The sequence below is a fragment of the Centroberyx affinis genome, unplaced genomic scaffold, assembly GCF_046629955.1.
Source record: "Centroberyx affinis isolate AG114_WGS23_722 - 3 ecotype Tasmania unplaced genomic scaffold, CSIRO-AGI_Caff_v1 ptg001131l_1, whole genome shotgun sequence".
Classification (NCBI taxonomy): Eukaryota; Metazoa; Chordata; class Actinopteri; order Beryciformes; family Berycidae; genus Centroberyx; species Centroberyx affinis.
Window position 1 is genome coordinate 575,299 of NW_027279670.1, and position 56,800 is coordinate 632,098.

Here is a 56,800-nt window from a genome sequence, read left to right on the forward strand (position 1 = left end):
ACACCTCCCTATAGTCTCGCTATCTCTCTCTCTCTCTCTCTCTATCTCTGCCTGTACCTCCACATCGCATCCCTCTCTTCCTCATCCTCACCTCATCCTCTCATTTTCTTCTTTCTTTCTGTTTCTTTCTTGCTTTTTCTGCCTTTCTGTCTGTCTCTCTCTCTCCAGACCGGGGATGAAGAATTTGTTTGCTGCACACAGTCTGTGCTCAACAGAAGGCGTCTGTTAGGCTGTTGCCATCTGCAACTGCGCTGTCCTTGACCACAGCCAGCGAGCACAGAGACAGAGATACAGCCCTCCTATATTTAGGAGAGAAATAAGAAACAACCACACCGCTCACCGGTGGGCAATCAGTTACCTCATCAACATACACTGGGGTCTTCAACATTTACTGGTTAAAAAAATAAATATGGGGACCGAGCACAGTGAATGAAGATAGCGTTCAAACTTCTTATTTTTTTCATCCATACCCCCCCTGCACACTGCAGAGGACACAGACACAGATTTACAACAAAACAGCAACACTTAGATTAATCTACAAGTTCGTATCATGTATCAACACACTGATGCCGTGAATCTTCCTCCTCCTCTGCCCTTCATCGTCCTCTCCTTTGTCTCTGCACCTGCACTCATCTGTCTAACTGTCTGTCTGTCTCTCTCTCTGTCCTTCTGTCTCTCTTCCTCGCCTTGTGTGTGTAAGCAAAACTGTGGGAGAGTGTGTGCGTGTGTGCGTGTGCCATGTTAGGAGCTCAAGGCTGCAGTTTTCTTCCTGCGGAGGAATAAATCACAAAGACTTCCATTCCTCCACATCAAGTTCCCACAGCGCTGCACACATATACACACACACACACACACACACACACTCATAACTGTGTATCAATACAAGAGATAAGAATAAGTGTGGAGAGGAGCAACTGAAGCTAGAAAAGTGTGTGTGTGTGTGTGTGCACAGCGTCCTTGCATGTAAGGGAATATTATGTCCATTTCTATGACATTGTACCCATACTTTACCCAACACAAATATGAGACAGGAGACAAAACAGATTTACTGCTGTTCCCTTTTATTCCACCTCTAACTCATAGAGCACTGTGACCTCTTCCTCATCAAGCTGTACCAATTATCTGCAATGATAAGCATGTAACTGAGCCTGCATTCACACAGGAAAAGAAGAATCTGGCTTTTAACTGTCTGTTGTGCAGCTCTGATTATCGTATTAATACTTAATACATCTCATTAATAAGACATAATTTAATTGTCTAAACAAGGAGACACTGCATTGGAACTGATTTTCACTGTCATGGTTGAAAGGGGTTCTGTATGTGTAATGTCTGCATGAGGTTAGTTTCACTTCATAAACAGCCGGGATGAGATAGTTACCACTGCATGATCAGTGTATTATTAATAACTAGGCTTGAAAACACATTTTGGTGGACAGAAATACTGTAATTTCTGCATCCCAAACTAAAAATCCCCAAATTTTTAAAATGTTGATAATTATTTTTCATTGTTAGTTGATTGGAGAATCACCTCGAAACTAATAAAACAACTTTTAATACTGATAATGACTAATTCTAAATACTCTGAAGCAATTATCCATGATAATTAACATAAACAATCATATAAAAAATATACACTGAAAGCTGCTCTATGTACTGTTGCATTAGTAAGGAGACTAAAGTAGGACAAACCCTGTCTTGAAAACAGTTGGAAATAAAGTTAAAACATAAATTATTGTATGTCACATGACTATTAAGAACAGTCTCATGTGCAATTCCCCATTAATGCTGCATCCTCTATCTTTAGAACAACATAAGGGAGTGCGGAGGTAGAATTAGAGAACAAGAAGCACACACACACATCTGTTCTGCATTCTGCGTGTGTGGCTTCTTTTCGTGGCCTCTATTTTGGTTTAATGGTTGCTATTACTTCCACTTCTTTGTGTGCTTTCTATATTATTCTCAGCGTCCGTGTAAAGTGTTTTGGGACGCGTCTGTGTGAAAAACAAATTTGATTGGATCTGAAGGAGAAATTCCCAGGGGTCAAAGGGCAACGAATGAAAAGTGGGAGTAGATTTTAGAACAGGCTGTAGCGTGTAATTTGAAAGGCGAAAACAGAAAAGTGCGTTTATCATATTGTCCTATCAAGGTCTATGCTATGCTGTGGTGATTCTTAGTCCTATCCCACACACACACACACACACACACACACACACACACACACACTACCCCACAGAGACCTCCTATCTCACACACCCTCAAAGCTTTACACACGCCTCCACATTCGCCATTACATGGCAGAAAGAACCAAGACTCTCTCGTTCCTCCCTCTCTCTCTCTCTCTCTCTCTCTCTCTTCCTCTCTCTCTTCTCTCTCTCTCTCTCTCTCTCTCTCTCCCTCTCTCGGACCCGGCAGTGAACTGTGAGCAGATAGATGGACGAAAGAACAGACGCGCTCCTATGAAATGAGAAGCCAGTTCTCTGCCGGAAGGCCCGCGCACATGTAAAACACTACCGAGGAAGAGAAAAGAAAAGAAAGGAGAATAGACGCAAAAAAAAATACAGGGGTGAGAGGAGAAAAGAGAGTTAGGAAAAGAGACAACATAAAGAGAGAGTTCCTGGTCCGAACTGAGGAAAGAGGGGACAGGCTGTTGATGATGATGATGATGATGGTGATGATGAGGGTGATGGTGATGGTGATGATGAAGATCGTGCCGGATGCAGCAGCCTGTGTGCCTGGAGCTGAGGTGAAGGTTGAGTCCTGTTTGGCCAACAGAAGCTCCTACCACTGTCTGGGCAGCAGGGTCACAGAAATGCCCTCCAACATCCCCAGCAACACCAAGTACCTGTGAGTACACACACACACACACACACACACACACACACACACACACACACACACAGAGAGAGAAAGCTCCACTGTTGCTCCACACCTTAGGGGAATTGTTAAGAAATTCCTGCAGTAATATAACAGAGACTCTACAAGTCCAAATCCCATATCGGCAAGAAGCAATAAAGCGTTGATGATTTAGTCTTATTGTTTTTGCACTAATCCTGGCTCATCTCCTCTTGGCTGAACGCTGTAGTGAACATGCCAGCGTTGGTTTTATTTAACATTCATTTACTTTCATTTACTTTGGGGAATGTATGCGCCGCACGTCTGCTCTCGCTCAGCGGCTTCACACTCACAGTTACACACACACGCACACTTTGAGACTGCAATAGTTTGAGCTGCTAGGGGTGAAGTGATCAAACCCACTATGATCAGGTTTTTGTGGAGGAGAATGTGAGTTACAGACTTTTCCGCCTCGCTCAGATTTTGGAGGATTCGATCACAAAGCTCGGGAGGTGCTGGTTGGGTTAGGTGTTGCTGACACAGTGACACAGAGTGAGATCAGTCAGTAAACACTGCCCCGTTGTTTTGGCACTTGAAACATTTTGAAGGAATCTCAAGGCTAGGAGCACAGATGGGCTGGAGGAGGAAGAGAGAGAGAGAGAGAGAGAGAGAGTGTCCACGTCAAGGTAAAATTCAGGATCGACTGACACTTCCACAAATAAAGAACAAAAAACACCGAACATACATCTTTTACACACACTCACACTTAAAAGCATACAAACAAGCACGTGCTCACACACACACACACACACACACACACAAACATAGGGACAGACTCTGTGGCAAAAGCAGGCAGCCCAGGCAGACTCCCAGGCAGCGATGTGTGTGTTCTCATCTGTTCTTTTCTGCTCGCTCAAAGGTCAAGGCTCAGGGACAGCGGGGATGTTTACAAGTATGTAGCAATTCTTCAGTGTGCGATCTGCAACTCCTGATGCAGAATAAGCTCAGAACCTCATCTAGGAAGGGCTGGGTGATAATGACAAAATCAAATATCAGACAGAATACCTCAATTTTGATAATGTCATATTTTGGAGATGAGTATTCCTGCTTTCATACGATATTAACAAATAAGAGAATTAATCATTGTTCATTTTACAGGCTGTAACGCAGCCTTTAAGACCAGGAAGAAGTAACATTTAATCCCAGACGATATCTAGTCTCATATCACGATAATATCGTCCAGCCCTATTTACACACAGTTACTTGCATGAAAAGAAAATCCCTAAAGCGAGTCAGTAATGTGCTATAGTCACCCTCCTTCATTATTCACATGTGAGAAGTAGCAAATTCACAGCAAATCACCCAGTAATTATTCACTGATATTTGCTCAGGAGTGGTTTCTGTGATCAGTGAGCTCGTCAGTGAGGCTTGATGTGATTGGTTGTTTCTGTGTCGACAGGGAAGTGAAACAGACGCAGCTCACAGCGATTCCCCAGGGCGCCCTAACCAGTCTGAAGCAACTCAGGGAACTGTAAGTGTGTGTGTGTGTGTGTGTGTGTGTGTGCGCATGTGCGTGTGTGTGTGTATGTTGTCCGTGTTTACTCTGTGATATGGAACATGATGAGTGGAGGAGGTCAAAACACTGAAGATACTGTATGGATCACCCAAACAAGAGGGGAGGTGAGGAGAGAGGGAGGAGGGGGGACAAATCAAGGAACAAATGAATTTCTCTGTACCTCCACTCCCTTCACTTTTCTGCTTCTACACCCCCGAAAAAACCTGCACCCTCTTTCTCTTTCTCTCCAACGTCTCCTGTCTTAGTGTCATATTACAGAACGGCATGTTGAAGAATATCGGTGCGTTTGCCTTCGCCAACCTCCCCGAGCTCGCTGAGATGTGAGTACACAACTTTCTGAAGCTAGAAAAGTGTGTGTGTGTGTGTGTGTCTGTGTGTCTGTGTGTCTGTGTGTGTGTGTGTGTTTAGTCTTTGATATGGAACAAGATGAGCTGTAAACTCAGCGAAAGTGGATCACCCAAACAGTGTGGGAGTAGGCTTGGCTGGGCGGTGGGAGACGAGCGTGTCCAAGAATAAACGTGCATGCAGAATCTAACAGCTGTATTTTTTTTTTAAAGCTGCACCACCATCCACTGACACTTCCTCTCCCATTATCCGTCAGAATATTCATTGATACTTATCTCCACTTATCTCTCCCTCTCAGTCTCATCTCAGAGAACGGTGTGTTGGAGAGCATCGGGGCTTTTGCCTTCTCCAACCTCACTGAGCTCACTGACATGTAAGTACGGCTGTAAAGATAAAGGCAGTAGTATAATGCCTTAACTATAACACACCATTCATTTCATTCATTGTGTTTCTCTCAGAGCCATAACCAAGTCAAAACACCTGGGAGGCATTCATAAAGATGCGTTCAGGGGCCTTGTGAAGCTGCAGTACCTGTGAGTACCTGCAGCACAACAGTGAATGCGCAGGAGGCATGAATTCAGTTAAAAATGAATGTAATGTGTACTTTGTGACTTTTAAACTGAGTGTGGAGCCAAAATGGGTCACGGACAGCAGGCCTAGTTCTTCTGGGTCCCCACATGGCCAGAGACATTACTTTTTAATGAGCCTGCGTCCCCTGGAAGAGTCACATTTGGCCCCTGGACTGGAAAAAAAGCGAAAAGTTTTGCCCCAAAATGAGCTATCCTCAATTTCAAACATGTGAAATCGAGTTCTTGCAAAACAGCTGGTAGCAAGAATAATAATAATAAATTGGCACCGTGAATGATTTTTTAACTTTTTTCAAAGACAGTACATAACTAACTTGCCTCACTGACATCATGATAACACTTTGGCAGACTGGATCTATTTCAGAGATGTTGAATGCTGAGCATGTAATGAGTTTTTCCCAAAAAAGGATATAATAGCATTTTGGGATAAAACATCTGTCACTTGTGCTTCTTGCTAATAAATTGTCTGAGTCTCTTCGCCCCTCTTAACTTTTATCTTGGTTAATATTGTCAGACCTTATTATTGTGACTCAGTGCAGAGAGTGTGTGTTGTTTGGAGGTCATGGTGCGAATATAGTAAGGTTTAGTGGATATTCTTCGTATTACAGGACCATCTCCAACACTGGACTGACGATGTTTCCAGACTTCACCCAGATCCACTCTGCTGCCCTCGGCTTCCTGTTGTAGGTCAACCCCCCCTCTGCACACACATGCTCAAGTGCACACACACGCACCACACATGCTCAAGTGCACACACACGCACACACACTTGTACATACCCACATTATCACACGCACAGTCATATACAGTATATGCCCAAAAATAGACACACAACTACACAGATGACATCACAGTTAAACCCTATGCACTGAGTGTAGTATAATATCAGGAATGCAGTCCGTGTTTGGGTCGTCTCAACGTTTCCACATCTACACCTCCGCTTCACAGTCGAAGCGGAGCTGGAATCAATAGGGGACCATAGCTTTCACCTGGATTCCCCCGGTCGGCCATTATAACAGAAAGAGCAGGCGCTCTTGATATTTGGCACACTCAGTGTATATATCATGCTGTTACTGTGTTAGTTAGTCAGCATTTTCACAGTGTGTAGTTTGTCATGTGTGTGTTTTGGTGTGTGCTGCTTAGTGACCTGCACGAGAACAGCCACATAAAGAGAGTCCCGGCCAACGCCTTCAGAGGCCTCTGCACTCAAACTATCATGGAGATGTAAGGGATTCATTATTTTTTTAGAACCGCACGCACCACACCTCTCTGACAGCTCCGAGTGGCTTTACGTGTGCCGTGATGAATGTTCCCTCCAGTGCTCCCTGTCCTCCTTCCTGCTTTCTATCGTCTCGTATTTGTCTCCATTTTCTCTGTCTCTATCGTTTCTATCTTTGTGTGTATGCCTCCTCTGTTTCTCTTCCGTTGTTCTTCTCCTTTTAAGCTGCAGAACTGGAATCCTGCTGAAAACCACATAATAATTCAGGCTCAGCAAAGGCTCACAGTTATGTGTATGTGTATTTTAATTGTATGCATTTACTTATCTTTCTGGCACACATAAAAAAAATACTACTGCTACTACTACTGCTGCTGCTGCTACTACTACTAATAATAATGATAATAATTTAATAGAATTCATTAAATTACATCAATCTAAATAATAATGAAATAATAATAAAAACAACACTGAAGCTCTATACAGCCATAGTTATAGCATTTGTCATTAAGTACCAGAGAATTACATATATGCTACTGTGACTTGGAGCAAATGAAAATTATCCTGGATTGTTCAGATGTGACTTCACTGTTTGCAGTGTTCAAAGTTAGAGCCACATGACTGTAGCTTGGCTTCTCTTCCCAATGACAGACGGCTGACCAGAAATGGCATCGAGGAGGTGGCAAGTGACGCCTTCAACGGCACCAAGATGCAGAGATTGTGAGTCACAGGCACAGACTCACAATTACACACCGAGGCTAAAAAAAAAATACAGTCAGCTGACGTGCTCTTTATGTGTTTCTTTGTTTCTTTCTTTCTTTGTCTCTCTCTATCTTTCTTTCTTCCTTCCCCCGTCCCTCTCTCAGGTTCTTGACAGGCAACCAGCAGCTTACTCACATCAGTCCTAACGCCTTCACGGGTTCCAGTGGGTTGCTAGTGCTGTAAGCGTGATGACCGACGGCAACTCATGCCCACATGACTCACTGTTCACATCATCAGCTGTTATTAAATTCTCAGCATGTAGGAGAAAACAATGCACAGTGTGGCCTGTGTGGGGAGGCTCAATAAAAACACTAAATGACACATTTATGTTAAAAATACACTCACAAGTGAAGTTTTTCAAATGTAACAAGAGGGATGGTGAGAAAAAATATTTTCCCCCTCATATAAAAATGGTGCATGGCATTATTTGTATTAATGTAGTAATTGTGGTAATTTGCTAAATCTGTGGGGTTTTTTGGATTTTCTGTTTATGGAGTTTGAGTTTCTGTAGGTAGCGCTCTTTTCTTTGTCTGTTCATCCAGTTCTTCTTCTGTTTATTCCAAACAAACTGCTGTTGCTAGAAACTTAAATGCATCACTTCTTGTGCACCATAAATCTTTTTCCTAGTAAAAACGTACCAGACAGCAGGTGTTTAGAATAGCACATGTTACAGCTTTCATGAACGGGGTATAGGTCGAATCACTACTGTATAATATCAGTCTGCGGTAGAGTAGCAGAACGCACATTTATTCATGAAAATAGATTATTACTTTAAAATGGGGGTTTGCGTTCCCCTCTCAGCCCCCTGGTTGTCTTGGTGTCTGTAGGGACGTCTCTCACACAGCGCTGAGCTCCCTGCCGGAGTCCATCCTGGGCGGACTGCAGAGGCTGATTGCAGAGTCTGCCTTCCATCTGAGAGAGCTTCCTCCTCTGCAGCTATTCACCAAGCTCCACAAGGCCAACCTCACCTACCCCTCACACTGCTGCGCCTTCCACAACATACACAGGAACAGGTGCGCACCAACACACTGCGCACATAAAGTATATGCTAGGGATGGGACGATATGCTTATGTGACGATATGATTCAATATATGATATGGGCTTCATTCTGGTAGTCTCCAGTGTCCATAGTCACCACTATTCTTTTGCTATCATTTTTTAAAATATTTTGCTAAAAGACTGATGATGATCAAGTTATCAAGTATCAAGTGAATCTTACCCTGATGTGCACAAATATATGTGCACATCAGGGTCTGTACATGCATGTCTGTACATGCATGTTGTGTGCATGCATGGTGTGTCTGTGTGCATCAGGTCCAGGTGGAGCTCCCTGTGCTCCCGCCCCAGCGCTCAGAACAGCCTTCGCTTCTACAGGGACTACTGCTCTAACTCCACCTCCATCACCTGCAGCCCCACCCCCAACGCCTTTAACCCCTGTGAGGACATCATGGCCACCGTCCCCCTGCGGGTCCTCATCTGGATCATCTCTATCCTCGCACTGCTGGGGAACACGGCGGTGCTTCTGGTCTTGTTAGGTATTGAGGGGGAAATCAACTCTAAAGCAGAATTCACATGATGCTACTCCTCGTTTTTGAGTCTTTTCAAGCACTGTGGGTTGTTTTCTTGATGCCTGCTTGGACACGTCAGATGGTGTGGTACAGCTTTATACTTGTGTGAGTCACTATTCTCACTTTTTCTCTTCCCCCCCGCTGGGTTGACAGGCAGCCGAGCCAAGCTGACAGTTCCTCGTTTCCTCATGTGCCACTTGGCATTCGCCGACCTCTGCATGGGCATCTACCTGGTTGTCATAGCAACTGTAGACATGCTGACTCGTGGCCGGTACTACAACCATGCCATCGACTGGCAGACAGGCCTGGGCTGCAGTGCTGCGGGCTTCTTCACGGTATGTGTGTGTGTGTGTGTGTGTTTGAACGTATATGCATTTTGTGTGTGTGTCTGCATGCATGTGTACTTGCATGTGTTTGAGGTTGTTTTAGAGGGAAGTAACATTCCCAAACTTTATTGCATATGAATTACCAATAATAGCATTCACATACTGTATGTTTGATATATTTTACACATATCTACATATGTGTGTGTGTGTGTGTGTGTGTGTGTGTGTGTGTGTGTGTGTGTGTGTGTGTGTGATTTTCAGGTGTTTGCCAGTGAGCTGTCAGTGTTTACGTTAACTGCCATCACCCTGGAGCGCTGGCACACCATCACACACGCTCTGCGCCTCGACCGTAAGCTCCGCCTGCGACACGCCTGTATCGTCATGGCAGCAGGCTGGGTCTTCTCCTCCCTGGCTGCTTTGCTGCCCACAGTGGGGGTCAGCAGCTACAGCAAGGTGGATGCTCCATATAATTCACCCTCTCAATCCGTTGCTCTCTCTTGATGTCAAAGCTCCCACCTGCAGCCATTTTGTGGCCCTTTTAGTAAATGGGACGCAAAATGGCATATGAACCTATACCTATAACCTGTATATATTTTAGTGGCCAAAATATATATAGTTTCAGATCGGCCTATACTTGCACATATACTGTATGTTGTCACAAATGCCTAGAAAGAAAATGCATTTCCAGTGTCCAACATATATATTGAATGTCATTTACCTGTAGAAATAGTTGTTTGGCCAATTTGTGTATATTTTGAAAAATACATATTCTGAATTATATCTGAAATGTATTTTCTCTGTATAGAAAGGCAACCTGTACTCAAGTGCATTTAGTGGTAGCCATTTTAGAGGTCCCTTCAGCCTGGAATCAGCATAATAACATAGCAATTTGTCTTGGATTGGAGCAGCATGTGCAATAGTGTGTCTATATATGTGTGTCAATATATATGTGTTTAAATATGTGTGTGTTTACATGTGTTTATGTGTGTTTGTATGCCCTGCAGGTGAGTATCTGCCTGCCCATGGACGTGGAGTCTCTCCTGTCTCAGGCCTATCTGGTGTCTCTCCTCCTCCTCAACGTGCTGGCCTTCATCTGCATGTGCGGCTGTTACCTCAGCATCTACCTGACCGTCCGCAACCCCTCGTCGGCCCCGGCCCACGCCGACACGCACGTGGCCCAGCGCATGGCTGTGCTCATCTTCACCGACTTCCTCTGCATGGCTCCCATCTCCTTCTTCGCCATCTCGGCCGCCCTCAAGCTCCCTCTCATCACCGTCTCCCACGCCAAGCTCCTGCTGGTGCTCTTCTACCCCATCAACTCCTGCTCCAACCCCTTCCTGTACGCCTTCTTCACGCGTACCTTCCGCCAGGACTTCTTTCTCCTCACGGCGCGCTTCGGCCTGTTTAAGACCCGGGCGCAGATTTACCGGACCGAGAGTTCCTCCTGCCAGCAGCCAGCATGGACCTCCCCTAAGAGCATCCATGGGACGCTGTACTCCTTGGCTAGTATCAGCCACTGACCTCTGACCTCTGACCCACAACAACTAACCATGTAGCAGTCTGACTACAAATACAGATAGAGACTCATGCACCAGACCTATGTCAAATAGCTGTCACTTTGTGTTTGTTTTAATCTGCTTGAAGTGCCAGATGGGTGAGGTTTACTGCATCAGTAGTTAGATAGTGTCATGTAAGTTGTCAGTCACAGAGAACTATACTAAATTCACTTTCAAATACTTTCCTGTGATTGTCTAAACTTTCTGGCACTCAGTGTATCGTCCTATATACCAAACCCCACCCATCTGGTACCCCAAGTAGGATAAAATAAACAAAAGTATTTTCAAACACTATTTAACCAAGGGGTGACACTTGGGACACACTTGCACACCAACAAATGAACAGAGACATTATGATCAAGTAATATTAATAAGAAACACACCATTGGGACCTGCTGATTAATAATCAACACATATGCTCTGTCTGCTGTAGCTCTCCATACCTCTTAAATCATTTCTTACATGAGTGAAATGTAATAATCCTGTTTGTTCTATAAGAAAATAGTATCAAGTGTCACTTTTTTATATCATTGTGTATACCAAATATTTCTGTGGGATGTTTTTTTTATATCATTTATAAAGATGTTTATTGTATGTTCTCCGCCTGAGTGGATTTCATTTGCTAAATGTGAGTGTATGTGGAGGAAATACACACACACACACCAACTTGAGTTGGCTTTATCTAGAAACACTCAGTCCTTCAGAGCATCCGATGTGTTCAAGGACGAAATGACCCCACCCACCCCCGACTCTGTGTGTGTCAGGGTGGGTGGGTGTGGGAGGGGAGACTACACAGCTGCTCTCACCACTCATAACAGGAGGATGGGTATGGTGGCTAGATAAGACACACACACTCACACTCACACACACACACACACACACACACACACACGTAAGCTGGGGTTTCAAGGCTGCAGGTGCAAGACAGGATCTGAGTCCACCTCATTGATATGGATGGATACACTGCCTCCCACATCAACAGTGAATGTGGGTGTACTTACACGCTTTAGCCACCAGAGGGCACTACTGATGCAGGGTTTATTGTTATCACCACTCTGTTATTGTCTATTCAGCTGTGAAATGAAACACCAGTACAATGACAAACAGACTTAACTCACCCTACTTTACTGGCACAATAAGCGCGCAAACAAACAAACATGCATTTTTTTATTCATATGATAATGACAGCAGAGCACACCATCACAGCAGTGCAGTGTGGGGCTTTAATTAATTTAGTCAAGCATGAAAAATAAACACTTCAGACATTTCTTGGCAGCATGGGGGCAGCACAACATTTTGTTTTTATACAATAATTACAATACAATGTAATATTCTCTGGGGAGCGTTAAGTGCACACATTTTTAGCATATTATTGCAGCCGGTGGCGTCATTCTTTCTCAACATGTCTTCATGAATGTGTATTTCTTCCTGGCTTTGTAACAAGACAGGGGTATCAAAACCCAATCCTATCATGTCAAAAAAAGAGGTTGAAGACAAAGAGGAGTTGCATATGAGATTACATCCATACGATGCTCTAGGCAAAAAATGAATGATGTTATTTCTGAAGCAGGCTCTCTTGAAGTCAGTTTAGACTGATGCAGTCCCGGTAGCTCAACATTAGAATCTCTGAAAACCATCCTCCCCTTGCCAACACTTGCTTGTCAACTCTGGGCCATTTCACATAGAGAGCTGACCATCTCCACAGTGTCTAGACAGAGCGATGCAACAAAAGTCTGGGCCTACAGAGCGGAGCCATTAATTGAAGGATTCTTGCCAGGTTGCACTATAGGCACCTTGTCGCTGCCCTGTTTCTCACAGATTTTTTTTTGCTGAAATTATGTAATAACATCCTCCATAACCTGGCCAAAATTAGACCAACAAGACTCTTACATCGGTTTATGCTTAAGAAACTCCCTAAGCTTTATTTTTACATTTGGAAAGACATGTACACTGTTAATTGGTCTTGGTCTTGAACAGGACTTGATTTTCTCTGGTCTCAGTCTTGACTTGAACTTGACTGGGCCTGGTCTTTGAATTGACTTTGATTCAAGCTGGTCTTGCTTCCAGACAGAACACTGCAGAACAATGTGACAGAACAATGAAACTCCAGACAGAACAATGTGACAAAACAATTAAACTCCAGACAGAACCCTGTGGAACCATATGACTTAACAATGACTTTCAAACAGAAGATGATGGAGCAAACAGAACAACTGACCACCAGACAAAACAAGGTAGAATGATGTTCAAGGATCCTGGATTTCCAGAATTCTGATTCTACAGAGAACTCTGGATTGATCCGTGTCACCTATCATTCAGAGAGAATATGAGATAGAACAAAAGGAATGTCCACACTCATAAAATGTTTTAAGGCAGCACCCAGAAACAAACATGTTCTGCTCTTGATTGAACACTCAATTTATTCTTAAGTATTTTGACAAGTCTGCACCCAGTGTCCTGTGAAGGTTTAGAAGTCCCTTCGACACTGTCATGGAACACCAGGTCTCAGATGGTCCTGAAAAATGCTGTCTTCTACTTTGAAATCATAGCCTAATCGTTCATTTGCAGCCAAACAATGCCATCTAGTGGCATCCATAGGTTTTCCATGAAACTATAGATAGATGTGTTTGTTATAAATATATAAATGTGTGTGTGTGTGTGTGTGTGTGTGTGTAGGTGTGTGTCAGCACTATATGAGCCAATTCAAGACAAATTCAAGGTAAACTTGCATTTGACTCCTCTATTTTTGGTAATGATCCAGTGACAGCCAATTTATGCCAGTCAAGTGAATTTAGTGTATCTTTAACTGTTTGGTTTAATAGAATCGTCTATTCCTAGTCAATGGCCTGATACATAGGTTTGCCCTCAAGAAGATATATTTTAAGCACAATAGGTCATTGCCAGTAATTGCACCTACATTTAGTTCTACACTACACCCCCTCCTCCTCCTCCTCCTCCCCCTCCCCCTCAACAATGGGGGTTGAGGCTGCAGTGTGTATACATTATTTTGGTGACTGTCGGATGTCTAGCGGGTCCATTAGTGAAATGACCAGTGTTGATTAAAACGTTGCCTGTCCGAATCAGAGCAGAGATCAGATCGGCATCCGACAGAAAGGTTGGTCGAGTAGTTTGACACACAGCTGCTGATAGGTCGCCGCAGGAGGAGATTATAAAACACCAAATGGGATTGGTCAAAGAGACACTTTGCTCTTTTTTCTCGCGATTGTTTCCCCGTGTGGGTTAATGGCTCCTCCTGCTACAGACTGAGACGGAGCTGGCACCGAGCAGCTATACGGGGGGAGCAGTAACACTACGTAGAACAGCGATTACACCCCAAATACCAGCGGGTTTTCGGTCGCAATTGTTTGGGTGTATTTGGAAAAGAGGCGGTCGGGGCTGTAGTTTGGGTCGAGTGTTAAAATTAGAAGCGGGCGGTCGAGGATAGCAGTCTATTTTTTAACAACCAACTCCCCAGATGAACTCCGTCAGAGCCACCAACAGGAGACCCAGGCGAGTGTCGAGGCCGCGCCCGGTGCAGCCCGAACGGAACAACGGGGAGCGAGGTAAGCTAGGCCGCGGTCAGCAAACGGTTTCAGATGAAGACGTGTCAGGCGGTACCAGTCTTTACATATCCCCTATTTTCTTCTACTGGCCTGGTCTCCACACTTAAACATGTCGGGTTCAACAGGAAAAACCGAGGCTTCTTGCTCTGTGGCTTAGGCCAGGCCGCGCTTTGTTTGGCTTGAGTGATTGAGGCTAACACCGCTAGCTAGCTAGCTATGAGGTTAGGTGGAGGTTGGGGGTTGTCTTCGCCTGCTGCGTACCGAGCTAGATTGCCAACATTATTAGCCCGTATTCAGGTAACCTTAGCTGAAGCCAGAGGGCTCGACTTCATCCGTTTTAACCAGGCTCTTCATGTCTGCTCGGCCATTGCATTCCCAGCTGTCACTACCGATTCAGAGGGTGTAAATCTGCGGTGTCTTTGGACTGCCATTTTTGGGGTGTAACGTTAACAAAAACATTAGCAACGAAGTGGATAGTGTTAGCTAGCTGCCCAGCTTTACGAGGCCACACACATCAGCTGTGATAGATGATAGGTTCATGTTAGCCAGCGATTTAGATGAATTCGCTGTATCCATTTTGTGTTCTTGGGACAGTCCTTTCCAGCTAACGTTGCCGTAGCCAGTGAGCAGATTGAACCCGGAGTCCCTTCCTTGTTCTCAGTGCCTGCTAGCTCGATTTGTTTACACCGCGGATTTGCCAGCTACGCAGTTCAGTTTTTAGCCATTAGCCACTCGTCTGATCGACCCTGGTCTGCGGCCCTTTGGCGACCTGCTTTATTTTGACAACACTGTAAAAGAAGGGTCACTGATTTTGATTATGTGCGAGCGCTGTGGACCCAGTGACAAATGCCAATTGCCCGATATGTATTGGGAATAGCTGGACCCACTGGCTGGTAGTCTGGCTACGGGGGGTGCATCTGCCATTATCAATCACCAACCTTTGTCTGTCTTACCAACTATTACCCTGCCGGTAGCCTGCGCAGTGTGCTTACAGTATGCGAGTTGAATGCACTGCATTGTAGGAATAATGGTGACTAGAATAAGAATGTCAGTTGTCAGTGTTGGTTTGTGACTGCTTATTTTTTTTACTAAATACAACACACCAGCTGCTGTTACTGCAGAAATTTAGGTGTGTTATGGTGCACCAGAGATATGATTCTGTTGTTCAGAATAATATTCAGTGAGTTGTTGTGAAGACTGCTGTCATGCAGCCAATGCATTTGATTGCAGGGCATGAATAATTGTGTTCATTCATCTGAGCCTGAAAGGTGCAGCCTATGTCTGTATATATTCATGTGTGTGTCCATACACAGGTGCGTGTGTGTGGCATGGCCTTACTCTATGCTGCAGCTCTGTGTCTTGACTCTTGTAGTGCATGTTTAGAAAGTAGCGTATGTATAGAGAGTCTGTTTGCTTTTCTGCCCAGATGAGGAGGCTCCTGCAGCAGCTGCAGCAGAGATGGCTGTGGAGGAGTCCGGTCCAGGAGCTCAGAACAGTCCCTACCAGCTCCGACGCAAGTCCCTCTTGCCCAAGAGAACCGCCGCTGCCTCCGCCACCGCCTCTGCCTGCCCCAGCAAGGGCCCTATGGAGGTTAGACTGGAAAACTTAAGTGCAATTTTTGTGTATGTGTTGACACTGCAGTATGCACGTATACAGAATTCTGTGTGTGTGAGAGAAAGAGATTTGCTGATTAATTGTATCCTCCTGTGAAGGGACAATGATTTTCTGTCAGAATAGTAAATATCTTAGCCAATAACTGTGCTTGACTGTTGGCATGTGAAACTGATATGTTACTTGTCCCCCTTTTGCAGGGAGCATCCACTTCATCAACAGAGGCCTTTGGCCATCGAGCCAAGCGGGCACGGGTGTCTGGTAAGAGCCACGATCTGCCAGGTGTGTGTTAAAGCTTTGCAAGTGGGGCAAGCAAGATGTTAGCGTAATTGTTTGTTTTTGTATTTAAATTGAGTCTTTGCTCAGCAGAATATCGAAGAAATCATGGTGTTGTTTGCATTTATACTAGCACTCCATTAAGTGGCATGACTCACAGTTTAATTATAGAGTAATATGCTTGGAGTGTAGAGATTTGTCCCAAATGCTTACATTTTGTCTGTGTGTGTTTGTGTGTAGCAGCCCCAGCAGAGCAATATCTGCAGCAGAAGCTTCCAGATGAGGTTGTGTTGAAGATCTTCTCCTACTTGCTGGAACAGGACCTCTGCCAGGCAGCCTGCGTCTGCAAGAGATTCAGCCAGCTAGCCAATGACCCCATCCTATGGTCAGTGCATCTGGAGGGATGAAAAAAATCTTCAACTGCCCCGTCCTGTTCTGACTTTCAGTTATGAAATGGCAGACAACTGAAATTCTTTGTGTATGGTATTTAATTTTCCAGGAAACGTCTATACATGGAAGTGTTTGAGTACACACGTCCCATGATGCACCCTGAGCCAGGCAGGTTCTACCAGGTCAGCCCTGAGGAGCACGAACACCCAAACCCCTGGAAGGAGAGCTTCCAACAGCTGGTTAGTGTGCCTCCATAAATTTTTGTATGTTCACAAGGAGGAAATTGCCCCCCCCCCCCACCCCTCTCTCTGCACAGCTCTATTTTATTTAATTTTTCTTGCACTTCTCTCTTGCATGATTTTTCAATAGTCACAGGAATATTGTCAGGTTACTTGACCCTTGCAATCCTTACTTGACGCTGCTTGTAATTTCAGTGATCTAGGAATTTAAGCTTATTCTATTGTTGCATTTATTAAGCCACTCTGGATAAGAGCGTCATCTAAATGCCTAAAATGTGAAGTATTATACCTGTGCTTGCTTACTTTGTGTTCAATGGTGGTTTGTTTGTATATTGCATATGGTATTTATATACAGGGTTTGTCAATCTTACTTGGCACTTTCTTAGGTGCCAGGTTGTCTGCCTACAGTGTTTTCTATTCCAAAACTGGAAAAAGTTAGTTTCATGCCCTGGTTATATGATGACTATGTTTATGTTGAATGTGATCAACAGCTATATATGTTGACCCTGGTGTTTGTAATATTGCAGTATAAAGGTGCCCATGTAAAACCAGGATTTGCTGAGCATTTCTACAGTAACCCAGGCAGATACAAAGGCAGAGAGAATATGCTGGTAAGTCACAACTTCATAGAGAAATCCCTCAGGATTTATTTCATTGGCTGCAGCACCGAAATTTATGCGCTGCACAGCCAATGTAAACATCGGCCTGCTTTTCCAAACTGTATTCCGATAAATTATACGTGTGTGTATGTTCTGACTGAAAGTGTTTGTGCGTTTCTCTTGCAGTACTATGACACCATTGAGGATGCGCTGGGTGGAGTGCAAGAGGCCCACTTTGACGGTCTAATCTTCGTCCACTCTGGCATCTACACAGATGAGTGGATTTATATAGAGTCCCCCATCACCATGATTGGTGCAGGTAAGCACATTGCATTCACAGAAAAGTACTTTGGACATTACCTTGATGCCCGTGCTGCATGCAATCAATATATATATATATATATATATATATATATATATATCTCTAAGATGGAGATAAACTACCAGCGGCGTTTGTGTTCACGTTTATGAGGGTTTTAATGAGTGTTCTCTATTTTCTTCCTCAGCTCCTGGCAAAGTAGCTGACAAGGTGGTGATAGAGAATACCAGAGACTCGACGTTTGTCTTCATGGAGGGCTCAGAGGATGCCTACGTGGGATACATGACCATCAGGGTAAGCACAGACCTGACTGCTCCCCTTCTCCGTATCCCTGATTTAGCTTTTCAAACAAGCCTGGAGAAGTGCCGGTATATCAAAGGGCCCTCCCTTTTAGTCCCATAATGGGGCTCCAGTGTTCAGCCATTTGCTCGCATTTTGGGACTGTAGTGTTGGTGGCAAATTCCATCTTAGTCTCAAAATCATAATTGATTCAAATTTAGTACAATTATAAATGTACTAAAGTGAGATTATTCTTTATCCAAAGCATAAAAGAGTTTTTCTGATTTATCATAGTTTGTTTATTGCCAAAGTTGTCTCTCACATGTACAGTCTGTACAGTGTTCTGCCATCTCTAAACCAAGCCTCAAATCCAGAGGGTTCTTTCAGTGGGTAATTTAGTTCATTGTAAACTGTAATGCATGTAATTCAACCAGATCTCACATATATGATTGTATGTGGTCTGCTAGCAGTAAAATTACTATAATTTACTAAATGTTTAAAAGCCCCTACAGTATTTACCTCAATATATAATTGTCAAATTAATTTTGATTGTATTGTATAATTGCTGTAGAAAAATGAGGCCATTGCCATGAAAATTGGTTTATTCTGTGTCGCTTTCTATGTGCTTTTTATGTGTGTCTCTCCCTGGGTACGATTTCCTGCGAAATGTGCAGAAAGGAGGGGGCTCAATCAGACTTCCAGCCTGAGGAGGAGATTACTACTCCTCCTAACTACTCCTCCAAGCGATTTTTGGAAGATATTTGGATTCTCCTCAGTTAAAGACAAGAGTCAGCAGAACAACTAAAATCTTTGAGGAAATTGAATAACGGAAAGACCGCACACTCGCTGTGAATCAACTCCAGATAGAATCTATCTGTTTAGAACACGTCCGTTCATTGCGCACTGCTTTCATGTATTACATACATTTTGCCATTAACATTCAAATTTCATTCCATTTATAGTCAAATTTGGTTTTTGAAAATTGATAGCCCCAATACATATTTGTCTTCTCTCTGCAGTCTGCAGAGGGGGGGCCAGTGGTGAATTGTCTTTGGGACAGTGATGTAAAACACTACCAGTAAGGGACTCAAGGGGCCACCAAATTCATCAATTTTCAAATTCTATTGATAGCAGCTTTAAGCTTATGGATTAGCCTACATATTTCTAAGAGGGCAGAAATTATTGGATTCAGTGCATTTCACTTTTGCAAAGTTTACGCAATAGTATGAACTTGTTGTCTGCTCATAATAAATATAAAAGAGAGCACTAGCACTTTCTAGGTGCTCCGGTGGGGGGGGTGAGGCGGGGGTGTGCATGATTGGAGTGATTGAATCATTGTTTTTACCTGTTAACACCAAGTGCTGTGGTAGCACAGTGTTGTTGTCACTAAGAATCACTGAACAAAATTAACTAATTAACTAATTACTTGGCCACTGCAGTTAGAAAATCACCATGCTACTTCCTGGTATGTGGATGTACAGGGCACCAACCTAGAGCTGGCATCTGCTTGTGTGACTTCTACCGTACTGCCTGTAGTACGGGTGCATACTGCATTTCCCTTATGCAGGGCTCTTAGGGCTCTGGGCGGCCTAAAGAGCACATGCTGTAATTCCCCCAAGCAGTGTGCATTGGAAAAAAATGGGAACTTGTCTCTGTAGTGATTTTTTGGCATAGAAAATGATTTTAAAAGCATGATCATCATGCAGAAGTGATGTTTTGCTGTTTTTTTAATTTTTGGAGCAACATTGTTGCCTGAAAATTCTAACAACTGTAGAAATCTTGATAGCCTGTCATTTTGTTTTGTTTTGGTTAAACCAGCTAAAATTATTTAAGAAAGCAAGCCAATTTGATATGTGGATGGAAATCGTGTTGCCTATTTTATTACCTGTTGTAGCAATTTTTTTACTATTATAAAATCAGTGATTAATTAATTCTAGGTACAGCAATGCATACATTTTGATGTTTTACTAAAGCAACATATTGAGTATAGTATGTCTCATGGGGCCCAAGATATTACTGTTACCTGATTATGTGCTGGCGCCATCAGCTGCAGATTTTAGAGGCACCAGTACCTCCAGTAGAAAAAGGTAGTGTGGAGCTCTGTATTTGTGATGGCTAATCTGTAAGAGGTGGGTGGACAAAAGCTGGATGTGCTGTCAGTGGGCTAAGCCTCTGCCTGACCTCTGCTGCGCTTCTTTCCTCAGTTCAACCCTGATGATAAGTCGGCGCAGCACCATAACGCCCACCACTGTCTGGAGATCACAGTCAACTGCAGCCCCAACATCGACCACTGCATCATCCGCTCCACCTGCACAGGTAACACACACACACACACACACACAGACCACTTGTTATAACAATGTAGAGTCATGGTTTCCTATGGTTTGGAATGCAAAGTAGGTGGTGGCCCTACTTCTGGCGGATCACTAAATGATCAATATGTATTCATGAGCCTGTGTCCCAGGATGAGAGACTAAATATGTAATTTGGGTCTTGGACTGAGAACTAAGAAACCCTGAAGCAGAATGATTTTTGCTGACTATTTTGAGGTTTGTCATCACAGTTTTTCTCTCTGGTGAAAATTGCTGGTTGATATGATATTCCATCGCAGGAGTGGAAAATCTGGAGATGAATGAAAAATGGATTTAATAATAACCAAGTTTTTGGGAAACTCAAAAAATAATATGGGGAAAAATATGTGTGTGAGTGGATTGTTGAGCTACACTGATACCCCATATAAGTACTAATTTTATGTATTTGTAGATGCAATGTCATTTCAAATATTGGGCTATTTGTTGTTGGGAAGCGTAATCCTCGACTATAGTGTGAAACATCTCTTTTTCCTGTGTCTTTAGTGGGCTCAGCGGTGTGTGTGAGTGGCCAGGGGGCATGTCCAACCATCAAACACTGCAACATCAGCGACTGTGAGAACGTAGGGCTGTACATTACAGACCATGCACAGGTAAAATCCTCAGTTTTCTTTTTCAGATAGAAATAGTCATGGTTGACCACATGCACGCACACACGTACATGTACCATTGTTAACACAAGCACTGAATCTGACTCTGAATCTTGTTATTTGTTCCAGGGCATATATGAGGATAATGAGATCAGTAACAATGCGCTTGCGGGGATTTGGGTGAAAAACCACGGCAACCCCATCATCAGACGTAACCACATTCACCACGGCCGAGACGTTGGAGTGTTCACTTTTGATCACGGCATGGTAACTAAACCTTTCTACCCATGTCATGTCATACATTCAACTTGAAGCAACTCTGGTATTGGTTTATTTAATGCACCGCTTCACCATCCAACTAATGTCTCTTCCTGTCTGTGTTTCAGGGTTACTTTGAGAGCTGTAACATCCATAGGAACCGCATAGCAGGCTTCGAGGTGAAGGCCTACGCCAACCCCACGGTGGTGCGTTGTGAGATCCACCACGGCCAGACGGGAGGCATCTACGTCCACGAGAAGGGACGGGGACAGTTCATAGAGAATAAGATCTACGCCAACAACTTTGCCGGAGTCTGGATCACCTCCAACAGCGACCCCACGATACGGTGAGAACACATTTCGCAGAAGGCGTCATTTACCAGTAAACCTATAGAAGGATACTGGCGGTCTAGGTACCAGTAGGGTGCAACCAACTCACTAGGGATGCTACGAGTCTCTTCTTTTGCCTGTTAAAATTACAAAGTTAATTCATATCATTTGGCCACAGCAAGATATGTAAAGGTTAACATGGCTGACATTGTTATGGTTCAGCAAAAATAAATGCTTGTATTTGGTTCACTGATGACTAAAATATGTGGTTTTGTTGAAAATCCCTGTGTACCCTATTGGCATGTTACTGCAGACTTAACCTCGTCTCTATGTACAGATTTATTCCAAACAATTGACCTTTTTTTATCCTCCATATCCAGGGGAAACGCTATATTCAACGGAAACCAAGGAGGCGTGTACATATTTGGAGATGGGCGGGGGCTTGATAGAGGGTAACGATATCTATGGTAACGCCTTGGCGGGAATCCAGATCCGAACCAACAGCTGCCCCATCGTACGGCACAATAAGATCCACGATGGACAGCACGGGGGCATCTACGTGGTAAATACACACATCACTTCACAGGCAGATATGAAATGCCTGTATTGTATTTAGTAAAAAAAAAATAACACTGTGAATACAAAAGGATACACTTTCTTCATTTCAAGGAAGTGATGGGCTATTACGTGCCCACAATTTTTTTTTTTTTTTTTTAAGTTCAGAGAATTTTTGACAGCCGTCCTGCTTTGTGTTTCAGCATGAGAAAGGCCAGGGGGTGATTGAGGAGAACGAGGTTTACAGCAACACACTGGCTGGAGTCTGGGTGACCACTGGCAGCACTCCTGTCCTCCGCAGGAACCGCATCCACAGTGGCAAACAGGTAAAACACACACAGCTAAACATACAGTGCCTTGCAAAAGTGTCCCCTTGACTTTATGCACATTTTCATTTTCTCTGAAACTTCAACAACTGGATTCTAATGTCATCCATAAATGAACCAAACCGTGTTGAAGTATTCTGGTGGACAGTGCATCCTACACCCTAAAATCATTGAGTCCCATTAAGTAAGGGAGCTGGTCTCAGCTTTGGTAGCAAGAAAGACAAATGTAAAAAAAAAGTTTAAAAGGAAAATTGTTCAGAATCACTAAATACAATCTAAACATAACATCCAAGTAACAGATGATAAGAAATGTTGAGCAATTGAGCCCAAACGAAGCAAAGGGGGTGAATACTGGTGCAAAACAGATGTCTGTTATTTTAATTTTATGCTTTAACATAAATTTCCTCACATTTGTTTTCACTTTGATGGAATGGATTGCTTTGCACAGAACTCAGACAAAAAATCCTGAATAAATGTATTTTGAAATAACTTCATAGCACAACAAAATGTCCAAAAAGTAAAGCGGGTTGAATACTTTTGCAAAGCACTGTACTTCAGCCTTCTCTCCCAGTGTGTGACTGTCATGTGCATGTAAATTAATGATTCAGTCTCCCATGGTCTCATTATATTCATAATTGATGATCAAAACACCTACTTTTCTGCTCAATCTCTGTTTATTTGGAAATATAAAACCTTTATTTTTGGGAGGGGCATTGTAAATATGTGCATGTGTAAGAACCAGCTGCAGCAGTGTGTTAAATGACAACATGCTGAAAGTGGGTAAAAGCCAATGTTTCTGGAGTGATAATTATACATTGAGTTAAAGAAAAACTGCTGTCAGACTTTTGTCTGAATTTGAGCAACAAGAAGAGCAGGATCTCATTGGCTACATTTTTCTTAACCCGGTTACTTAAGTAACCTGGTTTCTTTTTGATGCATGTAGATATCACAACTGGGTCAGAATAACCCAGGTATGCTCCTACTCAAATTCTGAAAAATCTGATTAAGATGCCTAGTTTACTGAGATATAACTATGACATGTAAACATCTTACTCACCTTCACTTTAAGGTTTCCACATCTGCACAAACTCAGTTGCACAGCATTATGGGTACATTTTAATATCAACAAAAACATGTCTGCAAGCAGTACTTACTTTTACTATTGGGATCATCATTTGTATTAGAAGTAACAACTATTGCCCAGTCAAAGAGGGAGGTGGTTTCTGACAACAGGGAGACTCAGTCACAGGATATCAAAGATTCATGTAAACAGCTTAACCTGAATGAGCCCTTAACCACAGTATGGTCAATACCTGGGTTACTCCATGCATGTAAATGTAAACATTGTGTCTCTTCATTTTCCACATAGCACACTCAAACTCCAGAAATGGATTATTGGAGGAATTGCCATAACTTCAGACCAGTGTCTCCATTACTCTTTTGTCCGCTCAGCCTTCCCACTGAGTTGATAAAGAAAAATAAACAAAGGGGTCCGGGATCCTTGACTGTCTACTCTCTTTTCTTGAAAAAAGTAGTCTAGTATTATAATTGCTGAGCCATATGTTATATCTTGACAGATTTGTATGATCGTTTTCCTTCATCCAATGTTCTGACCACCTCTTTTCCTTTCAGGTTGGTGTGTATTTCTACGACAACGGACACGGTGTGTTGGAAGACAATGACATCTACAATCACATGTACTCTGGTGTGCAGATAAGGTAAAGCCTCCCGCCTTGAAGCAGTCAAGTGTATTTACTGAGCATACAAAAAATTGGGACATTTGCACTGTTCATGAAATAGATTGACCTGATGATGCCATGTGAAGGCTTTGACCCCTTAGTTCACTTGTTTTCTTTATCCATCGATTTGTCACCCATTTATTTATTAGTCTATCTCTCCCATTATTTAACCAGTGATGGTGCATGCACTTTTTCACCAACACCCAGCTTTCCCCTAATTCTATAATGTAGACATGGATTTTGCAGAACGGGAAGCAAATCAGTATCGGAAAGGTATTCTTAATCATTTGTACGCTCAATGTAAATCCTAATGTTGATTAATTCTTGTTAAATCTCGACAGGACGGGGAGCAACCCAAAGATCAGGCGCAACAAGATATGGGGAGGACAGAACGGAGGCATTTTAGTCTACAACTCAGGTCTGCACTTTATTCTGCCACTCTGTCTTTGTCTTTTATACAGTATCTGTGTATTTGCTTGTGTAATCCTGTGTTTTTGTTAATGTCACAGGTCTGGGCTTCATCGAGGACAATGAGATCTTTGACAATGCCATGGCCGGGGTGTGGATCAAGACGGACAGCAACCCCACACTGCGACGCAACAAGATTCACGATGGCAGAGACGGAGGCATCTGCATCTTCAACGGAGGCAGAGGTACAATCTAATATCTGTTAGACATGGAGAAACAACTGGCCAAAAAGAAGCAGGAGCACAGTTAGCCAGCTGATCTATAAAAAAGATTTTGACACAGCTTGTGAAATTTTGTTCCTAGTTGGTGATTGTCAGTATGCATGACTGACAATCCCTAAACTAAGTCCCGAGTCCAACCAAACTAATATTCACCTTAAGCTTACAAATTCAAATCCTAAACATCAAGATATAGCTAAATTTTTACACAGGTATCTGGGTGTTTGATCCTCCTCCCTTTGGCACCGCTATGACCTATCTGTTAGTGTATATTGTAAAATGTTTCAAACGTTGTGTTTAGGTCTGCTGGAGGAGAATGACATCTTCAGGAATGCTCAGGCCGGCGTGCTGATCAGCACCAACAGCCACCCAATACTCCGCAAGAACCGCATCTTTGACGGCTTCGCCGCAGGTCAGCTCTATAATATCAGAATCAACTCCATGTGACTACAAGTGACATCTCATTCACCTTTTATCTCCTGCTGGTGCTGATGGTGGACTTTGTTTTTGTGTGTTTTCCAGGTATTGAAATCACTAACCACGCCACAGCCACTCTCGAAGGCAACCAAATCTTCAACAATCGCTTTGGAGGCCTGTTCCTGGCCTCGGGGGTCAACGTTACCATGAAAGGTAGCTAGCTGTTTTGCTGGCTTTATCGACTCTGGTTATAAGATATGGTAATGCATTGCTGACACTTGCCCAATGCACTACATCGGCTCTCGCTCATCACTCTCCCTCTTCCTTTTCTGCTGTGTCCCTCCTGTCAGATAATAAGATTATGAATAACCAGGATGCCATAGAGAAGGCTGTGAGCAGAGGACAGTGTCTCTACAAGATCTCCAGCTACACCAGTTACCCCATGCACGACTTCTACAGGTATACAGGGTTCAATCAAAAGGGATCAAAATGCTCTAAGGACATTAAGAAGTGTCCCCTACTGGATTAACAGTGGTCACAAACAAAGTGTGGGTCGTGTACAGATTGTCTCCCATGCAACTATTTGTTTGAATTTTGGTAAATGAACCGGTTTTGTCTTTTGTCTCCAGATGTCACACTTGTAATACAACGGATAGGAATGCCATCTGTGTTAACTGCATCAAGAAATGCCACCAAGGGCATGACGTAGAGTTTATACGGCACGATAGGTGAGCCTCCGTTCGCTTTCTTTCACCAACCAAACATTCCTTTCTGAGGCCGTTTCCCTCTCCACATGCAATTGTAGAACTAGAATTATTAATCTGTGTTAAATCCTGTGTTTTAATCCCCGACATCTGTGCTCTCCAGGTTTTTCTGTGACTGCGGAGCGGGAACGTTGTCCAATCCCTGCACACTGGCCGGAGAGCCCACACACGACACGGACACCCTCTATGACTCAGCGCCGCCCATCGAGTCCAACACCCTGCAACATAACTGAACGCACACACACGCGTCACACCTTTACATACGCATACAAACACGTCACACTCGCACACACCCACAGAAACACACACGCACAGTTACACACACACACTGACTTCCCCTTGCAGCCATAAGGACCCAGAGAGACTCTGTGTATGCGGCGCTCTCAGTCGGGGTAGAGGTGAATGAGGCTGCAGAGGAAGCAGCCTCCGGCCCGCTGCAGTCAGACACGCTGCAGTGGTGGGAGTCTCCACTAGAGGGAGCGGTGGAGCGCAGAGGATATAGACTGACCCACACAGAACGGCCACAAGAGATTCCTCACTCAAGTATTTCTTATTGCAGTCTTTAGACAAAGAGAAACAACATGGGAAGAGTAGGGATGTGATGGGGGGGCGGTCGACGGGGGCCCGCGCCCCTTCGGCAGCGCGTGAAGATCCCCTGGTGTTAATCCTCGACTCGCAGCCCACGTCTTCTTCACAAGAACTGCCGTCAAAAGAGACTTCCTGCTTCCTCGCAGCTGCCGTCCCCATTGGCTGCCCTGGCAGTTGTAACTAGGCAACGGATGGGCGGATGTAGCTCTCTTGTGTGTGGATAAAGAAGAGCGAGACTTGTGTGTGATGGAGCACTTGGGCTTTTTTTAATATGTTATTCTGATCAATGGATTTGATTTCAATGCTTTCTCATGTAGTTTTGTATTTTCAAGCAAAAATCTGACTGTATTTGAATGTCTTTTATTTTATTATATATTATTATAATTATTGTTATTAATTTTCTTTGGTTAGCGTCTCCCCCAGCCCCCATCCCCCACCCCCCAGACTTACTGCAGTAACTCAGGTGTCCCAGTGGTCAAATTCTTTCTGTGAAAGAGAATCTCGTTAAACACTAAAAACCCTCTCCAGCATATTAGCTTAAATGGCAGGTGGAGGAGCTCCACAGTTGTATAAAGGTGTGTGTGTAAATGTGTGTGGTGTACGGTGTGTGTACAGTGCAAGTTGTGCGTGTATGTATATGTTTCTAAGTTCATGCAGTCAGTGTTTTCTGGAGAGGGTTTCAATAGGAGGCGTCGGAGCTCCTTGGAACTGGAACTGATGAGTCTATCTGCAGTCCCCCCCCCCCCCCCCCCCTCCCTCCTCCCCCTGTCCCGTCCCCCCTCCTCCACCTCCTTCCTCCCCTCTCTCTTCCGTGTATCGTGGTGACTGTGGCTCCTCATGCAGCCTGAATCGTATGCATGTACCATAACATCTAGACTTAATATATTGTGAAGTATTCAATAACCATTATGTAGATGCTAGTTGGAATTCAAAAAGGGGTTTAATTTCCTAGAAAGACAAAAAAAGAAAACAGGAAACTGGTCATTTCTAAGAAAATAAAACTTTATTAGATCACAAGTGTTTGTCTTAAATTCACGTGCTGTGAGGAAATCCATATACTGTAAAACTTCCAACAAATGCCTGGTCTGATAAACCAAATAGTTGCTTATGTAACCTAGGACAGTGATTCTCAACCTTTTTCATATCAATGACCCCTAATTTAGTTCACATTAGGGCCACAGACCCCCATTTGATGAGATTTTGTCTCACACCCAGACCCCCCTGAGAATATTTTTATTGTTGGATATGACTTTCTGTATTGTAGGTATGAGAGAGGTGTAGCGATAACAGTGAAACTATGATCAAAATAGTCATCCTTCTACATTCTCTAATTGTGTTAACTTGTAAATGAAATAATGGTGAAGCTTAACAATTCATCCATTTGCTGGGGACCCCCTCAAGGACCCCGGACCCCATGTTGAGAACCACTGACCTAGGAGGTCATGTTTTGGCAAATGAATGACTGCCCCAAAATATTCCTCACTTTGGTGCTAGCGACAGCTCTCTATCAATTGAAGTAATACTATCCGAAGTAATTCCATACCCAGGGTAATGGTGGTTTTACAGTATCCAGGTTATTCAGTTATATAAGAGCTTTGGCATCACTTCTTGACATATGGCAGGCCAAGTGACCATTTCTGATGTTCCGATCATAACTGACAGATTGGTTTAACTTTGGGTTTGCATCTAGACAGAACCATGTTGAAATGCTCACTTGACTCATAAACTATATCCTATAGAAATTATTTCATACAAATGTCAGGGGTTATCCAATTTAGCAAAATTATTGTTTTAGCAGCAGCAAACCCAAACAACCCCTTTTGGCCTTGAATCTACACAAATTGGACTGAAGATTCAAGAAACAATAAAAAAAAAAAGGAATCTAATGCCATCTGTAAGTGACAAAGCTTTCCCAAACTGAATACACCATACACCCTAAACTTCTATCAGCATGTTCTGAAGGGCCCTAGCATAACACTTCCAAGCAAGAGAGGAAAAATGAGAGCAATTTTGAAAATCTATTTGTCTTACTATTACCTAGAGATGCAGAATAAGTTCTGAAATGTTTTAACAGTCATGATAGAGCCTAGGTGAGTAAAGGGGGCGAATAAGAGATAAAGAGATATAAAACTAAATGACTACATACTGACAAAACAGAGGCCTAGTGGTGTTTGAAAATCTGTCATTTTGATTGTTACACACTTTTGTCTACTAAATCTAACATAAATATGAAACATTTCATGTATATCTTAGGTCATGCCATATGTTTTTAAGTTTAAAGTGAAGATGTGTGTGTGTGAGAACAAAAGGACATGAAGTCCCACTGTTCTCTAATAAGGCAATTTCAAATCTGATTGCAGCTTCAAGTTATTGAAGTATAGTATATAGTAAGGAATGGGATACAAAAAACAAAACAAAACTGTCAACCTTTGTTCTCTGGCCAGTACACACTCCAACAAATACAACTTGTATTACCTACATAATATGCAATACATATTATATTCAATGTACAAGCATTACACTCGCATTCCATACCTAAGGACATTTTATTCCCTTGGGTACACAAGAAGCACAGCAGTTTGGAATGGGAATTATTGGGGGAAAAAAGTCACGCAACACATTCAGGAATTCTTTATTGAAAAAGAACACTATAAAACTTAGATCTAATTTGTGGTCCTCTAGCTTACGTGAATTTGACCTGTGTTGGACATGTGAATGTTGTGTGTCCAACTCAAGCCGTCTGTACAGGAGCACAGCGTGCCAGGATCTCTGTGATGTAACTGTTATTTTTAGTGACCAACTCCTCTTTCATTCCCCTGAGCTCTGCCTTCAGCTCTTCCTCAGTCATGGTGGCAGCAGGAAGTGACTTCACCTTCTCCAGGAAGTCCTGGATCAGGCTCTCCCCCATCTGAAGAAGAGACCAAACAACAGCTTGAGCTCTACTATTTCACTTGTATCACTACATACAAACATGCCATTTCATAGACACTTCTTCCCAAGCACCTTCCAGTACCATTAGTGAATATATTTTGAGATTAATTTTAGAGTCAAATTCAACAGTCAGAATTCATGCTTTTTACACATATTCACAACCAAGTTATATGCTCCACAATTATGGACTATGGACTAACTATGGACTTAAATTTGTTGCTCTGCTACCATTGGAGTGAATTTTGATTGGGTGAGATGCATGGCTTGTTTATTATAAAATAGTCTTGTTTTGCTCTGCAGAGAGTGCTCCTCAGAAACAACCCAACTGACCATGTCACCCACACCACCCATTAAAATTATTAGCCATAATTACTTGAAAAAGGGACCCTTACCCACTGTATTTTAGGCAGGACTTTGTTTAACTGAAGTTAATGAATGTGAATTATCCATTCTTAAATAAATATTCCTGATGTCAAAAGTCGATTTTAACATCAAATGAAGGATTCGACTACTGGTGCACATCTCTAGCACTACTCATTGAGTCAGACAGACCCACATGTCAGCAATGCAGAAAGGATATGACTGATATGTGCATGCTAAAATGCAAATGGGAGGCCAAATGAAACCCCTCAGTTGTGGTGCCAGGACAGAAACCTGGCCCCACCTGTTTGTCTGTACGGCGTCTCTTGGCCTCAGGCCCCTCTTCTTGTTCGGACTTCTCCCCCACAGGCTCCTGGAACTCCTCCAGTTCCTCGGCCTTCTCCTTCGCCATGGCAACCACCGATGGCGGGAAGCAAGCCAACTCGGCGACATGGATTCCAAAACTCTGGTCACACACACCTAAACACACACGCACACACACACACATTATTATGTCGGGGTATTGAGTCATATTGGTGCTACTGACTACAAAAATATGTTAAAATATTTGGTACTGGTAATTCGGTACTTCAATGGTTAATCTTACATCGTCTTTCATGCAATCACCATGCATGTTCTAAAACCTAAAGTGACTGCTGATTGGCTTGCTTAAACAGTTCTTTTCTACCAGTTGACACCCATGTTAGGCCTAGGAAACATGACCTATAGAGAACCAACTTTCAATTCAAAAGGGAAAATAAATGAATAAAGTCCAAAAAGCATTGTGCGTGTTTTGTGCACTGACCCGGCTTGACCCTGTACAGCATGGTGAGTGTGTTGTGGGAGGTCAGGGCGGTGACGTGCAGGTTGTGGACGGAGGGCTGCTGTGCGGCCAGCGCCGTCAGCTCGTGGAAGTGAGTGGCGAACAGGCAGAAGCTGCCGATCTTGGAGGCGATGTGTTCGCTGATGGCCCAGGCCAGACCGAAGCCGTCGTACGTGGACGTGCCTCTGCCCAGCTCGTCGATGATGATGAGCGACTTCTCTGTGGCCGACCTTGAGAGAGAGGACGGATGTGAAGATGTGTGTACACAAGTGTTGGAGTCAATGTGTGTGTGTGTGTGTGTGTGTGTGTTGTGTGTGTGTGTGTGTGTGTGTGTGTGTGACCCTACCGCAGAATGGCGGCTGTCTCCAGCATCTCCGACATAAAGGTAGACACTCCTTTGACCTGGCTGTCTCCCGCTCCCACCCTGGCCAGCACGCTGTCAATCACACTAAGCTCCGCCTTCTCACACGGCACAAAGCAACCAATCTGCGCCATCAGAGCGATCACGCCCACCTGCCGGATAAATGTCGACTTGCCGCCCATATTTGGACCTAGGGAGACAGAGGAGAGGATAGTTATGGTAAGTGTATCTGTGATGGTAAGATTTGCATCCACAGGTCCACAACAGAAATGTCTCTATGACTTCATCAGTGACAATTTCCTTTCTCAAATGGCAGATTTCTAATTTTGGAAACTGAAGCACAACACCTCTACACACCTGTTATAATGTAGAAGCTTTTCTCTCCCTGGGTGAAGCTGATGTCGTTGGGTATGAAGGCGGTGTCGGCGTCCGTCTCCATGCAGGGATGCCTGGCCTGCTGCAGCTCCAGGCGCCTAGAGCCGTCCTCCAGGAGGTGAGGCCGAACATAGGGCACGGGGGCCGAGACGGACGCCACGGCGAAGCTCACTGCGGCGTCCAGCTGCGCTATGGCGTCGCTCAGTGTCTGCAGGGGGTCCACGTAGCCTGGAGGAGCAGAGGAGGCCGTGTTAAAAGAGCCCAAAACCTCAAATGAAATATCAGATCTGCACTCTGGGGAGACTACCAGGCGTGTAGGTTCAAAACCCATTGATATACTTCTATATACTTTTCTTACTCAAAACCTGAAAGTTCAACCTAGTTCACATGACTAATGTGAAAAATGGCAAATGAGTTCTTAAATGTCACATATCACAAATTTCAGTGAATTCAGAGGGAGTTAGTTCGGTTTCCATGTCATGTTGAATCAATGCCACGCTGGCTGGAGAGGGTGAGCAGCATGTGATGAACTTCCTCACCTGAGGCAATGCTGATGATCTCTTTGACAATCGCATTCTGGGCCTCCTCATACTCCTCTCTGTTCTTGGTGTACTCCTCATTCAGAGAGCTCAGCTTACTGCAGATACGGGAACGTAGATGTGCACAAACACACAGTGAGATGACAGAAGAAGAGAAGGGTTGGCAAGAGCTCCGACATTAAGTGTGTGACGGAGGGAGACGGACCTGTTTGTAAAGCGCACTCCGTTCTTCTGGACGTCCAGTGTAGTGAATTTCTTGTTGTTCCTCAGGCTCTTCTCTTCCTTGCAGGTGACCCTCAGGTAGTAGCCCAGCATGGCATTGGACTCCAGCTTCACCGTCTTACCAGCATCCAGACCTGAACACAAGGTTATTACTGTGAGCTCAAATTAAAACTAAAACTAAAAACTATGTTGCCTGTTCTAAAACTAACTAAAATAGAAATGCACATGAATTATTTTTAGTGTTTGTTTTGATCCATTCCTGAGTCTGGAAAGAGCAAGATTGATGGCAAATTTCTCTCCCAACTTGAGGGATGGCTCTTAAGTCATATATAAAAAGCAAGAATGATTTCCAAACGTAGTAAACATTCCACACAAACTGCCACTTCCCCCATAATTGGCCCTAAATGAAAGATCTCAAAAGAAAACAAAAATATGTGGAAAAACTAAAACTTAACTAAAACTGTTGCACATACTCTGAAAACTAAAACTACACTCACTGAATTGAAATCAAAACTGACATGTAGCTCATGCTTTAATGTTGTTTAAAGTTTTAGCTTTGATTTTTGATTTTAAAGTGTATGTTATTCTGCATAGGACAGGATTAACTGCTCTATTAGTTAAAACAGACATTCAACTTGACCTTTAATCTCAATCATTTGAGTGTCTATTTTTATTTTTTCTAATAACATACAGCAGTATATGTATAGCAGTAAGCAGGTAGGGATCTATAGAATATACCACTTTTTATAAAGACCTGTTTTTATACATCAGGCAACTGACGGCCTAAATGCAACCAAAAAAATAAAAAAAGTTCTGTGCAGGTGGCATCAATCAATTGATGGCCACCTGATAGCCACATTATGTGATAAACCTAGTTCAGCCTTTGGTTTATTTTGCATTTGTGCCACACCACATCCTGGAAACCTAATCAGCAAATGCGTGCATGCCCTCACAGCCTTCACAGTGCAGTATCAAACTGCTGCTCTAGGAGTAGACTAATCCATTAGATTAATTAATACAATCAATGTCTCTGTAAATAATCACTGCACAAATAATAGAGCGTCCATCCTAGTATGTGTGTGTTGTATGCACCTAGTTCCCGTGCTGCGCTGTTCAGCACTGCCTGCATGCTCTTTTCCAGCGAGTCCATGTTTTCTCTCAGCTCACTCAACACCGGGTCAAACGACGGCTTCACCAGGAACTCATGGTGGTCAACCTACACACACATACACACAAACTATATGAAAAAGTACATCTACACATCATATGGGACTGATAATATACAAACATAATGAACAGAAAATATTTCATTCTTACATAGTGCACAGACACATATACACAAACACAAAGCACAAGACCTGGTTCATGTCCAGAGTGGTCTCAATCATCTCCTGGTACTTGGTGAAGTCAGTCTGCAGGTCTCTGAAAGGGGACAGGAACACTGCCTCCAACAGAGCCTGGTAGCTGCCTAGAACACACACACACACACTATGGTTACAAATATGAAAGCAGTAAATAAGAAATTAATGAATGCATATATCAGAAATTAGCTTACACATGTAGGTATGAATATATTAATTTAAGTCAAAGTAGGGATGTCAATGGTTAACCGTTAATCGGTTAACTGTTAATCGGTTAACCACCGAGAATATTTTTGACCGGTTACGCATGTCGGTCTATAGGTTAATTTGCATACACACTCCGCTCAACTAGCAGTCTGAGCAGGGCTGCCAACTCTCACGCATTGACCGTGAGACTCACGCAATTGACACTTTTCACCCGCTCTCACGCCATAAGTCCATTTTCTCATGCAGTGAAAAACAAATTCATAACTGATAACGTTGCTGTGCGAAAAGAGACACTGACAGCGCACGGACAGACAAGACAGAGCAGCACCGTGCAGCAGCGAGTTATTCAGACCATCGGGGGAAAGCGAGAAATATACACAAATCTATTATATTGTAATTTATTACCATGCATGCTGCTCAGAGTAATCAGGACGCCAGCGTCTCTCCCTCTCCTCGAACAGGTTGGCTGTGCGCACGCAGGCAGGAGTGAGTGAGTTACTATGGTTACGGGGACACTCTGTGTCTCTGTCGCTCTGAAACTTTCTCACGTTTCCCAATAATAGGTTTTTAGGTTAGTATGCCTATGCAAAATCATAAATGTAAGTACCTCAATGCTGAAATCTTGTAATATAACATAATATAAAAAGCTCATTGACTCAATGGAGCGCCGGACTAAAAGGAAAGCGCCACTTTCTTGTATTTCACGTCATTAAGCGTTTTTTCTTAAAAATTAACCGGTTAGTTACCGGTTAATGGGTGTCGGCCTATCGAAAGCAAAATTAACCGAAACTGACATCCCTAAGTCAAAGACATGTATGTTAGGATTAATACTCCTGTCATTGCCCCTGACCAAGGCACTGGCAAAAGAACTGGAGTTGAAACTGTACTGCGGCTGCCCACTGCTCCTAGTGTGTGTATAGGATGGGTCAAATGCAGAGGACAAATTTCCCCACGGGGATAATAAAGTATACAAATACAAATGTATGTAGGTAGGCAGGTAGGTGGGAATGCATGTAGGTATGTATGGGAGATGAATGCACACACAAATTGTACAAACTACAATTGTACTGTGTGTGTGTATGTGTGTGTGTGTGTGTGTGTGTGTGTGTGTGTGTGTGTGTGTGTGTGTGTGTGTACCCGAGTATCTCTCCAGGGCTGTGATGAGGGCGGGGATCTGGCTCACAGCTTGGTAGACACGGTAGCAGTCCTGCAGCGTTGCAGAGCGACGGTGGAATTTCTTGGCCAGGCGGTGAAGATCGGGAAACCGCCGCAGCAAGTCCTCCTGGCAGGTCTGCCTCAGCTCAGAGTCACACACAAAACTCTCCACCAGGTCCAGCCTAGACACACACACAGACACATTTTGATGACGGAACAGTGAGAGGATAACAGAATATATTGCTTTAAGGGGTTTGGAGTCACAAGGGGACAGAAGGCGAAAAATGGCCAAAGGCATAGCTGTAGCTGTATTAACAGCACCCGTCGCTGTTTTTTTTTTTTTTTTTTCTTTTTCAAAGCAACAGCGACAACAGTCCACTGCGTCTAGATCAGATATGTGTCAGATCTAGGATGACATATGAAAGCGGCCCAAATCTGATTTGAAAAGATCAGATTTTGGTGTTAACACAGCTCAGAAAAAACAGATTTGGGCCACTGCCACCTGTAATGTGAACGTAGCCTATAGTCATGTTGTACCTACAATGAACAGAATGAAATCTAACCCAGACAGTATCTGACAGTTCCAGATAATCATGTATCTGATCTAGGCAGTTATTTCCCATCCTTGTATTACCTCTCCTCTATTCTGGTCTTGTCCATGAGTGGTTGCTTGATCCACTGGTTGACCAGCCGCTGGCCCTGCGGGGTACGGCACTTGTTCAACAGACCAGCCAATGAGTGAGCTCCACTGGTGTCATCAGGTGCACCCTGGAGAACACAACCGGAACAGCATGTGTCAGAATGAAATAAACCCAACCAGAGCAGGTGAGGCTGAATTCAACAATACATGATCTGATGATGGATATCCCCCAAAGTATCTGCACACCCAGTGATGTACACCATCACAAACCTTGATCTCTATTACACAGAATACAGTATGTACCCATCTCATATTCTGAACTCTTTTATCTAATTGACTACTGTGTAAACAAGGAGTTCAGAGATCCTGAGCACAAACAAATGGGGGAAATATTAAACGCATTACAGTTTCCATCAAAGATCATTATCACCACTAATCCCATCTCCACATATCCAAACTGCAAAAGACCACAAAAGACAACCACACCTGAGACATAAGTGGTTGACTATTATATAATAGATACTTCAACAAAACTATCAGCAGCAGCAAAGTACATTAATCCGTCTAAGGCTATAATATTTCACCAAGTATTCAGCAGTTTGAAAATAAATAAAACCAGCCTAGCATAGAGGACATTCTGATCCGCCACTGTAGGTCTAAATGTAACTTACAATGTGCGTTTCCACATTTGCACAACACTTTCAGAATTTTAACATACTCAACTGATAATCACCCCTCATAACGCTACTTACTGTTGCTTAGCAACATTGTTTAACTACTGTTCAAGAATTATATTGCATAACATAAACAATAAGACTCTTTCAACATCTGTGTTTGTTATTAAAATGGTGTGTTACTGGCGCTTCGCAATGTGCCTAACAACATCTCTTAGCGGTCCTAAAATCACTGTAAACTATGGCCTTTCATGGATTATTGCCTGAATACTCTATTAGGGGTATTTAACTGTCTTCCCTGTCTCCAGTTTTCTTTTTGACACACCACTGAATTGAAGACTATAAATTGCCCATAGGTGTTATATGATGTATATGACCTAGTATAGGATGTATATGATGTGTATGTATATGTATGATGTAGTATGGTATATGACATGTATATGTGATGGTATGTAAAGCCCTTTGAGACTTGACTGTGATGAAGGGCTATATAAATAAACAAGACTAGACTAGATGTGAGAACATATGACCCTGGGTCTGACCTGGAAGAGGTTAAGTGCCAGCACAGCAGCGTTGTCCAGCCTCATGTACTGACCCAGGTCCAGAGGGGTCAGACTGAAGGAGTTGAAGTTGGACTCATCAGAGAGCAGTTCCAGGAAGCGCACCACTGCAGCCAAGCAGGACATAGCCACCTGGGAACGAACGAACAAACACACACACCTTCATTTCTATTCTGCATTTGAGGACTTTGGTCAATATAAATTCAATATTTAAATCCTATATATGCCGACAGTGGGACTGGGTAATATAATTGTCAATCAGGCCATATTACTTACAATGATGTTAGGCAGAATATTGCTTCTTGGGAGATCTTATTTTTACTGTAATGAGGAAAAAATATTTTCCTTTTCTGAACATTTTACATTTAAGGGTATGTTATTTCTATGTCTCTGAATTACTGAACTTTCACTAATAGCTCCCAAGGCAAGACGAAAGAGAGCCCTTTAATTTATGATGCAACACTAATATACACAAATCCGTAGAGAATGGGTTGGAATACGGAAAATGTGAAATCAGAGTCATCATCATCCATTAAGACTTTATCTGGAGGGTACAGAATCAGCTGAACTCTGTGATATATCAGGTCATTTGGTCATCATATAGCCTAGGTCATCATATATCAGGTCATTTGGATGTGAAGAGCCACACTCCCTGTAATATATAGGTAATTTGGATATAAAGAATCACACCCCTGTTCAATGTCAATGGAACAATATGTACACTGGCATGACATCACCGAGTAGTCTTGTTTGTCTGGTTTACAGCTTCTTGAAAGGTTATTAATACTTTATGCTCTCAGAATAACATGTGAATTTGGAAATGTATTGATACTCCCCTCTTATCTCTCACTAGGAGTGTGAATCTGAAAATGTTTAGCTTAAGTGCTTTTATGAACCAAAATGGCAATGAGCTACTTAACTTTACTGTGTTGTCCATGGTAGTAAGTATTGTGTGTGATACGGTTTCCGGTAAAGAGTGGTATATTGCGTATCTTACTTTTCTTTGAATTGTCAAATAAAGTCAATGACTCACTCATGTCTGGGAGCTCATGTGTTTACCTGTTTGTCTAGCTCAGGTAATGTGTTGCTGGCCACAGTCTCTCCTTTCTTGGCCCTTAGCAGTCTGTTGAGATCCTGGACCATGTCCTTGCTGCTGAACTCTGCTCTCTTCCTGTCAGAGACCAGCATGCCACCACGCTGCACCACCTACACAGACACATAATAAATACAGTGTTTGTTTGTTTCAAATTGGGCGTAGGTGTTTTACTGCTTTTTCCTGTTTTTATGTTCATAATCACGACCCTGACACACACACATACCTCGCGTAGTTTAGCACTGTCACTGTTGCCGTCCCCCTGGGCTAAGAGACACTCCTTAGGGCTGATTTGGACGAGCAGGGACTCCAGGTTGGAGAAGATCTCGCTGTCTGGAAACTCACACACTCCCATGGTCCTCTGGGCTGCGTCCACATAGCCCACGCCCACCACACGCTGTCCGTCAGCCCCTGTAGCCAACCGTACAGCTACAACCCCAGCGCAGCCCTCCGCTCCAGCTCCACTCCCAAACAGAATCTCCTCAAACTGAGTCAAGTTTCCTGGAGATGCCTGAGTTTGGATGAAGTGACAGAGGGGATGAGAGGGACAGACAGTTTGGTATGGAAGACTAAGACAGTGGTCAAAGAATGGGAGAGCCTTTAAACATTCTTTCATAGTCAGTAATGGAGTCAATACCTTGTACTCGATCTTCCAGTCATGCTCTTTGCTGCTCTTGCTGTGGTTCTTGTACACTTCTACTCTGTACTGCCTCACCAGCAGCAAGTCTTTCACAAAGGCCTCAAAGTTCAGCTTGCTCAGGACCACACTCTCCAGCTTGCGGCTGCCTGTTGAGCAACACGCATGAATATTAGAGTCAGCGTAGCCTCCTACACCACCCGCAACGCTCCCTAACGTTACACACCTGGCATGCATTTGTGGTTAGCGAGTAGCTACCTTTGCTGAGCCCGTCTCTGGATGCATCAAACAATAAAAAACACACTGATTTAGCTTGCTAACGATTAAGCTTAGCTTGCCACCAGCGAGAGATACATTAGTTTACCTAGCCTGCCATTAGCTAGTTGGGTAGCTAACGTTATGCTACAGAGTTTAGCTACCTGCGCCCAGATTTTTGATGACCCCATTCGTCTTGAAAACTTCCTTCGCCGCGAAGACTGCGTCTTTCCCGTGCACAGTGTAGTAGTCATTACGGTCGAATATTCTGAAAGTACTGTCTGTTTTCTCCGGCATGGAGAAAAAGAAGTTCAGAAAGCCATGCTCGGCTGCAGTGTCCATAGACAGGTTCTGCTTCGGCTGCACCGCCATGTTGTAAACTCCCGCCACGACTGGGGCCAAACAGGAAACTACGTTGCCATCGTGTTCCCATGGAAACTAGACGAGAGTAGCCGAGTGCAGTAAGGCGAGGAGTCATCAAGCTGAATACTCCCGACTGCATAGTCGCTGTTCCTTTTCTTCTTCTTCAGTTTTGCTTAACGGCGATTGATAAACAACTTAAAAGGTGCATTAGTGCCACCCACACACACTGCTCAAACGACCCAGACCTTCACGTTACTTATTTTTAATTTTTTAGGCAATACAGGTGGCATTTAAAATATTACATGTCTGTAGCGTTCTAATAAAATGGTATATGGACTGCTCATGGAGTGACATCTTGGAATAGATATAAAAATTTAAGTGCTTAAGTCTCTTCATTTCACGGTGGGTGTGTGATACAACTGTGATGAACCAATACGCGCTCAGCTCGAGGCGTTTCCCATCATCCGTGGAGCTGTGCAGTCGGTGGAGAGCAGCTATCACACCTCATACTTTTTGGAGATGTAACATCACTTTGATGTCGCATGCAACGTTAGACTTTTCAGTTACATCCTTGCATTGCTAATATAACCTTTATAACAAAATTAGGATAAACTACTAACATACGCTACTGTAACATTGTGACATAACAGGAAAACTGCGATATATCATATTTCCAGGTAAATTAGCCTAATTTATGCGACAAATTCTTTGTCAATACAAAACAGAGAAGAGCATTGGACACACCTTCTGCTCAAAAGCTACATATTTTTCAAACAATTGGAACTGAATATGTTGCTCTTCCCATATTATGAAAAAACACCCTACTCACTTCGACTATGTAGGCCTACCTTCACGATACACATAGGGCATATATGGCTAGAATATCACAGTACATTTATCAATTTAATGTTTTTTTCTGTCGAAACCATGCTCTAAATGTTTAGCAGTCAATCAGTGTAATTTGTGTACAAAACAACAAAATTGCCAGTACAAAGACGCAGTGTGTCTTAACTGATACTCAAAATTTATTATAAACTATAGGTATGGATAAGGTTTACATATAATGCAGACAGCGGGCGGTTACCGCTGTCTCTGCCGCCCAGTGATGTTGATGATGAAGATGATGATGTCTCTGTGCACTCACAGCTACAGAGTGTAGAATGATGATGTGGATAGTCTGCTTTTCTCCTCAACCATATACATGGTCTGGTCTACCCCAATTCTCTGATGTTTGTTTCAGAGTTTACATGCAGGTCGGGAAAGTCTAAAAAATGAATTTGATCATTTTCAAGTCTTGAATAATGAGGGAAAGTTGGCTTGGGGGACAGGGCTCTATAGCTTTGCTTGTAACTTTGGTGATCTACAAATTTAAGCTTATTCTACTTGCACTCACTCACTCCAGATAAGAGCATCAGCTAAATGCCTAAAATGTAAAATGAAATGATTGTAAGGCAATGGGATGCTATGAATATTAATTATGGTAGTTTTAGTGTGTTTGTGTGTGAGAGAGAGCAAAATAAGATTTGGAATATTTTTCTCATACTCTTAATTTTTAATTTCTGCTCAGGGGAAACGCCTCACAAGGAGAGATCCAAGAGCCAATCTGTTTTAATGATGTAGATTTGCGTGCCTGCATGTGCTGGTCTCATGACTTGAAGATGCCTGGAAATTGCATGCCAAATGTTATCATCAGCTACAGCCTGAACCAAATAGCCCATGTCCCCTTGTTCTACAAATAGAGGTTCCTAGAGTTTCCTTTGTTCCAGTGTCTGTGTGTGCATGCATATGTGCATGTGCAAGTATCTTATGACTCAGGATGATGTGAATGTATGATTAGCATATTGTGATACATGAAAACTAGGTTTTGGGGGTGATTTATCTGAGGTTCATCAGTCGGATCCAGTTAATACAAGGTGTTATCATTTTGTGAAAGACTTATTTTGTCTTTTACAAAGTAATATAATTGGTTTCAATTTCATGCAAGCAATCATTTATTTGAGTTGGAGTCACTTAAGTGGACATTTAATCTCAGAACAAAAAATCCCCAAATACATTAAATTCATTGAGACACAACACACTATGTATACATAGTATTCCAGATAATAGTTAATAACTGGAATATAACAATATCAGCCAGAATCCTGAGGCACATACTATATACACAGTCAGTATAAAGTCGGTTCGATATGAACTATACCCTGATTACTTTGTGAATAGATATGCACCCATTCATGGCTCCCGCAGCTCCTGGTGAATTCTTTTTACAGTTAAGTCTGATTGTGGATACAATGCAGTTTCTGAATTACTGAGTGGGCCATGTCAAGTTAGTGTCCACCATCTCATTAGCCTATTGATGGTGAGATTGGTGAGGTGTGTGTGTGTGTAATCTGTTTGGAGTTGTTAGGCCAAATGTGTGGCCAGAATTTACTGTTAGCTGCCGTTGTAGTCAGTTGTAGCCTCCTGGACATGCTGGGATACTAATTCAATGAAGCATCTGTGGTGAGACATGCCCACTTGATGGCATTCTCACTCTCCACCCTTTCCTCCAATATCCAAGCCAGGGTGCTGGAATATCAGGCTGAATCCCCTCTCTGCCTCACCCACCCCCTTCCGACCCCGCTCTGATCAACACTATAAAAGCAGTTATTTTTGATTATGGCACGAGGGAGTCTGATGCACTGATATCAGATGTGTACTGATAAGTTAGTGTATCCGGCAGCATTGTGTCTATTGACTCAAATAGCTGATATAGGACACTGATATTCTTTTTGTAAGATTTTGAATATCATGTATGCAGGTTGTCATTGTATGTAACAATGGCTTTAATAAACAATGGTATCACTGTGTGAAAATGAAGCTATTGTACCAAAGGTAGATATACAGATACTGTAAACTATCTGTCCACATCAGCAATGGTCACTTGAGACACAATACATAACATAACAAAATGTTATAAAGCTAATAAAAGCCCCCTGTACAATAATCTGACCTATAAACACATGAATATATGGCATAGTAATCACAATAAATGCACGATAAACTGCTGTGTGACTGCACAGCACATTACCAGAGAGGCTGATGCCTGGAGAAACTGATAATATCAGCCATGTTGAGTTAATGTAATAAGTCTCTGTGAGGTTGTGTGATATGGGTATGAGTGGCTAACATTAGTGACGCACTACCACATCATTCAGACATTATATTCAGACAGTGTATGAAACACAAAGGCTTGTTTGCAATAATAACAAGGAAATGAGTGTGCCTGTCTTTGAGTGTATGAGGCAGAGTAGCCCTACACAAGACCTTGTAGGCCTAAAAGGTAGTGTGGTCATGTGTTTGATTACATTGTATAAAAGAGAGAGAAGCGGGGCAGTGGGTGGAGTATCTGTGGGTCGGTTGAGGTGGCTCAGTTTGGGTCAAATTTCCAGGGTCGTTTTTTTATTCCAGTCCGCCACTGGCCATAAAATATTACTATTATTATTATTATAAGTAGTAGTAGTAGTAGTAGTAGTAGTAGTATGTGAAACATTGTTTATAAAGCACATATCTAAAAGCAGAGTTTTAAAGATCTGAAAAGGAAATAAAAATTTGGCAAATAAATTCAAAAGAAAAGTAAATAAACACATATTATATAATAATAGCGAGTCTATAAAAGTGTGTTTTAATAAGGGGTTGAAAAGATGATACTGACTTACAGTGGCTACAAAAAGTATTCAATTGCCTTGAAATGTGTACACATTTTCTTGTGCTTCAAATTGCCTCAAATTAGTTAAAAAATCATGACCTGAAAGTTCAGAGGGTGCCTTGTTGGGGGTTTCTTTCTGTTCAGTTTCTTCATTGACTTCCATAGTAAAATGAAAGAAGAGAAATTGTACCTTCTGTTCTTTAGTGATAGAAGGATGATAGTCTCACCAAGTCTCATCATAAAAAATCAAAATTGTATGAAATAACATAATCATAGCAGATAAATTTGTCTTTTAATAAAAAGAGTTCCCACATTTGTAGACTAAACCTGACAATTGAGTCACAGGTGGGAGTATGAGTTGAAGGTTGTCAAGTAATATAAAGTAGGTTGTTTATATTTGTGGCTGTAGTTCTTACTGAGGGACCCGCAATAAGTCTATGGTAAGAAATAATGGTGTCTATAGAGGGTTGAGGGTTAGGAGACAAAAACCAGGATGAGACATTTCCTACCACACCAACTTATGAACAGTAAAGCCATGAACAGCCATAAGAGAGAGGTGAAGGCTAAGGTCAGTCTGTCATGAGTCTAGCAGCATGATCCTACTTGGTTATTAGAGATCATGTGTGGAGACCCAACTAAAAGGGTCAAAAATCCAGCCCAATGCAACCAAGCATATGTGACATCTATGAGACATAAAATGAGGAATGTGGTAAAGAAATAGCCAAAATTGTCTTTTATTAATCATGTTATGCTGATGCTATACATCGTCTTGAGGAGGGATGTAGGGGTTACATGTACATGGCATAGCCAATGCTCTTGGCTCTACCTTCTATCTGACAACCTGGTCGCTGCTCTACCTGGTCTCAACTCTTCTGCCTCATGGCTCCCCAATGGAGGAATGGCCTTCCACCAGTCAGAAGCAATGTTACTCCCCATCTTCCATTGTAGACTGAAAACTCATCTTTTCATGAAGTAGCCTAGTTCACATCACCTTTTATGAATGATATCCCATCTCCACTCACAACAAATCCCTTCTATCTCTCTCCTTAGCTCTTCTTCTATATGATATCTTTAATCTTCGATTTCTTTCCCCAGCACAATTTACTGCTTAGTGATTTACCGCTATTCTGCATGATCATTAAAATGTTTTTTTTTTTCTGGTAGTCACAAAATGCTAACAAGCTAGCAAACGTTTGTGCAAACTTCCATTCAACATTTTGAGACTTCAAGAAAAAAACATTTTAATGATCATGCTGTTGTTTGACAACCATCAACATCTCTAAAAGTAAACTAACCACCAGGAGTGGTTTAATGAAACTCTGGAGCAGGTTTGGGCAGGTGAGAACGATGCCATCTTGGGTGTGGACCAAATAACCTGAAAATCCAGGTCTGGATCAATTACTGGAAATTACCCAAACACATTCAGTTTTACAAGTAACTCCATTACATAAAGGAGGTGATAGAAATGATCTAGATAATTACAGACCAATCTCCAAATTATCTTGTCCAGCAAAAATCCTGGAATCTTTGGTAAATAACCAACTCAAGGCATTTCTTTCAAGTCACTCTGTATTAAGTACGCACCAATCTGGATTTAGAGCTAACCACAGCACTATTTCAGCTATTACATTAGTTACAAATAATATAGTTTCCGCTCTAGACAATAAGAAACATTGTGCTGCCCTTTTTATAGATCTGTCAAAAGCATTTGATACAGTTGATCATCCTTTGCTCTTACAAAGGTTATGCAGTATTGGCTTTGATGGAAAAGCTTGTGATTGGTTTCGGAGTTATTTGTTTGAGAGACTTCAGTGTGTAAAGTCGGGAAGTGTCCAGTCTGAGTTCTTGCCAGTAACAAAAGGTGTTCCGCAAGGTTCAATTTTGGGTCCTGTCCTCTTCACCATTTATATAAATGATATTGTCTCTTCATTGAGTGGCTGTCAAGTCCATCTTTATGCTGATGACACCATTGTATATTGTATTGCTGATTCTGTACAACTAGCCATTGAGAACCTGCAACTTTCCTTTAATGCTCTACAAGATGCTCTTATCAATCTTAAACTGGTACTCAATGCAAATAAAACAAAATTCATGCTGTTTACTAGAGCCAGAAATATTTATCACAATTGTATGCATATATCCACTGCGAATGGATCTAACATTGAGAGAGTTACTGAATATAAATATCTTGGCATCTGGCTTGATGAGAAATTTACTTTTAAATACCATATAGACAATCTTGTTAGCAAACTGCGTCAAAAAATTGGCTTCTTTTACAGAAACAGAACCAGCTTCCCTATGATTAGCAGAAAGAGGATTGTTGAGGCAGTTTTCCTATCAGTGTTGGATTATGGGGATGTAATTTACAGAAATGCTGCTCTTTCTACTCTTAAACCCCTAGACACGGTTTATCATTCTGCCCTCAGATTTATTACTGGTGATAGCTATGGTACTCACCATTGTATCCTGTATGATAAGGTGGGTTGGTCTTCTCTGGCAGAGAGGCGTAATAAACATTGGTATTTGTTTATATATAAAGCCCTCGTTGGAAAGCTACCACCCTACATTTCAATGATGCTGGACTGGAACCTTGGACCCTATCAAACTCGCTCAAATGACTTGCTTATGCTTAAGGTCCCCCAAGCACGGTCTAAATTTGGACAATCAGCCTTTTATTTTAGTGCTCCAAATTCTTGGAATGATCTTCAACACACACTAAAAATCAATACTCTACTAACCCATGGAGAATTTAAAACCATGATCACAAACCTCCCTGCCTCAATGTGTAACTGTTTTAAATGATTTTCTTTATTCTCATCTATGTCTTGTCCTATTATTTAAAAACTTTGAACTTATAACTCGACATCATTGTAAATGAGGGCAACCTCAATGGTTTTTCGAGTTTAAATAAAGGTTTGAAATTAAATGAAATGAAACAAGTATCTTGTTTGTTGTTCAGCCATTGTTACATACAGCTTTAGATGTTGACCTCTGACAGCCAGCAGTTACTCATGCTTGGAAAGTCAAGCATAACAAATAACGTGAGGGCAAGGTGCAGCAAAGATTACAGACAACTCCATCATGCTTAGCTAAAGTTATAGGGATTGATATCAGATTTGCTCTCTATTGTAGGATGACAAGTGACAAAAACTCTGTTCAATATATGTCACTTGGAAGTCCATGTGACTTTTGTCAAGCCCTGGTTGGCTTGTAATTGGGCCACATGAACCTAAACTAGCCAAATACAAAAATGCAACAAAGTAAACTTTTAAATTGTGGCTTGGACCAAAGAAAACAAAGTGTAAGTGTGATCGTGCCCTAAAAGTCTTGGAAATTGTATGTCTCAAACATTATTAATTCATCCTTAACAACTGGCATTGTTCCAACCTACTATATTGTTGATACTCTTCTATTCTTGACCCTCATTCTTTAAACAATTACACACTGAACTCTAAATTGGCATTCCTTTCCAAGGTTTTGGAGAAAAAAAAGTAGCCAACCAATTAGTTACTTTTATGAGTACTAATGTCTGAGAAGTTTCAATTTGGTTTTAGAACCGTCTCAAGGTGATGATTAACATACTTTTAGCAGCCGATAAATCTTCTGCTTTAGTTTTCATTAGTGCAGCTTTTTCACACAGCTGTTTTTTCTCTCCTACTAGAACATCTCAAACACTCGGTCAGTATCTCTGGTACTGCCTACACTGGTAGACCGGTTTTCCTCCTATATGCATGATAGAATTTCCTCTGTTTCTATGGAGGAGGCCAGGCCATCACTGGAAAAATTGCCTCTGGTGTCCCCCAGGGGTCTATTCTGGGTTGAGCCCTTTTCTCCATATGCTACCCTTGGGCCATATAATTCACAAACATAATATTAGTTACGCTGATGATACCCAACTGTACCTCTTGGTAAACCCAAGTGATATCAAGCAGTTGGCCACTTTACATGACTGTTTTCTGGATATTCAAAGCTGTATCTCTTTGTTTCTTACAGCTGAACAAAGATAAGTCTGAATTTAGTCAGTGTTCGAATCCAAAATAATCTTGGCCGTCGCTCTACTAATGATCTTCTAACTGTAAGAATCTTGGAGTCAATTTTTTTAATCGTTTGTCAGGTACTGACATTATAACTATGTAATGCATACATTACATGAAGTTAAAGCCAGCACTATTACAACAATGATACTTCTTGCTTCTGTCAAGAGCTGGCTTCAAATTGATCCAGAAAGGTATAACAAAGACAAAAGTCTAGTATTATCTCGAAATGTTCGAAGTGGTGAACAACAGTTGATTAAAAGAAAAAAAAAAGAAATTAAAAATGTAATGAAGTAATTATTATATGTAAGTAAGTAAATATGATTCAAAATAAAAGTTGTGCCACATTAAGTACTTTAAGCTAGACAGAATACTAGCACATGGCATCTATCCCAGCGGACAATTGTTTACATGGATAATAATCATTCTAGATGCACCACACACCATGCACGCAAATGTGACGTATGCATCTGACACATGCAAAACGATGTGTGCATGATTACCAGCACAGTAGTAAAGTAAGAGATGCATAGAATGCTGTTCCTTCATTAATTCTAAAGCATTCTGAGCTCTCAGAGGAAAGACTATCATCTGTATCACCTCATTCCACCATGTAATGTTCTGAGATTCTATAATCTGGCAATCAGAAGCTCCATCTGGCCCATATCTGAATTACCTTAGCGCCACTCCCTTACTTCCTCATTCCAATTCTAGCTTCACTTCAGTGCAATGTATAGGGTTGATTTAAAAAATGTATTGATCAGCTGTAAGGCACGTCATGGAGAAGCACCTAGTTACATCTCTGAGCCTTTAACCTCTTATAAGGCCAAGCACAGCCTGAGATCCTCGGGCAGCGCTCTTTTGGTCGTTCCACAGTCTAGACTGAAGACTGAAGCTCTCTCCATCAAGGCCCTTTGTTTCTGGAACGATCTGCCTGACAAAATCAGGCTAGCCAACTCTGTGTCCTCCTTAAAAACTCTTTTAAAAATGCACGTTTTATGCTTGCTATTACTCGAGCCATGATTTTAACATGTACCTACCATGTTTTTTGCTGGTATAGTGATTTTGTTAGTATGTTTGTATATTGACTTGGCAGCATCTTATTCTCCCTGTATGCTAACCAAGGTCCTTATCCTGACCCCACCCTTAACCTCTTACTCTTACCAGGGTCTGTGTCCTAACTGGAGCCAACCCCAATCCTTTCCCCTCACCTGGTTCGCATCCCTTCACCACATTGGTGAATGTTTTTATTCTTTTTTTTTCTGTATTTACTGTTAATATTGTTGTCCATATTTATATTTTTCATTTTAGTTTATTGCTTTCATTACTTATTTATCATGTAAATAACTTAATAAGGATGTTGCTTAATTTCGAGTTTTTAATGGTTATAAGAATAAGACTAAAAAAAGACATGAGCCTGCAGAGCTTTGTAAAGACAGTCTGTCTACAGCTTCAGGGAATGTAATGGATTAGAATTAGGCGTCAACTGATGTGGACATGTGGAGATGTAAATTGAGAAGTGCAGATGTAAATTGCCTTTTGCCAGTCATGACATTTAACGTGATGCTGACGAAACGAAATGTTTTGACGTGGTCGAAACCTTGACGAATCTGCGACCGATGCGCGCGCGGCAGGGGGGAGGCCTATATAAACACTGCCCGCGCCGGCAAAATGGCACGAGATTTGCTGATTAGCACAACTTCACAACTCTTCTCTCTTCCAGTCCTCGACTGAATCTCAAAAAGCGCTCCGACATGAACGGCCACTGCAACGGAAAGGTCAGCGGCGTTGTGGCGGACTTCCACTGCAACAACGGCTTCAGCGAGCTCTGCATAGAGACGAAGAAGTCCGTGGCGCACCGCAAGCACGAGACGTCCCGCAAAGAAGACGAGGACGAGTCCCGGTTACCTGCGCTCCAGGCCGCCTACACCAGCATCCTGCGGGAGCTCGGGGAGGACACCGACCGGCAGGGGCTGTTGCGCACGCCGTTGCGCGCCGCCAAAGCCATGCAGTTCCTCACCAAGGGCTACCACGAGACTATTTACGGTAAGCGCTCAACGTGTACCGTGCTCCGATGTTGTCCGACTGGGGGAACGTGATGGCCAGTTGTTACTACTTTTGTTTAATTAGGTACGCTATCAGTATTGTGGTAGCCTACTCTCACTCACTCACTCACTCACTCTCTCTCTCTCTCTCTCTCTCTCTCTCTCTCTCTCTCTCTCTCTCTCTCTCTCTCTCTCTCTCTCTCTCTCTCTCTCTCTCTCTCTCTCTCTCTCTCTCTCTCTCTCTGTTTACTGTGGCTTCTTATGTAATAAATGAATACCCTAAATAATACTATTGTTTGTTAATACCGCGCATGCAGCAACCTGTCGGCTTAACACAGCTTTAGAAGGAATGTGCTTTATGTCATTGGTTCATTTGGAAAAAGAGCTATAGCAATCCTAGGACATTTTTTACTAAGATACTAGGCTATACAAATATCACAGCAAATTACATAGGAATATTATAGCCTAGTGAAATCATCGCAGATAAAGAATACTATAAAGTACTACAAGGTCACTATAAACTACTGGCTTCTACAAACACATAAGTACCCATATGAATAGACTATTACAGCTATGACAGTGGTTTTTCGTTGTTGTTGTACATTCTGATACTAATCACCTCTTGATTGATAAACCACTATTCCTTAATAATTCTAATGTATGTCCAAACCAACTTAATCATATAAGTGGATGGTGTTTATGAAAATGTGTGTGCCCCTAGACATCCTGAATGATGCCATATTTGATGAAGACCATGATGAGATGGTGATTGTCAAGGATATAGACATGTTTTCACTGTGTGAACATCACCTGGTGCCCTTTTTTGGCAAGGTAAGTGTGTGTGTGTGTGTGTGTGTTTTTTTATTTGATAGCCTTTCCTCTGATTCCTCTGAGACCACTACTCTAACTGGCTGTTGTCTACATTGTCTCCAGGTTCATATTGGGTATCTACCAAACAAGAAAGTGGTTGGACTGAGCAAGCTGGCAAGGTATAACTCAGACTCACACACACACATCATACACACCATATTCACACACTCTCACTTTGAAGCCGGCCACGGCCCTGTGTATGGCTGTATGTTCTAGTGTTAGTGCCGGGTGGCTGCGTTCTTCTGTTATCTCAGTGCATTGACCTGGAGGCTTATACTCTAAGCCCTGTGGCCAATATCTAGTCCCCTCATCAAGCACACTCACAGACAGAACCCTAACCCTGGCCGCTCTCAGGCCATGAGAAAATCCCTTCAGACCTGTGGGAATCTCCCCAGTATTATCACAGTCTCTCTGTCTGTCTCCTTCTCTCCCTCTCCTCTCATTCTCTCTAGCCTTTCAATATCACGCAATCTCTGAATATACAAACCCAGACTGACAGCCACACTTTATTGCGTTTCAGAGATCACACCAGTATTTGTGACTTTTTTTTGCCTATGATAAACAGCATTTAACAAGATAAACTAAAATGAAGAGATGAGGGGGAAAAAGCAAATTAATGCCGGTGTACACAGTAGATCCAGAGAATTCTGCAGAGTGAATGATTCACAGATGGAAGGGCCTAAAATGTGGGATGGTAGAGTACAGGCTTGGGGTCAGGGGCTGATGCCTGACTCTATGTTTATCAAACGATTAATCATTATTACAGCCGATCTGTAATCAGTCCTCTCCTCCTTGCTTGTGTTTCCGTTTCTGCAGGATTGTGGAGATCTTCAGCCGAAGGCTTCAAGGTAAGGGACACATTTTAATAGATAAACTGTACACTATACGGGTAGGAGTCATGTGGATATTACTTTTGGACATAAAGGGAATAATAATGACCTCACAGCACTTTTCTTCAAATATTTTACCCAAGAAATAGAACAAACTCTCATATTATCTCTCGCTAGTGTCATGTTTGCATAAGTCCAATTCCTTTGTTTTCCCCCTCAGTTCAAGAGCGTCTAACCAAACAGATTGCCATGGCAGTATCAGAGGCTCTGCAGCCAAAGGGCGTAGCTGTGGTTATCGAGGCAGCGTGAGTGCACCCACACACACATACCACCCGCACAAAGATGGAATGTATCAAACTTGTAAAGCCACTCAAAATATGGAGGAGTCCTAAAATGTCTTGTGCATGTGGAATGTGAATGTCTAAGCCATGTTGAGAGAACCTGTGTGTGTGTGTGTGTGTGTTGCAGGCACATGTGCATGGTGATGCGTGGCGTCCAGAAGATGAACAGCCGTACAGTGACCAGCACCATGTTGGGGATTTACAGAGAAGACCCCAAAACCCGGGAGGAGTTCCTCGCTCTTTCGAAGCACACCTAACAAGCGCCATGCACCACTCACTGCCTGTGGATCCACACCTAGCATTAGTGATTGAACGTGATTGAACCTTAGCCAATAGCAGGAAACACAAAGCTGAATCAGAATCTACGGTAATCCTAGAGCTCACCTCAATACACTGAAGCCTTGCAGCACGAGAAGCAACATGGGTCACACACACACACACTCTGGTATTTTTATCGTAACTGTTAGTGGGGTTTTTTCAGTACATCTGTTTTGGTGCCAAGAATCATGTTACTGCAGTCCCTCAGTTGAAATCTCTGTGAACAAAATCAAGAGTAGTAGACTCCAACCTATAGTGCCTTTAACTAGCCTCTGCAAGACATTTTGCAGTCTTATATGGCAATATTGTATTTAGTATGAAACTTGAGTGCAATGTTCTAATATCGCAATACTTAAGATTTGCATTTCCAAATTTGTTTTGTTGGGAATTTCATTTGTTTTTACTGTATCTCATTCAACAACCAACAAATGAGAGTAAGCACTGACTTAAGTACTTTATCAACCCATTTTTCATGATTTACAGATACATTTGTAAATATTTGTACTGTAACAAATTTTGAAAATAAATTTTATGTAGTAATATAACAGTAATTTAGCTGGGTTCGCCTATGACGAGTGGAACAGTTGGCTATACTGTATAGATTTTTTTTGTGTTTTATCAATCACTATTGTAGCATATCCTTTGCAAGTTCTCTACCTAAATAAAATTATATAAATGTGAACTTGTGATCCTCTCTTTGTGTATGTTGGTTTCTTTGTCCTATCAGTTATATAAATTAAACAGAACATATATGTGTTTTGGGCATAGTGAGGGGATAAAGTGGACTAGACATAATGTTGATCCTCGACATTATTTTGCGTCAGTGATTGTCTGATATCATCAAAGTGACAAGAGCAGTGAGGGTTCTGGTCTGGCGATACAACAGATATAACATTGGATAATATGGCACTGATGTCCCTGAATCCCCTGCTACAAAGAATAACTGGAGCCTAAGGGCAGCCGATTAACTTACTCATCAACCAGCCACAGTTAGTGGGTTCAGGATTTCATCGGCCAGTTAAATCATCTGCACAGTAGCTTTTTGATTAGAGCAGTTATTGAACACAGGTTGGAGAGCAGTCAAAGTAGTTTAATCGATGACTAATTTGCTACAGTCAAAACTTACCAGTATTAGCTGGTTATTAGATAGAGACTAATGCTATTTTCAAGCCCAGGGACAACACAGCATATATCACTAATCAGACATAAAACGGGTGTGCGCACATGTAGTTGAAGGCCTCAGGGAGAGCAAGGCCTTTAAATGTCAAAGGAGCTTGTTGCTAACAGTCTCAGACAGCCTGTGAACTATGACCTCTGACCCCGACAGAACTGGAGGTCACACCTGACGTTACACAACAGGATTATGTTAGAGTTTCTAACCAATCATAACAGGCAACGGGACGAATATGCACGTTTTGTATGTAATGGGCTGAAATTATACCTTTTATCCCTCAAGGCACAAGGAAAAAATAAGCCTACCAAATGCCGTCATGTTGAATGCTTTAATCCACTCAAAAAAATACAACACTTGATAAATTACACGCAGAATATGATTTTTAAAAAAAGAAGCAAAAACTCCTGTTATAAGTACAGGTATTGAGTCTAAATTTTCCACAAAACCAAGTAGCCTTGGTTTGAGAAACAGGTGACAACTGGTGCTGTAACTGAAGACAACAGTGCTTGCCTGTGTATTGCCACTATAAAGCTAAGAGTTCCAGCAGCACTCACTCTATAATAAGAAGGCCAAGGCCATCTCCACATGAATCTCAAACACAAAAACTCACACAGCTACAGACACACACTCAGAGCTTGGAAGTATAACAGTTAAGAGTTATAGCTGACTCTATCACTCTGTCAATGGGGGAATAGTGAAAACCTGACAGGATGACCAAGATGCCCCCCCTTCCTGCCTCCCTGCATTCATCCCTCCATTTATCCCTCTCACTACCATCTCTGCTCCAGTCAGGACACTGTCACACCGATGTCTGTTTGTAGTTCTTGGTGTCCAAAACCTTCTTTCCACACATGGCACAGATTCCTGAAAAGATAAAGAGAGAAGAAGGAAGAGGTAAACAAAAAAAGGAGCCAAGAAAGAAAGGAGGTAAACAAAAGTAAGGGAGAATTGGAGAGAAGTCACACTGTCAATACTGGCAGGTGCAGAAATGTTTAGGTCAAGCTTACAAAGCATCAGAGCAGGTCTTTCAGTTATTTCAATGTCCACACAATGCTGTAGCTTGAAATCTACACACTGACACCTTTTCTGCCTCTGGAATGTATGAACTGGAGCTTGTGTTTGAAGCTCTATGCCGTTTTCTGCCTTTTCAATACTATTTAATGAAACAAAGGGTATCCGTACTCCGAATGTGATGATACTGACAGTTTCTGCCTCTGAATCTATATCAGCAGTGGAGAAATGGTATAAGCACATCCCTATTGAGAAGCTTGATGAATGTAGTCCAGTGTGAGAGCATTCCTACCTTTCTTGTAGGCGCAGCCCTGGCAGTAATGTGATCCTGACTGATGAACTGAGCTCTTACAGATCCGGCAGGTAGCAAAGCCAGTCTTGCTGTAAGGGTCAAACCTGAGAGAGAGACACACATTACAGACACATAACACAGGGATGTGATCAAAACAAACCAGAAAAGACAGGAAGCAGTGGGGGGACAAACTGAATCGCAAAAAGAGATTAAAGGAATAGTTCAGCCCAAAATGAAAATTCATTATCTCAACTGAAACTTCACTGAAGTTCGTAGGACCACCACACACGCAGCGAGTTAGCCCCAGTAGTACCATCTCACCCTTCTCCCAGACTACTGAAGTTAATGTGGCCATCTTTTTACAGCTCCAAAAACAGCATGAAATGTCACTGACAATGCTTTGTTCTACAACACACCAACAGTCACCCTACAGTAACAGCAGAGTCATCAGTCAGAGCACTGTATGTTGAGTGTGCAACCACAGCATTGACAGTGAGAATATAGTAAATAATAAGGTCAATATTGGACTTTTGGCGGATTTGAGAACACACACACTCTGACCTGCTCACTTGCAAATAACAGTGAGGACAGTCAGAACTAAAGATCGGATTTGCCTGCAGTCTGCTTGTGTTCTGCCTGATTGAAAGCAGAAACACACCAATAGACACCATCATGCAGGCAAATCCGATTTGTTTCTCAAATCCGATCTTTAGTGAAACAAATCAGACTTTCCTGCAGTCTGAACAAAGCTTATACACATTGCAATCGCTTGGCTGCAAAACAACAGCTCAACAGCTAATTGTCTCTGTTTTTGGTGATCTTACGAACTTCAATGGAGTTTCAACTGACATGGGGCTGAATAGATATGACTGAATTATATTTTGGGGTGAACTATTTCTTTAATGGTAACAATCACAGAAGGTGATATCTAACTCTAAGCAAAAAAGGGACGAGTCACACCCCTGGTATCATAAGTTAATGATTTAAAGTTAGGCCCACACTGTCTCAGCCTACTGCCATTCCTTCTCCTCACCTGGCCTTCTTGGAAGTCAGCATCTTGTTCTCATTTAGCTTACGCCCGCCACTCTCTGATTGAAAGCAGAAACACACCATTAGACATCATCATCCAGGTTACATTACAATGTGGCAGACTTAAAAGGAAAAAAAATCGATCTCAATTAGTAAATAAGCTTTATATGTTTGAACTCAGTTCACAAAAAGAGGAGAAAGAACAGACCGTTCTTTCTGTGGGGTGACATGTAGGGAGGACCAGGTGTACAGAAACTTTTCAAACTGCTGAATATGTGGTGCAATATTATAGTCTGAGACTGAAGATGGTTCTTTGGTGCTGCTGTTAATTTTGATTTTCATATAATCTGAAACTACTCATGTCTTGGGCGCGGTTGTCTTTTGTTATTAGGCTGTGTCGTATTGTGATGAGTACGTATGATAAGCCGTCACTGGTGTACAATGTCATTACCATTTGCTTTTCACTTGAAGCACACTGTTGCAGTATGGTATAAATCCAGGATATTTTATGATGCATGCTGAAAACTTGAAAAGTTATATACCAGTCATAAAATGACTTGATGTATATATGCACACTTGGGTGGAGGAGTAGCTATGGGCCTCTGAACTCCTGACCCATGCTTGAGCAAAGTTTAAGAAAATGAGAGCAAGTATGGTAATGTATGGATGCTGAACCACGGTCAAAGTATCAAGACTTTTGAATCATAATATCGGTTTCTTATTCAAAAATTGCCCCTGCTGGCAATGGCATTTAATATAGTCTGAAGGAAATTAAACCACGTCTACGTCCTCAATTCACCTGTCGTATTCCGTGCTCCATCTTTCCAGGTGTCAGGGGTGATGACCTTACCAAGCTTCTTCTCGCCTGAAGAAAGAACGAAAGAGTTAGAGGAGAGAAAACGGAGGACAGGACAGCCAGACCTATTGATATATGACATATATATATATATGTTTTTATAGGCTAGTGGGTGATTCATAGAACAAAATAACGTTACTGTCAAGGGAGTCTCACGGGAGAATCTCAGTCACATCTGTACTGCTAACTTCCACTAGCCATTATGCTAGCTAGGAGAATCTCCAGCCTTTGATAACGGCAGAAACGCAGGTTAAGTTTAGTAGTTGAAAAGCATCTACATAGAGTGATTCTTACACTTTTCGCAAACCATCGTTTCTCTTCGTTGGTTGTAACTCGGGCCTTGTGATTGTTGTCAAAAATAGAACGCTAGCCACTTGGTTAATGTTTGTAAACTTCCGGTACGTTTTCCATCTTCCGCTTCTTAATCGTAGGAAACTAATTGGTCAAAGTCCTGAAAATCTCAATTCTCATTGGCTGATACCACAGTCCGTCAGTGTAAATCCCGGTAAAGCTTTGCTGACCTTCTGTGGTTGGTTCAAGGAATCTTGCGTCTCTATGGAGGTAGCGACAATAAGCCATAATATAATTTCCTTCCCATCGAACTATATTTACGCTCCAAAATAAAAGTTTCCCTGTAGAAAACAAGTGGCAGTGATTGTTGTTTCTCCTTAAATTCCATATATTAATATATTGTTAGGTGTATCTGAGTCATTCATCACACTTTTACAACAATTAACCCACAGCTGGCTGCATGGCCCTGTCCTTTGCTACACATAGTAAGCTAATTTAACACTTGAACCTAGAATCTATCCTCAAGTAGAACTACAGTCACTTTGCTGAAATATTACTTAAGTAGAAGAAAGTGACCAAATCAGTACTTGTGACCTTAAATACAGCTTGCTTTGCATCACAACAACAAAGAAAATCAGTGGGAAATTGGGATTGACTCGGGAAATTATAAATACCAGTAGGCCTATTTTCCTTTAATGATTGATTAAAACTTGCCAGAGCAGAGAAATGTTTGAGACTGTTTCTCTCCTTATCATGCAACATCAGTTTATGGCTGAATATTTCAAGAGATGTGATCCGAATG

The 56,800-nt window shown here is 42.3% G+C and overlaps 5 protein-coding genes across 6 annotated transcripts; 3 read left to right on the plus strand and 2 right to left on the minus strand.

Annotated features, from left to right (window-relative positions):
- The first annotated feature begins 2,653 nt into the window (after positions 1-2,653).
- Positions 2,654-10,733, plus strand: fshr (follicle stimulating hormone receptor). The gene is made up of 14 exons (XM_071523960.1): positions 2,654-2,844; positions 4,292-4,363; positions 4,654-4,728; positions 5,052-5,126; positions 5,212-5,286; positions 5,949-6,023; positions 6,484-6,564; positions 7,208-7,276; positions 7,423-7,497; positions 8,146-8,331; positions 8,634-8,854; positions 9,041-9,222; positions 9,475-9,666; positions 10,218-10,733. The coding sequence occupies exons 1-14, from the start codon at positions 2,654-2,656 to the stop codon at positions 10,731-10,733; spliced, it is 2,085 nt and encodes a 694-aa protein (XP_071380061.1).
- A 3,329-nt stretch (positions 10,734-14,062) lies between these two features.
- Positions 14,063-28,929, plus strand: fbxo11b (F-box protein 11b). The gene is given in 23 exon segments (XM_071523959.1): positions 14,063-14,332; positions 15,759-15,922; positions 16,144-16,225; positions 16,460-16,604; positions 16,719-16,848; positions 17,376-17,459; positions 17,634-17,766; positions 17,954-18,060; positions 20,250-20,361; positions 20,901-21,007; positions 21,134-21,271; positions 21,391-21,608; positions 21,972-22,029; positions 22,031-22,153; positions 22,350-22,472; positions 24,105-24,190; positions 24,553-24,629; positions 24,721-24,864; positions 25,199-25,309; positions 25,420-25,527; positions 25,665-25,773; positions 25,944-26,042; positions 26,182-28,929. Coding segments are annotated over 23 exon segments (2,676 nt in total). The 5' UTR covers positions 14,063-14,244; the 3' UTR covers positions 26,312-28,929.
- A 119-nt stretch (positions 28,930-29,048) lies between these two features.
- Positions 29,049-39,231, minus strand: msh2 (mutS homolog 2 (E. coli)). 2 transcript variants are annotated; one of them, XM_071523957.1, is made up of 16 exons: positions 39,024-39,231; positions 38,605-38,753; positions 38,194-38,478; positions 37,934-38,080; positions 36,857-37,006; positions 35,635-35,768; positions 34,983-35,182; positions 33,636-33,745; positions 33,370-33,493; positions 32,261-32,411; positions 32,056-32,153; positions 31,499-31,744; positions 31,127-31,331; positions 30,763-31,010; positions 30,262-30,437; positions 29,049-29,574 (listed from the first exon to the last, which is right to left on the minus strand). In XM_071523957.1, the coding sequence occupies exons 1-16, from the start codon at positions 39,229-39,231 to the stop codon at positions 29,398-29,400; spliced, it is 2,808 nt and encodes a 935-aa protein (XP_071380058.1). In that variant the 3' UTR covers positions 29,049-29,397. The 2 variants fall into 2 exon arrangements, with proteins under 2 accessions (XP_071380058.1, XP_071380059.1); XM_071523958.1 differs by lacking the exon at positions 36,857-37,006 and having other exon boundaries at positions 29,050-29,574.
- A 9,414-nt stretch (positions 39,232-48,645) lies between these two features.
- Positions 48,646-51,996, plus strand: gch2 (GTP cyclohydrolase 2). The gene is made up of 6 exons (XM_071524001.1): positions 48,646-48,987; positions 49,708-49,817; positions 49,920-49,975; positions 50,673-50,704; positions 50,907-50,991; positions 51,155-51,996. The coding sequence occupies exons 1-6, from the start codon at positions 48,696-48,698 to the stop codon at positions 51,282-51,284; spliced, it is 705 nt and encodes a 234-aa protein (XP_071380102.1). The 5' UTR covers positions 48,646-48,695; the 3' UTR covers positions 51,285-51,996.
- Positions 51,997-52,657: 661 nt separating this feature from the next.
- On the minus strand, positions 52,658-56,255 carry cript (cysteine-rich PDZ-binding protein). Its single transcript, XM_071524004.1, has 5 exons — positions 56,002-56,255; positions 55,651-55,716; positions 54,856-54,910; positions 53,823-53,926; positions 52,658-53,383 (listed from the first exon to the last, which is right to left on the minus strand). Exons 1-5 carry the CDS (start codon positions 56,015-56,017, stop codon positions 53,319-53,321), a joined length of 306 nt encoding a protein of 101 aa, XP_071380105.1. The 5' UTR covers positions 56,018-56,255; the 3' UTR covers positions 52,658-53,318.
- Between the last annotated feature and the right edge of the window lie 545 nt (positions 56,256-56,800).

Coding starts and splice junctions, on each gene's coding strand:
- msh2 (XM_071523957.1), bottom strand. CDS start 39,231: ATGGCGGTGCAGCCGAAGCAGAACCTGTCTATGGACACTGCAGCCGAG. Junction 33,494..33,635: donor CCACTCTGGACATGAACCAG/GTCTTGTGCTTT, acceptor ATGTGTGTGTAG/GTTGACCACCATGAGTTCCT. Junction 30,438..30,762: donor GCTGTACAGGGTCAAGCCGG/GTCAGTGCACAA, acceptor GTGTGTGTTTAG/GTGTGTGTGACCAGAGTTTT.
- gch2 (XM_071524001.1), top strand. CDS start 48,696: ATGAACGGCCACTGCAACGGAAAGGTCAGCGGCGTTGTGGCGGACTTC. Junction 48,988..49,707: donor CTACCACGAGACTATTTACG/GTAAGCGCTCAA, acceptor GTGTGCCCCTAG/ACATCCTGAATGATGCCATA. Junction 50,992..51,154: donor GCTGTGGTTATCGAGGCAGC/GTGAGTGCACCC, acceptor TGTGTGTTGCAG/GCACATGTGCATGGTGATGC.
- fshr (XM_071523960.1), top strand. CDS start 2,654: ATGATGATGATGATGGTGATGATGAGGGTGATGGTGATGGTGATGATG. Junction 5,127..5,211: donor CTCACTGAGCTCACTGACAT/GTAAGTACGGCT, acceptor TGTTTCTCTCAG/AGCCATAACCAAGTCAAAAC. Junction 7,277..7,422: donor GGCACCAAGATGCAGAGATT/GTGAGTCACAGG, acceptor TCCCTCTCTCAG/GTTCTTGACAGGCAACCAGC.
- cript (XM_071524004.1), bottom strand. Junction 54,911..55,650: donor TGGAGCACGGAATACGACAG/GTGAATTGAGGA, acceptor GCTTTCAATCAG/AGAGTGGCGGGCGTAAGCTA. Junction 53,927..54,855: donor CTGACTTCCAAGAAGGCCAG/GTGAGGAGAAGG, acceptor TCTCTCTCTCAG/GTTTGACCCTTACAGCAAGA.